The following is a 72,089-nucleotide window of genomic DNA, read 5'->3' on the forward strand; positions in this document are numbered from 1 at the left end:
CAGAGAGAAAGAAGAAAGAAGACTCCCAGAATGTGCTAATTAGAGCACACAGTTCTATGGGTCCCCATGATTGAGCGAAGACGTGTAGTTATTACATTTGACTGTAGTCACTGAAAGATGCAATGTCCCTTCTGATAGCGTGGGGAGAGACGTGTGGGCATTATTCGTGGTCCCTTTTATAGACGGTGCCTTTTCTTTCTAGGACTGACGAACCATTTTGGAAGGATCCATCCCCTGTTGCTTCCTATCATCGATCCCCATGCAAACCCAGCCATTGTGCAAGTGCATTAATTAAAGACCATTCATTTCACAAAAGCACAATTGGTACGTAAAGGAAGTGAAGATTAAAAAATGGGAATGGGGAAAACCCAAGCCTGGGGATTTCCCGCGGAGTCCTAGCTCCTGGGAGAGAGAAAGTCCCATTCCCCTCTCGCTCACCCCTTGCCCTCTCTTCCGGGTCTGCGGGTTCTGCATTCATCCACAGGGCCCAGAAACGCAAACCATTCCCTAATCTTTACTCCTCAAGGATAGCTAGCTTTCAATGAATAGCGAAAACAGATTCTTTTTCTTGGGTGTACCCAAGAGCTGATTTTCTGTTGAGAATGGGCTCCCCCACCTCCCACCTTGTGTTCCCTAGCTACACATTTACTGGTTTCTTGGGGAGCAAAGTTGGATAGCATCGTTAGCAGTTTATCGGGCTTAAGTTGCGGCTCCTTTAAAAAAATGGAGGATATAGGATGTATTTTGTAAGAAGAGGTTAATCTTAATTCTTAAGATTAACTTCCCCAGATGAGGAGAAAGAAGTGGTTCCAATCCACTGTTAGAATTTTGCTTTGGAAAATGTTGACTTGGTGTTCTACCCATTATTGAAAAACCTGATATTTTATATGGTCAGATAACTGGAATTCCCAAGGAACAGTCATATAAGATAGACCTGTCCCTGGGTTTCAAGAAGGAAATTTAAGCAAAGGTGGGCTCCATGGGAGTGCTTGCTTGTCATCATTCATATATATTTGTCCATGTGTTTTCTTTTTTCTTTTTTTTTTTCTCCAATCACAGTCAAAGAGCCATGCGCTTGACTCAATCCCACCAAGCCCTGCAGCGGGTCACTGCAGAAAATATGTAATTTATTTTTAAAAGGTCCAAGAAAAATTAGACCGAATCGAGTTTATTTCTATGTGGAATGAAGCTGGAGATATCAGATCGCCTTAATGTCACCCATATGACTTGTTAAGACGCTGTAGCTTCAGTAAACCTCTGTAACTCGTCTAGACCATATGTTGATTTATTTATATCATAAGTCTTTTAGGTTATTGCATGCTGGAGAATCTGCATTCCAAGAGCATAACGCAGAGGGCATTAAAACGGGGAGCCAGAAAGGCAAGGCTGCAGAGAAAGCATTTGGGGGAAATTCACAAGAAAAGTACATTCTTCACAGAATGATAATAGCGTCCGGTTAAGCAATTATGTTTTTATCCTCCAAAGTCCCCGTTTCTTGAGCTGAATAAAAATATTGGTAGGCTCAAGAATTAGGAAAGCAACATGTTCTACCTGTTATTAGCCTTCTAATCGAGGTATGGTGGAAGTGTATTATTTTTATAGATCCATTTTTTTTCCTCAATGAATTAAGTATTGTAATATCTTTGTGGTCATTAACAGCCAAATTGATACATGACTGGAGGACCTGCCTGGATTCTTTCGGGAGCGACTATTTTAAAATGAAACCAACAATCCAATGTAAACAATTAGCAGGAGATCTTTGTTTTAGCTTCTGTAATCCTCAGTAGCTTTGTTAAACATACACATCCGCTGTGTAGGAAGGAGGAAGAAAATATAGGATTTAGGTTAATCTTATGCAAATGTTACCGGTGAGACAAACTTTGACAAGTTAACTCACATTGTTTACACGTTATAGTTTCAGTGTTTACTTTCTATTAACTAAAATTTAACAGAGGTACATTGATCAATGCTGCCTGTGATCAATGCTGGAAAGCCATTGAATTGTATAAATCCATGTTAAGTTGGGTGAGAAATCTGCCTAGTGAAATAAACCAAGGGGGTGGAGGTAGTTGCCACTAAACCATCATATTTAAATGGCTAACAATTGACCGATTAGTATGAGGAATTTCCAAGCTAGATCCTCTCTCTGCCATTCATTCTGAATCAAATGGGGACTAATAAGTTCTGCAGTTATGACAGAATCACTTAAGTGAGTGGTGAGCACTCGCCCCCCTCACCTCACAATCTGTAGTGCAAGTCCAAGATTCCAAAGTCAGCACCTGAGGCAGTGTTTGATTCAAATCCTGCATCACTAACAGCACCAATCTATTAATTATTTCCACATTTTAAGTCATAGACAGCTATTCACCATGGGGTTTTTATATAAAAAATATACAGCCGTAAGTGTATTATTTCAGCCAGCATTTTGCAGCCAATTTACATATTGCTAAACTACGAAAAGTAGCTAACCACCTAGAAGCCTTGATTGTTTATTTACTATAGGCCGAAGTAGTTTGTGATACACAAATGATGCATCATAAAATTCAGTCATGATTTTGCTTCCCTTGCCCCAACCAAATGCAAATTATTCCAAATTCTTCACAGATTCTTTGCCCTGAATTTCTGGCAATCCATTTGGAGAGAAAGGAATCCAGAGTCAAATGTTTTCTATTGTTGAGAAAACCGGACAACTTGTAAAGGGGTGGGAGGGGGGAAACCTGTTGTAGAAAAGCATAGTCCCCTTTAAGTGTGAAATATCATTTCATTGTAAAAAGTAAGAAAGAATCGGTAATCCAACTTCCGGAAACTGTTCTGAATTATTTCACCAGACCCTTTTAAAGGGGGATTAGCAGGGCTTTTGGAGCAAAATCCTTCTGTTTTATTCAATCTCTGATTTTATGTTATAATTACTGGATGTAAAGGCTCTCAAATTAGTATGCAGAAATCGTTCAGACATTATGCAGGTGCTATTCTAATCATTCAGCTTTTTAATTAAGGAAAGAGGTAAGAAAATAGAATCATAAAAACACTTTTGTGAGAGCTGAGAAAATTGAGGGCGACCGCTTGAATAAAGCCTTTATACCTTCGCCTGACAGGTCAGACTCCAAGAGGTTGACTTACGACCTTTTCAGGAGGAAACAATGGATAACAGCTTTCTCACCTTGTCCCCATTATACCTTTTATTCTTAGACAAAATTTATGGAAATCGCCATAAGATGCTTTACTTCAACAAAAGATATTGCAATTATAATGGATACATATCCATATTGAAATTCTCACTATTATGTGTTACCACAAGCTCGCTTGTTTCTTTAGGTTCCTTCCGAGTGAGGAGGAGGGGGGATTCTATGAGACCCATAGATGGGGGTGAAGGGATAAAAAGTGTGTGCGTGTTTGTGTGTGTGTGTGTGTGTGTGTGTGTGTGTGTGTGTGTGTGTGTGTGTGTGTGTTTCTCTTAGGCAGTGCATAAGTAGGAGACTAGCAGACAAAAACTAGAATGGAGGCGGGAGGAGACAGAAAAAATACAAAATGTGGTCACTTTGGAAGGAAAAGAACTCACAATGAAACTAAGTGTCAGGGACTGGTGGACGAGCTAATCTTTCTCTGAGACTCGATTTAGGGAGACAATTGTTCGAATGAAGCCAGACCTAAACCTGGGAGACGTCAGGCAGCCCATACCTGTAGCTGGAGCTTGGATCCTAAAACTTGCCTTCTCTATCCCAGCTCTAAGAAGTTTCAGTTCCTCCTATTCGTAGGCAAGGAGAGATCTTTCCAAACCGGGTCTCCCCTTTCTTTTCTCTTTGTACCACTCCCCTCCAATCTCCCAGTGTCGACTGCAGATGGGGCCCCCAAGTCCATTGTTTCCTTTTAATGCCAGGGAAACTTTTATCTTCCCAGCTCTCCCTCCTCCCAGTCCCAGGCCTCTCGCCCCCTGTTCTATCCTTCTAGACACCCAGTTGTGACTAGGACATAGTGCCTAAGAGCTTGAGGTTCCCAAAGATTCCTTCCGTCCTTCTTAGGCACTGCCCCCCCCCTCCAGGAACAATGCAAGTATTAGGATATCAGCAGCACTCGAAATGATCACGCGTTAAATTATTTTGCTTTCACGGATGAGGGGGCTTTTTTCCAATGTAAATCAAGCGCTTTAGTTATTAAGTCTGAACACTAATCTCCAACAACCTTGACATAATGTCGCAGAATGTGCCACACCACCTCGCACCTGCAGTCTGAATAGAGGCGCCTTTTCACGGGGAGACACGCTTGTTGCCCTCGCGTTCCAAAGGAGTTGTCTGAATGAGTCAAGCTTTTTGAATACCCATGCGCGCTTTCTCCTCTGCCTTTGATCACAGAAAATGTCTTCTAATTTGTCCTTTTTCATTGTAACAACGTTTTCAAGTCCTTTTTTTATTTTCTAAACCACATATTTATAAAGAACATAAATCGCCCCCCGAAAACAAAAGTTGTGCGCCCAGCGGACTGGCGCAGGGGATCCTGATGATTTTGTTCCGCAGACGAGACGCTCCTTCTGGAGACTGTGCTAAACAAACAGGGAGTTTTGGGGGCACCGAACTGCCAAGAAAATATATTGGGGTTTGGAGGATCTTGGGGTGGACGTGGGGAGAGTCTCTATATTTCCACTTGACTTGGCTAACTTTAGGCAAGGTTTCTAGAAGTCTAATTGTAGTCAAATATTTATATCCCTGCGACAAAAGGGGCGGGGTACGTGCTGCAGTTGGTGATACTGGGCCACAGGGGAGAGTTTCTAGTATGTTGGATCACTACTGAGATGGACCGTGTATTCGGATAGGTTGGCCAGTAGGATCATGGGAGTGTAGTGGACAGGATACTCCTCAAATGATTTCATGTTTCAGGGTTCGACTTATTCAAAGGCAACGGGCACTGTAATTAACGATACCCAAGACTGGATAGTTCAATAGATATAGGACCTGGAAAGGATTACGAAGCTAGCTAAGTCTACCCAGGGTTTGGACAGATCTCTAGTTGCATTTTTTTGGGCTGAGGAAGCATGAATTATTTGGAGAGGCCTTCTGAGCACTGCCAGCCTAAATGTACGTGAAAACACATCTCAGTAGCATGATCTCTTTCACACACACACACACACACACACACACACACACACACACACACACACACACACACATACCTCTGAAGCTAAGGGGCCTTTTAAGAGCCCTACTCCTTTCTAAAGATCAAGGACAAACCCCGTGGTTCAATGAGATTTCCTTTTCCTCAAGAAGGATAGTGCATTTTTTTTTTCTAAAGATCTAGAGAAAAGGGTATTTCGATAACTTCTTTGCCTGGTATACCTTTCATATTATATTGAAAATGTACACTCTTTGGCTCACTCTCGGGACACACAAGCAGGTGTTAGTGACGCTGACGTCTCATTTAGTGGGATATTAATTATCAGGCTGCAAATCACTGTGTTCTCTCTCCACAAATGTAGTCCGACTATTGATCCAGCTCGAGTTTCCAAATGATTTGGGAACCCCAGATTCATGGCACGCTCTTTCCAGAGTTTAACTTTCTCTCTCTTCCTGGCGGCTCACACCAATTCGCTGTGGGCAAAAGCTCGTTCCAACGTTCTTTTTCTTACACGAGCCCAGGCTCCGAGTAAGAAAACTAACATAACCCTCTAATACAGTTTAAAACACTTTGATGTCTTGCCAAGAAACACACTTCCTTCAAGAGAGAAGTCAACATTTGTTTTTCACATTAAATGGCGTTTAGTTGCCAGTGAAAAAATAATGCTAAGGACCACTTTTTAATTCGCTGTATAACAACCGCAGGGGTCTAAAAGAAAATAACGGCGATAGCTATAGACACAAATAACTAAATTACCAAAACGTTAGTCTATCTCCTAGCTTCATTAATATGTAACAGACTCCCCAGTTAATCTCCAAAAGCCAGTACTCCCCCTGTAAAATAGCACTCTGGGACGAATTGTACATGAGATCAATCACTGCTAATGCACTAAGGTTTACTGCAAGGAAAAAAAAAGCTATTTACACCTTCAAATAGAAGCTTTTCAGATTTAAGAGTAAGGGCCATACATCACCAAGAATAAATGATTATGAATTGGTAAACGCGCCCTCCAGCGATTAGCTATGCGACGCTATTTATCATTTCTTGTTTTTTTTTTTTTTTTTTCCCTCTTTCTTCCCCTTCCTCTCTCTCTTTCTTTTTTAAAATCATCCGACTGTTTGGGAGGAGGGGGGGAAACTTGACAACTAGAGTAGAAGGGGGGAGACCCCACCCCACGGCGGGAAAGTTTGTTTTTGCATATACTATAAGTCATCAAAACACCGCTATTTAGCCATAAACAGGGTCACTTATGAATTGCTTAATAGAAAGCAATACAGCCCTTTCATTGTCCCCATTTGTTAGTAAGTGAATGTTTGCCCATTGGAGTTAATACATCACCAGGTTTCATGTTTTTCTTTACTCTTTTGGGTTTTCCCCCTCCCCATTACATTTTCTCCTCTTCAATAATAAGTCTGAAAACTGGGCATTCCATCATTAAATCGAATTCTACCTCCCCAAAAGGAAAAAGAAAGTGTGTGTGTGTGTGTGTGTGTGTGTGTGTGTGTGTGTGTGTGTGTGTGTGTGTAACTGAAGAGTCCACAGAAGAATTTGTGGTAGATCACCCCTAGTTGCCCAGGGCGAGTAAAACCTAGCCATAGAATCGGGTTAGTAGGAACTTGGGAACCCAGTGACATTTTGGAGTACAAAAGGAATTGCAATTGTCTCCAAATATTTCATTACGGACAAAGAATATAAAAGAAAACTCTTTTAAGGCTGGTGAAAATTGACTTCTAATCCCTGGCAGCTCCTGAGCAGGGGGAAGCTTTGGGAGAAGTACTATACTGGAAAAGTTTTATTTTTTTTGGGGGGGGGGAACCTTTCTGAAGAGTCTTAACTGGAGAGGGGAAGGTTTCAGAGGGAAGGGCTATTTCCTGGACAGAAATGCAAGAATATGGTAAAAAAAAAAACCAGGACAGGAATGCAACAGTATCCGTTCAAAGCAGATGAAATAGTCAATGACTCCTCTCCTGCTGTTTTAATACTTTTAGGTCCCGGCCCTTCCTCCACCAGCATTGACCTTCCCCGAACTTTGGGGCTACACAGCGGCGTTAACCTCCATTGGAATTTGTCTAAGTGGCCGGTTGCTTAACGAGCTAAACAATGACACGTCCACTCAGGAGCTGCCCTCGTAAGAGAGAGTTGAGTTACAGAGCGAAGAGGAATTTCCTGGGGTTCCCGGCTAAAGGGTCAGGAGTTCCCCAAGGGGGAGGGGTCACAGAGGAGGCAAGTGTGCGGGATGCCAGGGAGCATAGTCACCTGCTGACCGCATCCCGGAGCGTTCTTCTAGGAGGGAAACAGGAGCCTTTTTTCTCACCCTGGAATTCTGGGTACAGACTGGGGTGTGAATGGGGTTTAAGGGGTTTGTCCTTTCTGCCCTCCACCTTGGGGGAAAGGGAAAGTGGGAAGAGAACCTTTACGAAGTTTAAAAGCACTCCGGTGTTAAAGGGATATTTTGTTTGGGGATTTTTTTAAGGTGGGAAAAGTGGGGGAGTGAGGCAAAACATAGATTGTGGGAAGAGAAGCTGGATAGCCAGGACCATTTGGAGCCACCAAGTTAAACTAACTATGAAGCTCCCTAAATCATTACATTCGGTTACCCCGTAAATAGGATTTCTGTTGTGACAAGTGCCTGTTTTCTTAGGGTAAGAGATTTAATATGTCTGGTGAAAGGGACTGGAGGCAGTAAGTCTCACAGCAGGTAACCTCCTCAGCTGGGATCTTTTAGTGAAACTTCTAACAGGCACTATTGACATGGTCTCATGATTCTAGGATGAAGCAAGGTCTCTCTCCTTGGAGATGTTAGGAAGTGTATAGACGGGGATTTATTTTTCAGTGGGTTAAGAACACTCCCTATATCTGCAAATATAGACCAGCAGAGAGCACCTTTCATGGACCCCTATCCCCTTTTCTCCTTCCCATCTCCTCCACGCAAAAGTAACTTTAACAACAGCACTCTAAAGCCAAGAGATAAGGTATTCTGTGACTCAATACAGAATTAAGGCACTTTCACTAGAAAACAAATGAATATTTGTCACATTGAGGAAGAAATCAAAGTATGTCAGTTTGGTGCCACAATCTATGTGTATTTGATCACTTTTTTTCGCCTAGACATAGATGAAGATTCATTTGTTCGTTGAAAGCTTGTGACTCACCAGAGAAGTCAGAGGAAGAAAGAATAATATAAATGTAGTCACTATAAAGGGGGGGGGATTACATTTTCCTATTTCAATATGTTCCAAGTGAAGATTAAAGTGAATACAGGAAAAAGTGAGAAAGAGAAAGAGAAAAAGACACATAGAGAATTTTACCCCCCAAACCATACGAATTATCCTTACTCCATCCTTCCATATATGCTTCAAGAACCTCCACAAAGTTTCTTCAACAAGAGATATCCCAAAGAAAAACAATATAGATAACATATGTATTTGCTGGTTTCAATTCACTGTAAAATAAGGAATCATCCTCATGAAGGTTTAATTTTGTAATCCCATAGAAGAATATTATTCATTTCCCTTACCCTGCATCCTTCTGCACTTTATTTCTTTAATTTTAAATTTTTAATACTATTATTTTTCCTGTGCAAGTCATATTTTTGAAATAAAGGATTCTTTCTATGATATGTTTTCAATAGTGAAAGTCTCTAAAGATCTATAATCTTATTATTTATCGGACTTTTTAAGCTCTAAAGGCTGTATACACTATATAATTGCTTTGAAATGTTTTCATAAATTACATTCAGAAATGTGTCATAGTAAATTACCTTTGTAATAAAATGTAAAAAATGCAAATGGCTGTTGTCTTTATTACGTTTTAAACCATTGGTTTATCTGCACTATTTCACTTGTCACTTGCACAATATGTTGGAGAGAGGGAAAGCACAGTTTGATAACAGATAGATGGGTCCTCGTGTGTAATCTAGCAGGCACGTACAGTTTGGGTCATTTCCTCATCTCCCGCAGAAAAGACATTATCCCTCTCATATTTACATACTTTTCAATATTTGTCAAACAATCATAAATTATAAATTAATGAAATGTTCGACAGTCTTCAGAGATCAGACTAATGAAGACATTTACCTTTTTGGTGATTTTGAGCATCATCTTTGTAAGTTTAATGACATTTAGGCTCTCACGGTTTATTAGACTTTATTAGATTTGTCCTTCGCTCCCGCTGTCATTCAGATGTCTCTGCATAAACATCACCTGCTTCAGGTACAAGAACAAATCGACTTCTTCCAGAAAACCTGGGGGACAAACGGGTGTGTGGCAATCTCAGTTTTTTGTTTTTTTTTTTTAAAGAATTAATTCAGACTTCGTTTGACCAGATCCCTGGAAAAATGCCTTTTTTTTTTTTTTTTTTTTTGAGAGAGAGAGAGAGAGAGAGAGAGAGAGAGAGAGAGAGAGAGAGAGAGAGAGAGAGAGAGAGAGAGAGAGAGAGAGAGAGAGAGAGAGAGAGAGCTGTTTATTCTACCCATTTATTTCTGTGGTAGGGCAATAATGTGTGGATACCTGGACTGCAGAGCGGTGAAAGGGCTTGCTGTAATTGAACGGTGATTTAGAGCTTCAGTCTAGAGCTCAGAGAAACTCAAGCTGATTCCATTCCCCCATTTTGGAATTTTCTGAGACTTCCTCCCTATGGGAACTGGTCACACTCAATTTTCTGTAACATCTCTGGGTCTCAGTTTACTCTCCTGAAGAATGAATGGGGGAAGGAATAAGATTAGGTAGCTTCTAAGGTCCTTTCATCTCTTAAAATCTTATGATTCTATGGCCCAATACATACTACAAAAAAGAGGACCCTAAATCAGGAGGAGAATGACAACTTTCACTGGGCTCTGCTCCCCTCTCCCCCAAACCCATCCTTTACATTTTAGTCTGGGACCCAAGATGAGAACACCTAAAGTTGTCTCTCTGTGCATCTCACTAGCCCACCATCCCCAGTTGCTTGACACTTTAACGTTGGAGCTCAGGACAGCAGCCCATTTATGAGTCTTTGGAAATCCAGCAAGTAAGAGCTTTAATGGGGAATGAGGGGTTGACAAGTTTCCCCACGGAAAAAAAATGGCTCCCCATGCATTCATTATGATTGATAGTCAGCAGGCTTTTTAATAAAATTATAGGTGATAAATTTAGTTCAATGCAGAGAGGTCAAACGATCAACATTGACTTTAAGATTCAAAGAGTAAATTATTGAGCATAAACATCCGCAGTCTCCAGCCTACAAAGGCTTTATCTGGGTCTGAGGCGCCATCTTACTTGAAACAAAGACCTGGGCTCCCAGATAGACGAACTGTCAAAGCCACTGTAATCAGGTTGGTAAATTTCATTAGCCTGTTCACAAATTTCATAAGCCTGTGTTGGTTACAACCACCCTGCCGGGCCACCAGACACTATCATTTCCTGAGCTTCTGCCACAAGGGAGAGAGACTATCCATTAGGGAAACTTTCTTGGGCTGCTCCTAGCTATTGTAAAGCCTTGTTGGGATCGGAGTGGGAGGGCTGAGGGCGAGGGGGAAGAAGAGAAAAGGAAGAAAGCCTTCCTTACCTTCCCGACTCAGTTGGAACAATTGGAAAGGTGTGTGTGTGTGTGTGTGTGTGTGTGTGTGTGTGTGTGTGTGTGTGAGCAGAATCCAACGGGAGATGAGACTGGATGAGCGAATGAATCAGGGTTTCAAGGAGGGACATGTTTGATTACCAATAGTCTATTTCCCAGTAGAATTTTCTCTAGTCTGCCTGAAGTTTAGGCCTGTCCATAGAGTAGAGTGCGTTGAGGGAACTCCAATTCTCTCTCCAAGCATAACCCTTAAGCCTTTGCCCCTTTATAAAATATATATCTAGAATAAAAACGCAGAGCCATTAAGCCTTGAAGAACCCATAAAGTGGTTGGTCGAGACTTCCAAATATTTTCAAACAACACTTTTTTTTTTAATACACAATGGAGAGTTATTAAGCCGCTTGTTGGTAAAGTGAGCATGTGTTCTGCAATCATCAAAAATTGATATGTACCGCCAGTAAAGTAATTACGCACCATCCTGAGGATACAGAACAGTACATTGTTAATCCACTTGCACACCCGGTGACTTGCAGCATCAGGCTGCAAATAGCTTAATTAAGTCATACACGTGGAATATAACCATATTGTTACATTGCATTACGAACACTATATCTCAATTTATTGGGACAATTAATGCTGGGGATACACCTCAGGCGAAAATGATATCTGCAGAGCACGGAAGTTGAATTCTACTGACACTTGCAGAAGTAAAAAAAAAAAAAAAAAATAGTAGCTCCCAAAGAGCAAACGTGGTGGGATTTGGTTTCCCCTCTGGGTCTCGCTATAGCCTTAGGCAGGGATGGGCAAACTTTCCCGGCCAGACAGTCTTCTAAATGGGAGGGGATCGCAGAAGTGAAATTATGATTGGGAAACAAAGTCATTCATCACTTTAATGTTGGTTAAACGCATTTAAATGAGCAAGAAGCTTCGAATAGTTTAATTATAATCTTGAATAGCAAAGCCAAGTCCATTAATCATAAGAAATCCAGGACTTCAAAGGTCAGTAGTTTGTGGAAACAATGCACTTAAATTCCTATTTGTCTCTAAATGTCTCCATCCCTAAATCTATTGTTTTCGTTTGCAAGCCAAGATCAGAACTTTTCGTTTTGAGCAAAACTTTTCTTTCCATCCTGTACAAATCTATAAGTGACCTTGTTGCGAAGTTGCCCAAGTAGATCTTCCGAGTCCTTCGAATAAAGAATATTGATGAGATTCTCCAACCCCAGGTGCACCCACAGAAGAAACAAAATCTTAGAAACAGCAAACTCAGATAGTTTGTGGTTACTTTGGAAAAGTCTGTTAGCTCACGTGCGCACCTGGCAGTGCTTTCGTTACACCGTTTCAGTTAGAAGTTGGCCAAAGACCCTTTGAGGGTGGGCGTGGCAAAGTGTTCACAAGAACTGTTTCACTCGTGAGTTTCTCGGTTGTCATTCAAGACTGGAAGTGCAACTTTGCAGTGTTTTTTAAAATTTTATTTAAAACAGGTAGGAAGCACACAGCATGGTTCACCTTGGTTCTTGGCAATTAATAGCTCTATTCTAAGAGAGACCCAAATTAGCTTGTCCTAGTTGTCGATTGCATTTTTAGAAAATATCAGCCCGGACCACTATCCCATCGATGCTCTCCACCCTAACACCTTCTGATAGCTCTATATAGATTTGGGTTTTCATGGAGAATTAGGCAGAAAGGGTAAAAACAAAGAGATGGGAAGTCTCTAAACTAAAAGTCTTTTCCTTCATACAGACATGCTTCTTGAGTCTTCATAGAACAAGAGAAAATGGAAGGGGAAGGGACTTATCAAATCTTTTTAATACTAGGGAAGGGCTACTTTTTTGGATCCAATAATGACGTTTGTGATGGCATTTGGCTAAAAGAATTTAGTCAAATTTAGTCAAACTACTCAGTTGGAAGGTAAAGAAAGCTTCCCACCATTCAGTCTGAAATTAAGGAATAGTTAGACCTCTGTCCTTTGCTTTTAGGAAAACAAACAAAATAGGAAACATCAAACCTTAATCTCTCAAACTTTTTTATTAGAATCCCTCTGTTCCTCACAAGAGAAATTGTCTAAAAAGACAGTATCCTGTTGATCTCAGTTTCTGGAAATTCAATTTAGAGAAGGGAAGTTGCTAGGGAAAGTCTGACTTTTGTGAGGAACACTCAATCAAATACTTGGGTAGCAGTGGGCATCATGAACCTTTCTTCAGTTTTTGGATGACTGATAAGAGAAAGGTTGGAAATGAAATAGGCAACTCCAATCTTCTTTTGTAGCTTTTCTTCACCATCTTTTAGGTATAGATGGATGGATAAGATGGAAACCAGACAGGACTCTTACAGCAATAATAATCTTGGATGTTTGTTTCAGATATACAGTATCTCAATAAGAAAAAGAAATGTTTTTCAGGTTCCCTCAGGGTTTGTGGTGAGAGTCATTAAATAAATAGATTGACTTCGGGTCAACCACAGAAGTATTGCACACTTCTTAAAAAAAAAAAAAAAAAAAGAACTCTGACAAGAGTAACAGAGAAACTTTGGATTGGGCCAAGGGCAAAGCAATGGAATGAATATGTGGAGCAGGTGGTGGGATTAGGTGAGAAAAGTCAGAGGTTTTTAAAGTCCTTGAAATTTGGGGAGTGGTACACATATTTCCTTCTGGAGGATAGCCAAAAGCCAGATAACCATTTAGTACAGAATATATCTTCTATTTCTACCCCTATAAAAGGAAAAAAAACAAAACAAAACATCTCTAGGTTTGGGAAGGTTTGTCTTTCAACATCTTAGTGCATATTGACATCGAATAGGCCATCTTTATCATATTTCAGATGAGGAAATTGAGGCCAAATGAAGAGTTAGATGTAATCATATAACTAGTAGGTTAAGCCATGTTGAGGTCCAGATCTTCTAAGTTGTTATCTAAGACTCTTTCCTGAACACCTAGGACCCAAATCCTGCAGGTATGTACTTCCTTTGGGATTCTCTCTCACTTTCATTAGGAGGAAGTAACGACGAAATTGAATTCAAGCTTGCAAATTCAAGATTCTAAGCAGTATCTTTCGGAAATAGTGACCTAGGGCTAGCTAGTTGCTTCTCCAACTTGTAACGTTAAAATCAGGTAATACCTTTTCCTTAGGGTTTATAGAAGTTTTATATTAGATTATATTAGATTAATTTTATTATAGGGTTTAATATCAGTGTACAAGACCTGGTTGCTGGGGGAGCAGGGGGTGCTTCCACTTTTCCTTCCATCATAGATTGACCTATTTGGTCGGGTTCATATTGCTCCCAATTAAGGCTAGGAGATGGGTGGAGTTGACTTACCAGCAATTTAGATGAGAGTGGTCATCTCATTTATTTCAGAACTCTGTTAAAGGAGGGGTTAGGGTGAGGGTCGTTAAATCTCACATAGTAATTTATCTTCTTTCATTTGTCCTTTTCCCCCCTGTTGAGCAGTCAGCATTCTGCAATATTTTGTAAATCAAGGTATCCGTATAGCTGAACTCCATCGCCCCTCTTCCCCTGTTTCTAGATGCATCTTTTTTCAATTATACTTTGTGAGTTTCTCTAACTTCCAGATTTATTATGAGCAAAGTGCCTTGTAAAGTTTAAAACGCTATAGAACATTGAATTAATATGATTATGATTTTTCTGGCTCTCAGAAACCTACTTGAGAATGGGGGAGGAAAAAGGGACATATATCAAACACTATCTGAGAATGGAGAGGCAACTGATTACATCTTTTTTCTCATCAAAGCAGGTGATTTTATCAAGAGGAAGTTGATGAAGGGTGAACTTGAGCTCTTACTCTGGATTTTTTTTTTGCCCTGGGGTGCTAGTAAAAGCATCAGTACTCCTCATTTTCAGAAATGTAAGGTTCACCTAGTTCATCTATCAAATACAGTCCAATTTGAATACTCATCCTAAACAGTAAGATAGGAAAGAAAAGGGGGGGTTTTCTGGCTAATGAAGAAATCTGGAGGTGCTTAGCTTTGTTCGGAAGTTTAACTAATAAAAAGGAGAAACTTGAGAAGTGACTTCTATAAATTCAAGAACAGAGTCTAACCAGAAACTTAGTTGTGAAAGAGGGAGAAAAAGTCGCCGGGAAAAGGAAGGGGGGAAAAGTGGGGGAAAGAAATCAATTGAAAAACATAAAGATATACTCAGGATTAAATAAGTTAAGAAGCTCAACTGGGAGTAATTCTATATCTGGGTTTTTGAAACAGAGAGCTCTAGTCTACCTTTGGCCATCTGGCTGTTTTAAGCTCTGCCCCCATGCTGTATGATTTTAGCTTAAAATCTCTTCCGTTGCAGCTCTGCTTTTATTGAATTCATCAAAAGCAAACTTTCCCTGAGTTTTTTTTTTTTTTTTTTTTTTTTTTTTTTTTTAAGAAGGGCTAAAATAATAAGTCGACCACTGTGACATTCTCTAGGCTTAGGCCATTTTTCATAACGCCGCTGATACTCTTTTGTGCAGCTAAGGCGACTAAACAGATGAATAACGAGAAGTCTCCAGAAACTAAGCTTGCAGATTTTCTCATCTTTAAAAAGTTAACTGAAATGAGAGGTGCATGTATAAACATCACACCAAAGATCAGGGCAACACTTTTATTACTCTGAATGACAACGGTGTCTTTTAAAGCAACTTACTTCACACGCACACACCCACACGCACTCACACTCACACACACAAAACTTTAAAGCTTGCGAAGATGCACAGGTGGTGTTTAGAGGATCGTGGCCAGTGAGTTGTAAAGAAAGACGAGGTATTTGAGGCAGATTGCACTTGAAGAGATTTGAAGGAGGGGAAAAAAGTTTTGACTTTAGCTAGTTTTAATGTAGATTTCTGGAAGGAGCCAGGGAAAAAAAAAATCGACAACCCTAAAGGAAGAATCAAAGGGTAAAAAGGACGCCCCAAATGTAGTGTTTGTGGCAGGTTGGGGTAAGTTTTGTTTTCTTCTGCTTTATCGTTGGGGTTCTGAGATAAGAGAAATGCACTTGGGAGAGTTGACCACAAACTTAACAGGAGGATTCAGGCACTGTTGTTAACTCTCTCTCTCTCTCATCTCTCTCTCTCTCTCTCTCTCTCTCTCTCTCTCTCTCTCTCTCTCTCTCTCTCTCTCTCTCTCTCTCTCTCTCCTCTCTCTCTCTCTCTCTCTCTCTTCCTCCCTCCCCCCCTCCTTCCCTCTCTCTCTGTCTCTCCCTCTCTCTGTCTCTCTCTGTTTCTGTGACTCTGTTTCCGTCTGTCTGTCTCTTCCAACGTTTCAAGTCCAGGCGATTCTCCTGGGGACTGTTAAGAGTTGTCCCAGGGGCTCCCAGATTCAGCTCAGTGGATGAGGGAGGGGGGGTGTGTTGTGAACTCGGCTGGGGACTGCTGAGGCAACAAGTCCCGCTTTCCCCTTGCCTTGGGCTGGTTCAGACTTTGCAGCAGGAGGCTGGGGGCTTGCTGGACTCCCAGCAATGAATTTTGCACGTGTAAACATACTTGATTGCATAAGAGCACAGCTGTGGGTTTGTGGAAAAGAAAAAAAAATCCAACCAAAAATACATGGAACTTTTCTTTAAAGACAAAACAAAACAAAACAACTCATTCTTTCTTAACAAATGGTTAAGGAATCTGGCTTTAATTGAGAATCCTTTCTCCCACATTTAAAAATGTTAATTTTCTTTTTTTCTTTTAAATCCTTAGCTTCCATTTTCTAGTCTGACATGCCATCATATATTTATTTTAATCTGTCCATATTTGTGTTGGAAGATTAGGGAAGTAACCAAAAAGATTTCTAATCAGTGTTGTACAGAAAATTATTCTGGGAGGGTTATTTCATCCCTAAAACCTTGATTTATTTTTTTTTTCTAGATAACAAGGAAAGTGCTCCTTAGTAATGCAACTGAAGACTCAGTTTCCAAATCGAGCACTCTCTCTTCCTCCCTCCCTCCCCCACAGGCACACACACACACACACACACACACACACACACACACACACATCTCATCAGTGAAGTTTCAAGTGTAATTTCCTGTCACTAACCTGAAGCTCTGTGATTTTGTTCGTGGGGACGGGACAATACTGTGGGACTGCCGCGTGTGTAACAGCTCAGAGATCCAGACACCAGTGCCTAGGGTCCTTTATTTAACCACCCAGCAGCAACCTGCTACCTTCGGAGGCAGCCGTTTTTTTTTTTTTTTTTTTTTTTTTTTTTTTTTTTTTTCAGACAGAGGAGCGTGAAATAAACACGTGCCAGGCCAGCTCCTCGGCGAAATCGTTCTAAAGTCTTCAAACCAACTAGCTTTTCTCCAATTCTACTGTTAATGCATCTGCAGTCGGCAGAGGGAAAGGAGTGGGTCAAAAGAGAGCTAGTTTTGGGAGCCTGGATCTGCAGGAGCCAGTACAGAAAATGCAACTTTTGCCCCATTGGTTAGCTAGGTGAATTAGCACGCACTGTCACTGAACACTACTTGACCCATGCCTTTATGTCTGCTCAAATGTTTGCCTAAAACACAATCAGCCTTGACAAGAGAGCATGCTACCGTGTGACACAGTCTATTCAACAGATAGATGTTCACTGCCACACACAACCCAGTTCAGCATTTTAAATAGCTTAGGTATTTGTAAAAACCGTATAAATTAATGTCTGATGATTGCTCGTTGCTGGTTAAATAGACCATTTACATGTCGAATGCAGATCCTTTAAAAAAAAAAATCTGTAAAAAGGTCAGGAGACAAAACTCATGGTCAAGGAAAACTGGGAGGATCAACAGAATCCTGTCTGATCAGGAAGAAAATGGGGACATGAATGTGTTTCTATTACAAATGGCTCAGCCACGAAGATAAGTTAGGTTGGTAAAGTAAGAGTAGGGGGAGTAGGGTGCTGAGGAGGAAGAGGGCTGACATGCAGGACAATAGGAAAAAAGACTGTTTGGAAAAGAGACCCAGAGAGCTTGGAGAATATAGTGAGCCAGGATGAGCTGGATGGAACCGGGGAGGGGGCGGGAGTGGGGTGGGGGAAGAAATGCTAGCATCATACTGCAGAATCGTGGGCAGAAACTTGAAAAAAAGTTTGCTAGATCGCTCGATCTTATGACAATTGTGTATATATCATCTCCCCCACTCCCCAGTCTGAGATGAAAGAAAAAGACTTATCGGGTAACAGGAAACATTCCGTAGAAACTTTATATTAAAAACAATACAATCAGAACTTGCTGTAGGTACACACACACTGCTGTGACAACGTGATTTCAGTGAGCTTATGAGGACCTGAAGATCAAAAGGATACACTCGATATTGATCTGTCCCGATGCCATGTCCATTATATATATATATATATATATATATATATATATATATATATATATATATACACATATACATATATGTATGTATATATACATATATATGTATGTATATACACACACATATATACACCAAACACACACACGCGCGCACGCACACACACACTTTCCTTAGCTCTGTGACGTGAAAATTTTTTACTACAGTGAGTCGGATCTCGAGTTTGGTGGAGTTGCAGAGAGGGGGAAAAGTTGAGGGAAATAGAAAGGTGATAAATAATTATAAGAAAGTATATCCTTCATTAGAGAGATTCCTCTGGATGGGCGAAACTTTAGGGGAAGCACACTCGCTTTCTTGATGGCAAAGGGATAAAATCCACGCGGATCGAAAATGTTCCGAGCATACCCGGGTCTTTAAAGACTGAACTCTCTCAGAACTTTACTCAGCATAATTTGAAGGTGTCCTCCTACTCAGTTGAATTGTTATCTGTTGTTGATGTTTTCTGGGTGTTCGATCTTTCCAAATTTGGGGGTAAACAATCTTCAGCCAGCACAATATATCCTCTTTTGGTTGGTCGAAGCCGAGGGTATTTTATCGGCGGGTTTCTTGTTCTTAGTCTGGGCTTTTGGGAAAGATCAGTTTTTGTTTTTGTTTTTTTAGATCCTTAAAATCAAGCACTACACTTAAAATCTAGCTCGGGAATAAGCTTGACACTAGGAGAAAAGATTCCAGGAAGTGCTACAAATACCTTGCAGGTGATTGTAAAAGGAAGAGAAATTTTTATTGAAAAGCGAGAAATTGTTAAGTCTCTATTTAAAAAGCCAACAAACAGAAGTGTGTCAGCTTTTTGAACGCTTTGCTTAACAATGCGGCAGGTAAACACCATTTAAGGACAATTCTTCAAGGCTGACAGGAACCTGAATGACTGATAAGCTGGGTGTTTTGATTTTCCATTTACAAATGCAATCATTAGAGAGAAATTGAATTAGTGGAATAGTTCTTGGGAACGGATTTCCCTACTAGGTTGCTATACTGTAATCAATTTAACCGTGATATTGATGAAAACACTAGTTGTTTTATAAAGAGAAGTCATTAGGAATGTGACCCCCTTTTCCTCGGAGCTCAGTCAGAGTACCTGGCTGAAGGATCCTGCACTACGTCTGTCAAACGTTGAGATTCTTCTCTGGTGGCTTTACAAACTCTTTACTATGACCTGGAAAAAACAGGCTAATTCTTCTCAGAGATTTGGGCTTTGCTCCTCTGTGGTTGTTTTTGATGTGGACACATGTTCATTTAGTGACCTAGAATTGCATAAAGTGGACCCCTAGAGGTCGAGGACAAGTAAACTTTAAGATTAGTTATGTGTATGTTAGAGAGACAGCAGAAGGTTTCAATTTCAAAAAATTAAAACGCATAGAAAGAATTGATGGCATTTGGCGAGAAGAAGCTAAAAAGGAGCAGGAAATATGTCTAAGTATGTGTTTGTGTAAAGATCAAATTCTGGCCAACTTAAATATTTAAATTCAAGTGATTCTTCCCCCCCCCCCCATACATTTTATTAGTTATTCATTAACCTCATCAAAACAGTTGGGAAAAAAATCTAGTGGAGCAATTATCGTTTTATTGGTTAAAGTGTTATTTATTTATACATATTGTCCTTGCCACCACCATTTTAAAAAATTCCTGTTAAATATTTATCTTGTGAAATCTACACAGGCAAATTGTTGAAGCTTGTTAATATTAGGGAGTCCATAAAATAACTGTAAATTCAATATAAAGGGGAAAAAGCACTACAAAACTTTTTAGATGAGATTATGTAAAATATTGATAACATTTCTAGATACATGCAAATGTGTGTGTGTGTGTGTGTGTGTGTGTGTGTGTGTGTGTGTGAGTGAGACTTTTGGTGACAATACACACTATATCTGTATACCATTTTTTCCCGGGGAGCCCGAAATGAGTATGGGCTATTTAAATCGCTATTAATAAAAATACACCACTGCTAATCTAATCTACAAGTAGTAGAGTAGAGTGTTCGGACAAAATCCAGCAGAATATTTTATTTTATATTAAAAAAATTATTAGATGAGACAATTATTGCCAGATCGGGGCACATATTTGGAACTGTAATGTTTCTTCGATGATTGTCTTCTATGCTTCAACTTATTTATCCAGACCTTTTTTTCTGACTTTGCTCTAACATCGGGTTATTTGGGCTTGATATTTTTAGAAGTTCCACGAAATCTCTTTCTGTCTCTGTAGCAAAATTGAAGTAGAATAATGAAGTTAGGGTTTGCTTATTTTAATCAATGTAGACAGCTAATCTAGATAATCTATCCCCTTCTCTATCTTTCCCCTCCAAGGTAATTTATTTTTAAATTTTATATAGATTTTAAAAATAATCTCAAAGCAGACTAACTATTCCAGCTCTATTGGTGAAAATATAATAGGGATGGTTTTGATTTAATCCATAACCCCTGAATTTACTGATCTCAAGAACATTTAAAAATGTTCTTTAGTCCTAAAAGGTAAAAAAATTCTACTAAAATAATTGTCAGATTGTAGTGGTTTTCTATGGTTGAACATGATTTTAACTAAGCTGATTAGAAACTGAAGAGGATTGATGTGAAAGAGAAACAAAAAACAAACTTCTTCCCTTTCTCCCTCCCTCCTTTCCTTCCTTCCTTCCTTTTCTTTTCTTTTCCTTCCTTCCTTCTTCTCCTTTTCTTTTCTTTCCTTCCTTCCTTTTCTTTTCTTTTCTTTCCTTCCTTTCCTTTCCTTTTCTTTTCCTTCCCTTCCTTCCTTCCTTTCCTTTCCTTTTCTTTTCCTTCCTTCCTTCCTCTCCTTTCCTTTTCTTTCCTTCCTTCCTCTCCTTTCCTTTTCTTTCCTTCCTTTCCTTTTCTTTTCCTTCCCTTCCTTCCTTTTCTTTTCTTTTCCTTCCTTCCTTCCTTTCCTTTTCTTTTCCTTCCTTCCTTCCTTTCCTTTTCTTTTTCCTTCCTTCCTTCCTCTCCTTTCTTTTCTTTCCTTCCTTCCTTTTCTTTTCTTTTCTTTCCTTCCTTTCATTTTCTTTTCTTTTCCTTCCTTCCTTCCTTTTCTTTTCTTTTCCTTCCTTCCTTTCCTTTTCTTTCCCTTCCTTCCTTCCTTTCTTCCATTCCTCCTTCTTTTCTTTTTTCCCTTTCCCCCTTTCCCCTTTCCTTCTTTTCCTCCCTCCTTCCTGCCTTCTTTCCTTTATTTTCTTCCTTTCCTTCTCTCTTCCCTCATTCTTTCTCCCTCCTGCTTTCCTTCTTTCTCCATCTTTTTTTCCTTCTCTTCCTCTTTTCCTTCTTTCCTTCTTCCTTTTTACCTCACTCACTTCCTCCATTTCTTTTTCCCTTCACAATTTCTTACTCCATCAATTGTCTGATTTCCCATGATAATTATATATATGTATTTATATACATGTATATATAATTGAGTCATGTAAATTCTTCACAGTTATTAAAGAAAGTTCAAAGTCCTTTGTAAGAATTGTTTGGTGCTTTAGAAGCTGCCAGAATACTTTTAATGATGTACATTCAATTGAGTGACACAGAGAGAGACAGATAAACAGAGACAGAGATGGACAGAGATAGATAGAAAGAGGAGGAGGGAGGGAGGAGAGAAGGAAGGAAAGAATTTATAATCATAATAATAGTGTAATAATAGAAATTGTTCCATTATCTGGCAAATGATGTCAGGACCTTTTCCTGATTTTCTTTTGTAAAACTATAAATTAAAAGTTAATTAACTGATTTTATTGAAAAATGTTTAGCATGAGAGGGAGTATGTGCATAGCAAAAATAATACAATATAAGAACTGATAGCATGTTATCATATAATATACTTCACAGATCATTAAATGACACAAATAACACTACACACAAACTCCTATGTATCAAAAATGTCTTCTATTATGAAATATCAATAGTACACACAGCTTTTGGCATAAACTATGTTGTACTCTAGTTAATAACTTAGGAAATACCTTTCAAATATTTAAAGAGACAATTAAAACATTTTTGCAAATAAATAATCCTCTATTCATGCAGCTAGCTATATTTATAAATTGCCCAAAGTTTTTAATATAGAGATGGGATTTATCTAAAAGTAGAATATGGAAATAAGGTACCACTGAAGTTTATCCCTACTCCATTCTGGGTATAAATCTTAAGCATCACTAATACCTACTGTAGTCCTCAAAATTTAAAAAATTTAACAGTCTTGCTGTTATTTGTTTAGATGATGGTTCAAGATACAGTATGAGTGTACAACACTCTCTCTCTCTCTCTCTCTCTCTCTCTCTCTCTCTCTCTCTCTCTCTCTCTCTCTCTCTCTCTCTCTCTCTCTCTCGTGTCTCTGTATCTCTATACTAACCCCTTCTCTTTCCCTTTTCCCTTCTTGGACTTTTTTCTCTTTTGACTTTCTCTTTCTTTCTTTAACCTTGAACCCTCCAATTTCCCCATCTTATTCCTCCCATTCTTTTTTTGCTCCCTTCCTCACTTCCTTCCTCCCTTTTCTCCCTTTCCTATGCAACCCCAGTTTATTGAAGGTTTAGTCGAGTACCACTTGCTCAGGTCAGAGTAAGGTTATCTGCCATGCTATGTTTGTCTACAAATTATGTAAAAGCAGTATTAATTTGGCCCATACACAGCACAGTGAGTCTAGCCTGTTAACTTTCAGTGGCAGCCATTGGGAACTTTCCTCCTACTCCTAATTCCTCTTTGAAAACACCTAGCCAAGGACTGCCCTAACAAGGAACCCTATCTAGGAGTTTGATATAATTATTTTTCTTCTTCCAGCTGTCCCTTCAGACTGAGGGCTCAGAATGTATAGCTCTGTGATTAAATTAGGGGGAGTGTTGGGGGCTAGACTATGGTACCCTAAAAAACTTAGATTTTAACCTGGAGTTATTCTGTTATTTCCTGGGTTCAGATCTGAGTGGACCTGCCCTCTGTGTGAGTAAACTTTTCTTCCCTATTCTAAGAACATTTCCTGATTCTCTACATCACTACCCCAGGCCTCCTACTGCAAACTGAAGCTTTTCACCAGCAGTTATTATTATCTAAAAATATGTACACACACCCACATTGGGAAGTGTTGGTAATTGTGCAGTTTAAAGTAGAACTGACATTTTATAGAAAAGACTCACTGAAAGGCTGGGGAGCTATTTTTAGCATTAGAAACTGGATTCATGGTTTTATTTATATAAGAATCCCAAGTTGAAGAAATCCCCTCTACTGATGCAATTAGTGGACAGAGAAGACAAGTTCAAATCTGACTTCAAACACTTGTGAGCTGTATGATCTTGAGTAAGTCACTTAATCTTATTTGCTTCAGTTTCCTTATCTGAAAAAATCACCTGAAAAAGGAAATGCCAAACTGATCCAACAAAAAATTCAGGTGGTCATCTTATCAGTAATTTATACTCTTAAAGAGTTGCCTAGAATAAACACTTATCTCAGGTAACACAATCAATTTATATTGTAGGCAAATGTTGATTTTCTTGGCTCTGAGGCAAGCTCTCTACTTTGTCACTTGGCTTCTTCCTCTATTTTTCTGTTTTGTTTTTTTTTTTTAAACACACATACACACACACACACACACACACATACAGACACACACCTTAACCTCTATCCATTTGTCATCTCTCTCCATTTCTTACTCTCTCCCATCACATCTCTTCACCTCTCTGACTTTGTCTCTATCTGTCTCTTGTTTCTCTGTATCTGAGTCTGTCTCTCTTTCCCCCTCCATCTATCTCAACTGGTCTATATTTTCAATTACTAGAGGTAGATCTTAGTGAGAAACTTCCTCCAATCAGACAGATCACTATCAGTAATTGATAGTCTTAGAAAATTGCTTGGAGGAATATAGATTTTAAGTGACTTTAACAACCATGTATCAGGCCATGACTTCAACTCTTGACTTGACTATGTCAAGCTTTCTGACATGACTTAACTATGTCTTGATTATGAGGCCATTCTCTTGTGTCTCTTTGTCTCTATTTCTCCATCTCTGCCTCTCTGTGTCTGTTGTGTCTCTGTATTTCTATACATATATGCACTTGCATATATATATATATGTGTGTGTGTGTGTGTGTGTGTGTGTGTGTGTGTGTGTGTGTGTGTGTGAGTGTGTGTGTGTGTATACATATCCATCTTTCCTTCCTCTATCTTTACATTCCAGGCTAGAGAACTCTTTAACCATTTCATTTTGGTCACTGCTCTGAACTTAGTGTATTATATAATTAAAAATCTTTTAAGACAAGACTAAAAAGTCAGCTCTTTGAAAAGTAGTTAATCTAGCTTGGTCCAATAGTTCAATTGGAAAATTGTATATGATCATATCATCACTAAGGCTCAAGCTAGATGTCTGGAATAGACCTAGGAATTGGAAGGAAAGGTGAAAGATAAGGCTTAGGATTGGAGTCCTCTTTCCCAAACTTTAATTTATTATTATTCTGATTCTAGAGAGAAGGCAAATCTTGTTCTTGTTTCTTGGTTTATAGTGGCTGATAATGTGTATGCATGTGTTCATGTGTTTTGTGCACCAGCCCATGCAGTTTGAAAAGTGATGTATTTGGGCTTCAATCTCAACCATATTAAATAGCCACAGGACCTAGAAATCTGCTTTTTCTTTGGGCTTCAGCTCCAATTACCATGACTACTATATGGATTTCCTTCAGACCTGGTCACATAAGCCAAACAGACTTATGGGTTGGGTTTGGTTCCTGAAAGAAGACAGAAGGTCAAAACAAAAAAGGACATCTGATTCCAACTATAGGCCAAAAGGTAGATTTAAAGACTTCCAACCAACTCAAGTTTTGTGTTTTTGCAAATGAAAAGGGGAATTATTTTAATAGTTTGAGAAATTGAAGGAGATGAGAGATTTGCTCCCATGTCTTTCCCCCCCCCTTTATTAGAAATAAATGATATATGACTTTAAAATTCTTTCCCCTTATAAAATAAGATTATACAAATAATGCATTCTTATATGAATACTGCATTTTGGATTGGAGGCTATGTGTTATAATCTCGACTTTATCATTTACTTCCTAAGTAGTTTTACTTTCTTGGCCTGGTAAACTCAATTCAATTCAATAAGCCTATTAAATATCACTGTGTTCCAGGTTACACGCAGGCACTGGACACATAGAAACAGAAAGCAAAAATAAAGCCAAATAAAGGATTTGAATTAAATGTCTTTAGCATGACATATTTTAGTATATCAGAGGTAGTGTCTATTTATCTTAAAAAGCTCATATGCCAAGTCAAGGTCCTTATGTCTGCATGTAATCCAAATCCCTAAAACACAATTGTCAGGGTGTTCTGATGTTTTGAAAAACACTTTAATATACTTTGATCATTTATAGTCAGACAAAAATCCAGGTTTCTTGACTAGGAATGCATATATATATACCTTTATATAGTATTTTCCAAATGGTTCATACCAACTAGCTTTTGACATAGATACCAATGGTGTATTTTAAGGTGTTTCCCACATATTTTAGAGAAAATGAGAGTTGAAGATTGAATCAGCATCCTGGGATAATAACAAAAATAATAAATCTGGAGTTAAGACAATCCCTAGTTTAGAGTCCCAGGTTCAAAACTACCTAGTTGTGTCACTTAAGCAATTCATTTAAACTTTCTCAGATTCTGTTTTCTCATTTATAAAATGAGAATGAAAATACTTATGTCACCCTACTTATTGAGTGTATAAGAAAAATGTTCTGTAAATCTTATGGTATTATATCAAGATGAGTTAACACTCAAGCTTCTTCTTTGCACTCTCAAATATGTCCAGCCCCAATTTCATCCCCTGAAGATTATTTTCCCCTCTTTAATGATGATTAATTCAACAAACATAAGAGGGGAGCCAAATATGTCCAAGGCACTAAATTGGGTACTGAGTGCTAGGTAGCTTAAAATCTAAGTGAAAAGTAAAGTCATTTACTGTTTTACCACCAGAGAAAACATGCTATTTGAGCTAAGTATCTTCCATTTATTCTCATTACAAAAAGAAAAAAATCCCAAACTCTCAAAAACAATGGTACTAAAGAAAAACGGGGATAGCTTTTCCTAATTGTCAAAGGAAGAATAAAAGTTGCTCTTTATAACTATTTACTGGTAGTAAATAACTGCAATGGTAGATTCTGCATAGTTTTTTTTTTTTAACTTTAATGGTGAATATAAGGAAAGGAGACATTTGAGAAAGATTTTTCTATAAATTCACCACTCTCATGACATTAGCAAAACAAATTCATTTTCACCTTAATTTCTGAGAGTTGCCAATTGGTCTCTGGTCATTCCCTTCTTTAATATATAATTCCCCTGTATTTGGTTTCAGATGAAAGGAAGTCTTCAAAGGTATGCTATCCTTTAAAATTTTAATTTTGCTTTAGAAGAAATTGTGATTATTGTGCTGTAATCAAATATAGAATCAACTTACTATAATCTTTTTCCTCAGTTGACTTTGAATTCTGATCTGAATCACCAACCTGGGACTGCATATATATATATATATATATATATATATATATATATATATATATATATATAGCTAAAATAAGAGGCTGAAAGGTGAAAAAAAACCAGTAATCCATTTGGGTAGTTGGTTCATAAACTTGGAGGAATCTTGGAGTTCATTCTTTTTAGCAGCATAAGTGTTATATAACCAGTATGACTAAAGTTCTCGTGATATATAATGCTATTTCTCCTATATTTGTAGTTTATAGTAAACCCTTCCCTCATATTCCTAGAGAGAAAAAGTTTGATCTCTATACTATCTCTTACCTTGAATGAAACACTTTGAGGATCAGAAGTCAGATTCTATCTCTGAGAGGGTCTATATGGCATACTCTTTTAGGATTATAATTTTAGACCTGAAAGGAACCTTAGAGACCTTAGAGACCTTAGAGTTTATCTCATTTAATTCTCTCTTCTATTTTGTAGAACTGGAAAGTGAGGCCAGAGAGATGAACTTAATCAAGTTCACTCATAAGTGAATTGTACTAGGAGAATTTTGCCTAGCTCAGTTTGTCAAGAAAAATACTTTAAACTCTTTATCAGTATATTTTGTTTTTATATCTAAATATCCCCCAATTTTTCTGTTTCCCTACTCCTTCATTCCCAGTTATCCTTTTCATCTAAGGAAAAATTTTTGGAAAACATTTTTAACTTGGAAAAACAATTGGAACCTCATATCAAAGTAGCCAGCCCTTTGAAAGATTTTCCTTTTTGGTGCCAGCATATGGCAAATGGTATTAGAATCAATCAAACAGGTTTTTTTTTAATTGTTAATAGGAAATTTGCTCTTTAGTCATTTCTTCCTTTACTATCTTTCCAACCTTTTCCTTGGGATATTCAAGACTTTTTTTTCACTCTCTAACAGCTGGTTTGGCACTGCAGGCAGGTGAAACCCTGCTTGGCTTAGAGCTGGGTCACTGGGGAGCCCTGTAAGATGAGTAAGGTCTATTGTGCTCAGACCCCAAAGATCTTGGTTGTCCTAGCAACTTCGCTAAGTTGGGCCCCCACAGCCATGACCTTAAATCCTCATCCACTTTCGTGGCCTGTAAGATCAATATGATTCAACACTGTGACAAAGTAGCCAAAAAAACTTCAGGCAGCCCTCCTTTCAATTCTTCAATGAGATGAAATTTGGTCCATGTGTACTCCCTACATGGATACTGATCTCAGCCCTTTGAAAACTAAGTAGTGATCTCTGAAAGTTGCTGTGGCTATATCTTAAGCTAAATCTTACTACACTCCCAGGTAATACTAATAGAAGCATTTTGTTCAGAATGAGGGAGATGATAATCTCATAATATATTATGGCACAGTAGAATTCTTCATTAAATCCCATCCATGTGACTTTTTATAAATCAGTTCCACTGCTCTGGCCCTCACTATTTATCTTTAAAATGAGTGTCACTCAAAGTCACTTTTGTTTATGAATCTCCCCTCTCCACTGCCTCCTCTCCCTCCCATGATTTACTTTGTCCAGTTGAAACTAGAGCTGGGTGTTTTGCTGAGATTTTCACATCATGTTTAAGGAAGTGCACTAGAAAACTGGAGCCCTTCATGAGAAGGGTTGCCATGATGAGGAAGAGACTTTACACCATTCTATATAAAGATGAGTTCAAGAATCAGTGGTATATAGTCTAAAGGAGAGAAATTTTAAAGATTATGCCTCCTTCAAATATTTGAAAGACTGTCAAGTGGAAAAGGGATTAAATTTGTTTTGCTTGATTCCAGAAGGCAGAACTAGGATCAATAACTGAATGTAACAAAAAGGCAGATTTCAGTTCAGTATCAGACAAAACTTCTCAAAGTGATTGCCTCAGGTGGTAGTGAGTGAGTTCCCTGCGACAGGATGTCTTAAGTCAGAGACTGAATAACCACTTGTTAGAGATGTTGTAGAAGATATTCATTGCTCAGGTATGGATTGAGCAGCTTTCAAATCTCCTTCCAACTCTATAATCTATTACCAATTGTAGAAGTGTAGAGGCACAATATACCTAGAAATTCAATGCAGTAAAAATTCAATGCAGACTAATATGGGTGCATGTAGGAGGTAGATTAATGCTAGAGCTGTAGATTAATCATAATATAATAGATTATTATCACATCAGAGATATGTATGATGTCTCTCACACACATATTCATATATATGTGTATATATATTTTCTCTCTCTCTCTACATATATATGAATTATATATATATATTTTTTTCTCTCTCTCTACATATATATGAATTATATATATATATATATATATTCATTCTCTAAATCAATGATTATAACAGAGCCTGTCCTAGGTGTGAAATACCTTATTTGGTATATTGGCAGCAAGGACATTCCAAAATTTCTTTTGATTTTGTTCTTTTGATTTTTAATAGATCAAAGGTAGGAGGAAAGTGGAAAAGTTGAGTTGAGAGAGAGGGAGGAAGAAAGAGAGAAACAGACACGCACAGAGACAGACAGACAAACTGAGACAGTGAGAGAGAGGGCAAGAGTGAGCGAGCAGGCGAGAGAGAGACAGAGAGACAGAGAAGCAGAGAGGCAGACAATGAAAATGAGTTGATTGTTGTACTGTCCAATTGTAGATCATCATATTTCTTTACTAAAGAGGAAAGGGTTTGGTGCTTGGAAAAGACAGAGAAACCTGTGCTTTGTAAGCTCCTCCATTGTTGGGGTGGGGTGGGGAAAACTGAAGCTCTTGAAACCGCTGTCTTTGCTGCTGCTGCTACTGCAGCTATACAGTAGAGTGAGTCTCTATGGCAACGCAACCTGCTGCTGTTGCCCTGCCAGTCAGTTCTCTCTCCAAGTTGAAAGGGAGCTGAAGTGACGGGGCTTAAGGAGACCCGGAATAAATAACATTTTGCTTCATGGGGAAGAGGGGAGGGGAAAAAACACAAAGAAAAGGAGTGGGAAGGGATAGAGAGAAGGAGGGTGAGAGGAAGAGAGAGAGAGAGAGAAAAGAGAAGAGAAGAGAAGAGAAGAGAAGAGAGAGAGAGAGAGAGAGAGAGAGAGAGAGAGAGAGAGAGAGAGAGAGAGAGAGAGAGAGAGAGAGAGAGAGAGAGAGAGAGAGAGAGAGAGAGAGATGGTGGGGACATGAAGAGAGAGGTAAAGCACGAGAGAGAGAGAGAGAGAGAGAGAGAGAGAGGTAAAGCACGAGAGAGAGAGAGAGAGAGAGAGAGAGAGAGAGAGAGAGAGAGAGAGAGAGAGAGAGAGAGAGAGAGAGAGAGAGAGAGAGAGAGAGAGAGAGGCGGAGGGGGGATCTAGGGATATGAGAGAAAGAGGGAGGGGGAATCTAAAAAAAATCCACCCCAGCCCTATGAATGCTGGCATTGTCCAGGCTTTTTTGAATCTGATTTACCATATCATAACCCCCAGGAAGAAGAAAACATCAATATTCCGGAGGAATGGAGATGTTTCTATGGAAAACCTAGGAATTTTAGTCCATAACAGATCTGGTGTAAAAAAATCAAAGAGATCAAAGGCAGCGCTCCCGGGAGTATAGATGCGTCTCTGAATTAAAGATGGACGATGCAGACTACAAAGTACTTTTTTCTTCTTTATTCAGGCCTCTGTTTCCATTTCAAGGGAGGCGCTGTCCACATCATATCTGAACTAGACAGTCAACATGAACAATGCCTGCGAAGGGTGATAAAAGCCTAGGCAAAATCACAACAGCAATTTCCTCCTCCCTAACCCAGAGTCTGCTTCAAGAACAACAGCAGTGATAAAAATGTTGAAAACACACCCTTCCATATCCCAGGGCCAGATGAAAAATATTTCCCACCCCTTAGCTCCCAAGGTCAGAGAATGCTGAGAAAATGTGACCTACTGAAAACTAGAGAAGTGTCGTTTGGGTAGTAGTGGAATAGGTATTCTGATTTGACTTCTTTCTCTCCTCAACCTCTTGGCTACCAGTGATATTTGGAAAGAAATAAAATATCATTTAAGTATGATAAATTTCCCAAACTTCTCTTTCATTGAGAATTTGAGAACTGTATTGTCTCCCCACTTTAAAAAATGTATAGACATCAGATTAAGTAATGACCAAAAATCATCCCTCTCTCTCCCTCTTTGGAAATGTATTTGTGCCTGGTGAGAGAATTGGAGAAAGATGCAAAGAATGTGGGTTAACCTGTGGGGGTGGGGGAGATGGAAGCCCCTTTCAGAGTTTGGGACAAGCCCAAGTTAGGCACTTCTTCTCTACCTATTTCATTTCACTTTCTCAGACTTAAAGGAGAAAGGAATTTATCAATTGTAGAAAGCTAGAAGTTGCAGTATTTTAATGGTTAAGAAGAACAATTGCTTAACTATGGAGCAAGGTCATCTACCACTTCCTGTAGGAGGTCCCTTCCTTTTGGTTTATCTAGAAAACAATGAAATCTCACTTGTCTTTACGACAATCTTGTTGAGACGGGATCTCTGACTTCCACTGTAGGGACCATGTTCATAGTTTAAATATTTTAAAACTGAACTGAATCTCCATTTTTTTTCTTCACCACATACCAGAAGAATAAATGTGCCAATAAAATTCAATATCAGATGCTTGGAAAAATGAATAATTACATTCTTATATATGTACATATATTTTGTCTAAATTTAGCTTAGAAAAACAGGAATGACACATCCATACATCAACTGTCAGGTCAGTTCAAACATATATGTATCCATACAATGGCCTCTTCAAGAAGAAAGGATGTTCACAACATGATAGTATCTTATCCCAGAGTGTGTGTATATCATATTTCCAAAACTAGCTTTTCCAATTCAAAGGGCATCTTACTGTTAGTGTCATCGGGGGTTTCTGCTACCCTTGTGTCTGTGAAATTAAAACAATAAATTTAAAAAAATCGTAGATTCTCTGTTTCCACTGGATAGGAGGGAAAGAATAAACTAGATCGATTAGGAGGCAATACAAAGGATGTCGCTTGGACTCTACCTTCCAAATATCCATCCTTGTTTGAAGGGGAGGAAAAAAAAAAAACTCAGCAAAAGAAGACGAATATTACAGAAGTCAATTAAGTTGTTTGGAAACACATGCAGGAAAGAGCTGGGACTAATGTTATGAAGAAAGCCAATTAAAATGGTTTGATAAGCATATGTATTCGAAACAAGTGTGGCACAGAGGTCAGAAACAACACTAAGTAAACAGAGTTGACAGAAGAGGTGAATCTTTTGTCGATGGTGTGCAGCTGTCCAGCCTCCCATTGTCCGAGCTAAGACTAGGGTGCAAGCTCCCTGCTGCCCCCTCACCAACTCAATGCACAAAAAACAGATTGGGGACGTTCTGCATGCATGGGCAACATTGCAGTCGCAGTCCCTCCTTTTCTGTTGCTTCTTTAGGAGCCAGGGAGCTCCAGACATTTTTTTTCTGACAGTAACAAAGCATGGCTGTAAAACAGTTCAGAATGGAGAAAAAAGAGAAAAGAATCCCCAAGGGGGAAAAAAGCGCCATGTCATGGGACAAAAGAATAGGAAGTTGAAAATAGAAATGAAACTGAAAGCAAGAATGATCTTGTTAAACAGTGGTTCTTTTTGTCCAGAGTTGTCTTTGTGGAAGTTTGTATATATCATGACGTGGAACAAGGAGAGCCTCACACAGACTTCAATCAAAGATTCATGAGCTTTCCAAGAGGACTTGATAGCTTATTTAGGGGACAGGGAATTTCTGGGAGCCCAACTCAGTTCCCCTAAGTCTAACACCGGGGACAGAGACAGAGGAAAGATCTGAACTTTCCAGAGCAGCAGTCCTCTCCAAGACTAAACAAAAAAAATTAGGCTCGAACTCTGGGATGCGACAACAGAATCCCCGGGACTCAGCTGCCTCTAGACAGATTGGGGGACCCTCAGGAAAGAACCCCCCTCCCCAATGACAGAGAAGAGCTTAGGAACCATCCTCCAGCTGCTCTGGGTGAAAACAAACTTATTTGCAGTTTGTTTTGGTGAGGGCTCAGACTAAACCTGACCTCTGGGCTTTTCAAACTCCACAACAGCTCTTCGCCTAATTGAGTTTAAGTTATTTCCATCTACTGAGTAAGGGCTAGAGGGTCATGGGTGGAAGCGAGTAGAGAAGAAAGGTTTGTTGATTTTTTTTTAAGCTTCAGCAACAGTTGCTGGAAGACGTTAAGTGTTTAACTGTTTATCAAAGCTTGGCCCCAGTATCTGGGTCTAGGAGAAAACCCAGAAAAGTTCCAAGAACTCCCTCTCATTTCACTATTCATGTCTACTTTCTATTGCTAGAAAATGATCCTATAGTTGTCAAACGATTGGCATTGGCAACATTGTGAGTCTGAGGTTAGACCTAAGAGGTAGGAAAGGGCCAGCTAGAGGCAGTCACATTACATTAACATAACATAACATAACATAACATAACATAACATAACATAACATAACATAACATAACATAACATAACATTAAGGGTTGTCCAATACCAAGCTTACCCATAATAAGTCACACCCCAACCCTCTAAAGGAGCTGAGTCTACTTTCCGAGAAAAAAAAATGTTAATGTGGAAAGATGGGAGGTACTTAATTCAACATTCACTAGACAACCTGCAGGTAAATTTTCCTACTAAATCTTTCCCCTGCCTTATACAATTGTGCTTCCAGGGATTAGAGACTGTTTTCCGCAGTTTGCCTTACATCTACCTGGTTAACTCTTGCTGCATATTAACAGTGACAAATTCCTCCCTGAATAGAGTTTGGAGAATTAGATCCTTTCCCCAAGAAATACAGGGTCCTTTCGATTATTATTACTATTATTGCACTCTTTTTAATTGAAAAATAATTTGGGAAATTTAAAAAAGCCCTACAACAAAACCTTATCATAAATGTGGCCAAGATGGCTCAGTTTAGTTCCTGTTGTTTCCTGATACCTAATTTCTATCCTTGTTCAAAATCTGGTTTTTGAGGTTTTAGGGTATAACTGAGATTTTTGCTTCCTCTCTCTGCCCTGATGTGTGATCAATGAGAACTGATGAGGCACCCAAAACCTATTTTACTGTTTACCTGTTTCTCAACCACTCAGGGGAGTTGGGAACAAACTACAGGTAAAGTTTCTGGGACCAGGATCCTTCTCTGGCAAGATAACAAGTTATTGACAAGTTGGATTCGGCATTTAAACTTCTCCTCTCTCACACACCCACCGTAGCTTAATTGAGAAATTACTTAATAGAGCCAGTAAATGAATTTCAAACTCAGTGTCTTCAGGTGAGCCGTTTAGGTGTGAGAGGAGGTAAGGGGGTATAGGTGGAGTGTCCCTATGCAGACAGAACAAAAAACAAGCAAACATTTCCTTCTCAGACAAGAAGGCAGAAGAATTAATGCTTGCGTATTTCTAATAAGACCCGATTAGATGGGATTGTGGAATGTTAGTCCACTACCTAAGGCAATTGTTTGTTTTCAAGGGAAACATTCCAGAAAAAGTATCTACAGTGGGACTCCTAAACTAGAATTAATGCTGAAAAGAGAGACCCCCCAGGCTTCTTTGATGAGCCCAGTTAAACTTTATCTCTCTCTCTCTCTCTCTCTCTCTCTCTCTCTCTCTCTCTCTCTCTCTCTCTCTCTCCTCTCTCTCTCTCTCTCTCTCTCTCTCTCTCTCTCTCTCTCTGTCTCTCTCTCGTCTCTTTCTCTCTCTCTTTCTCTCTCTCTGTCTCTGTCTCTGTCTCTCTCTTTCTCTCTCTCTCTCGTCTCTTTCTCTCTCTTTCTCTCTCTCTCTCTCTCTCTCATCTCTCTGTCTCTTTCTCTCTCGTCTCTTTCTCTCTCGTCTTTCTCTTTCTCTGTCTCTGTCTCTCTCTCTCTCTGTCTCTGTCTCTGTCTCTCTCTTTCTGTCTCTCTTTCTCTCTCTCTGTCACTTTTAACTAAGGTGACAGAAAGCAAATAAAGTCCTCTTAAGCTGAATCATTTAATGAGATCGTTAATCCATGTGTTTGCAGAATACATGATGCCCTTAGTGTCAACTATATCTTTGTAGCGCTGAGATGCTTTCTTGAGAAGCCGGAGAAGTCTTCCTTACTAACTAACCCCTTTAAGCCTGACTTGGCATTTGAGGACTAGGCAACATAAAAACCGAGCTCACTTTAAACCAAAGGGTGCTACAGGAACACACCTGTAACCTCTACCAGACTGGGAAGGCGGTGTTTACTCATCTTAGTCTGAATACCCCCCCTCCCCGCCACAAAAGGGGAGCCTCTGAACTTCGGTAGTTGGGTTGTCCAACCCAAAGTGCTCTAAAGTACAGGCGTGAGGAAGCTGGACCGTCCCATCTATTTCTCTGGTTTGTCCCCAGATGCGTAGTGCAGAAACCAAGTAATTAACAAGCTGCGGTCACCCCAATGTAAGGTATTGGCACTTTGCGGTTTCTATCACCATTAAAAGCAGCAACTTAAAAACTTAATTAAGTCTAATGATGTGGCTTTTATTCTCCTGAATGGATGGCGGGTTAAACCAATTAGACACATTCATCAAATTCTTTCCAACAAGTTTGTATATAAATTAGAATATGTTCTGAATACCGCGGAGTAACTTTCACACCATTAACCACTTGGGCTCACAAAGCTGCCGGGATAGGAAGCTATCCCAGACAAGCGAACTGAAAGACAATATCCCTAACTAAGCCTGAGGATGTTAATTTACAGTTCAATACGGGCTCTTCCATCATTGCGAGATCCGCAATTTTTTTTTTCCTAGGGTGGCGACAGTTCTCTTTGCATCTCTCTCCCCTCACTGTCACCTTAAATAATTGGACAAACTAAACGGACGTGATTCTTGGTGTAAATAACTCCAGATATCCCTTCTCTTTCCCACTAACCTCTTCTCTCCGTCCCTCCCCACGCATCCCCCTTCTTGAAACTGCCAAGGACTGCTCCAGGTTAGTTACACCCGAGCGAAAACAAAGTTTTCGCAGAGCGGGTGAGGGATGGCTTAATCCACGTTAACTTTGAGCAGATACAGGGGAAAGCATTTCATTTTGGTCCTTGCATTTTACCCCAGTTGCTTGAGGGGCATTTGAAAAGGCAATGCGAAAACCACCCACAGGTTCATTGAGATCTCGCTGTCCCCGGGCCCTGGCTCTAGCTGGGGGATGGAACCACAGTATTCAATTGCAATCTACAGGCGGGGAAAAAAAAAAAAAAAAAAAAAAAAAAAAAAAGTGGAGCTTGCAAATTGCGGGCTCCGCATTTTCAGGTAGTGCTCCACCCAAGGTGCCTCTTCCTGGGTTTTGAGGCCTGTCTGAACAGACCAGGGATGTACTGGACAGATTTAAGACTCAATTTCTTCGAGTGGCCGCCAGCTTGGATCCAAAGCTGCCCTGGACCTCCTGGAGAGCTTCAAAAGTTGTACTTCTTTGTGGATTTCCGTTGGCCTAGGTCATCGCTTGACTGCCCTGGAATAGACATTCCATCTGTTTATAGAAAGACCTCACTGCTCGATTTCCGATTTTCACCAGAACTCACTCACTTTTTTCTTCCTTCTACCCCCTTTGCCGGTGGTGTTTGAGAAATAGCGAGACAAGCACTGTTTTCTGGCTCAACTCTTTAGTGCATGGGGAAGGGAGAGGAGGACCGGGGCTCTTCCACTGGCTAGAAATTTGGGAGGTGATATAGAGGAACAGCAGATCAAAACAACATTAGTTCATTTCCCGCAGATTAAAAAAAAATAAGTGAAAGGAGAAAGAGAGAGAGAGAGAGAGAGAGAGAGAGAGAGAGAGAGAGAGAGAGAGAGAGAGAGAGAGAGAGAGAGAGAGAGAGAGAGAGTCATCGTAGTGTTTCTTTTCTTTTCTTTTTTTTTTTTTTTTTTTTAATTTTCATCGAGTGTTGCTGAGAGATACAAAAGCGTGGCCATGCTGGCAGGGATGAATTCTGGGCAGTGCATTCTTTTTTAGGGTTATTTCCATCCCGTGATGACCATTACTTTGCCTCTCGGGCCCGGCTTCATGCAACTAAGTAACAAATGACAACTAAGCTAAACTTAAAAGCCAAACAAATCAAAGCGTCTCTATTTCCCCAAAGTTCGACGCTCCTTTCGGGGTATTGTTCAGTGTCTGAACTTTGGTTATTACTGCGACTGTCCCGCGATTGACTCGCGATTGACAAGTCCCTGTTCTGTGGGTTGACCACAGTCCTTCCAGGAGTCTACCTACATCAGTGGACCAGGCGGCCTGGGGGAAGCAGCTCTGTCAAGCCACCGCGAGCGGGGTGTGTGATATTTGGAGTTCAAGGGAGAAAGAAAGGTTTAGCATTTTAATATTAGCCATGTTAGCACAAGCCTGGGGTTTTCCCAGCAGAATACAGTCAAATAACCATGCCACGACACCAGCATGGAGAAAGGGGAGGGGTGATGGCGGCAACTGGTTGGAGGGAAGACTTCGATTTTGCAAGAAAGAATTTTTGAACTCTCTAGGCAGGCGAGTGAAATCTGCCTATAATCATTATTTTTAGAGCATCCAGGAGGTAATGTCGAGACGAGCACACACACACACACTCACTCACACACACACACACACACACACACACACACACACACAGAGTAAATAAATAAGTTTTTTTTTTTTAAATCACCTCTTATAAAACAAAGCCTTTAAATAAAACCACAGCCAACCTAATTATGTTTGAATTATGCAAGAAGCTAGGCGGAGGATGGAACTTTGGAGAAATAATTACACCATTGTGTTCAAATGGCATCAGCTCTACTTTGGACTCCCGCCTTTAATCAATAGCGCTCTGGAAGGCTACAGTGCTCACTTCGCACAAAGAGTTTGCAGGAGCCCCAACACCTGAAAACCCCTGCTGGAAGCCCTTAGTGAGATACTCCTTTCTAATTAACCCACTTTTCAACCCAGTTGATGTCAACTTTTTAGAAAAGGGGAAGGGGGAGGAAGGAGAGGGACAGGCAGGATTTTTTTTTTTCTCTTCCCTTTCCCCCTGAAGTCGTGACTTACTTCATTTCCCAACTTTGTTCCTTTAATGCTTTTGCACTAGTCTACCTTTAGGCACCCAGGGCCACTGCTGGGATTAGCAAGCGATTCTTTAAAAGGTTGGGAGACATGGGTAATCCTCCCCCTTAAAAAATATATATATATACATCGATCAAATTAAAGCAATCGAGTCAATCTGGCTCTAAAAGTTTAAGAATAAAAAGAAATCGGGAAAAGAATAAAGTTTCTAAAGCCTCCGTTTTGGATTTATAATAATTCTGAAAAAAGAAGATGCAATTAGATGCATCTCATAAACAGCTCGTACTGACTGCCTAGGAAGAAGAGAAAGTAGGGGTGGAGTGGGGAGGGGAGTATGAACAGAGAAAAGTCAATGAGAACACTTATGTAAACTTGCTAAGTGGCTCTCAGTTTATCACACATTGTTTCTAATTCCCCAATCAAAACAAGAGTTAATATTTTTTTTTCTTTCAGTAAAATAACAAAAACAAAACAAAAACAACAACAACGAAACCAAAACCAAACAAAATTCTTATTCATTCTTTACTTGAATAAAATCGTGTTTGGGTTTTTTAGATGTAGAAAAAAAAACATTCTTTTACTTTCTCAAATGGAAAAATTTTTTAAATGCACCAATATATAGAACTATTTTTCACAACTCTCTGTGTCCAAGCACTGCATTTTCAGGGTCCAGGATGACTAAGTCCTGTTTTTAAAATTAGTTTGCATTTTAAAATTTATTCCCCAAACTGAAAAAAAAAAAGTGAGAATATGAAAGTTTTCAGTGAAGATTTTTTGGAAAGAAAGGGTATTGATTCATAAATTTATATAAAAAAATTGATGTGTTTAGTATTATTCCAAAGATTTGAGAAATTCTTTGACCTTTAAGAGATTTTTATCTTGAAAATAAATGGTAGATTCATTATTAAATTAGCTGATCCTTTCCAGCTTGGCTAGGACCTAACTAGTCCCCTCATACATTCCCAGAGGGCTTTCTTATGTACATTTACTTATTCATAGAGCTCAATACAGCTAGTGGTTTATAGGCAGCAGTGGAAATGGGTCCAATTGGGATAAAGCCTGGGATCAGAGTTCCTGGGCCTCTATTCTTTTCCAGTGCTACAATTATTTATCAATGTGCCAGTGTTCCAACAATAATATATTCAGAATTCCCAGAGTAAATAGCTTTTATCCTCACCATTAGCTATGCTGTATGTGCATAGATGTCCGATTCCATAGCTATAACATGTATAAATATGTATGGAGGAGAGACTCACCATTGTAATTTTACAGGGCTGTTCAGGAAATTAAAAGATAATAAGTAGGCATCAGTCATTCTAAGAAAAAAAAAAGAGATAGAAAAGAGAAGTCAAGAAGGTAAGATTGGGGTTGTCAGAATATTAGCTAAGAAAATTAATTTCAATAAACAACTATAGATAATAGAGAACAATATTCATATCATCACATAGTGGAGTAATCAAAGTATGAATCTGTCCAGGCACATGTAGATGCTGAAAAAATGTTATTAGATTGGGAGTTTGGCACATCTTTTTAAAATACACAAAGTAAACACCCTATCTTTAATTCATGAGCTTACTTGTTTCTTCCTTACATATCAAAGATTGATTAAGCAATTTCTTTATATAAACTATATGTCCAAGCATGACACAGTTACCTAGAAGGTTGACTGATTATTCCTCCGGGTTTTTGGACATTTAGGACTTTATGAAACTTTTTCTAAGTTGGGATATTACAGAATGAAGATGCAGGGTTTTTCTGTCATCTTGGAAAAATATTAAATGACACTTTACTCTTTGAAATCTACCAAAGTAAAATGTGGTATATTTGTGCTGATTATCTATGTCATATCCTTTCTTTTTACATATTTATATATTTCAACTCCCCCAAATATTTACAGTGAAAGTAATTCCCATAAGCAAATAAATTGAAAATTCTATGCTAAATTTTATGCTAATTACTAAGATAAATACATTTTTTTTCTGTTCCCTCCCAAATTTCTTCACATTCTGGTATTATTAGATATCATTTTATTCCTACAATGTCATGTATCAAGTGCTTTTCATCACTCCTTTCTTGATATAGCCATGGCAAGTAAATATGGGAAAATTTAGATATTAATTTTATCCAAAGCACTGATTTACAGATGCTGTTTCTTGGTTTTTTAATTTCTAAATTAAGTTCCATATTTGTAAAAGGATCCTTCCTTTCTCCAGACAATTGTAGTGATTTCCTAAAAAAGCCATAGCCCTTCAATATTTAAATAGGATTTAGTTTCTAATGATTGTAGCAAGAAGCTCTTTTTCTATGTTTTTCAAAAATGGCACTCAAACTATAGGGTGTTGGCTTAGTTGAAAGGATACTCACTGGAAGAAGAGCTAGAAAACTTGAATTCTATTTTCAGCTCTTCTATTTACCAGCAGTTTTAATATTGGAAAAAGTCAAATTTTGCCTCAGTTTCCTCAGACAAAGCCACAAAATTGGATCAAGCATGCTAGTAACTATCCAGCAAGAAGAAAAATTGTGGGGTGTGAACGGAGAAAAGCTACTGAGATCACTCTTTTATCCATTTCTAAAACATAAGGATAAGCCTACTTGTCTATCAATCTTCACAGGATTATTTATGGAGATCAAATACAATAATGCATTTCAGAATAGCTTGTAAAAATCTAAAATGAAAGTTTGCCATTACTGAATTAAGGAATAGTCAGAAACAAGGAATTAAGGAATAGTTAGAAACGCCATCATCACTACCAGAGCCTTGAAACAGTTAAAAATAATGAATGGTTTATCGTTATTATTACCTTGCTATCTTTTAAGAAACAGGCAGGTTTTTGGATTTTGTTGTCTCATCACCCTTTGTCTTAGTAAACTTTCAAGGCAAAATGACAGACTATCTGAATAACAAAAGAGAGAGAGATATTTGCTAAACTCTTCAGTGCTTTCATTTTTGACTAGTAAAAATCACAGAAAATGTTTAAATCATTGAAAATATTTAATTGATAAAATTATGATTGGCAGCAAATATATCTATTTAACATTTTTTTGGGGGGAGGAGGGAGTTCATTCAGAAGGGAAAAATACATTTACTATCTCTGCTATTTCAGTAGCATATAATATATATATATGCTATAAAAATAGCATATATAATATATAATTATATGTTACATATATAATTATATAAATGTGCATATAATATAATTCCAGATAATTGTAATAAATTATGGCAAAAGAATATAATGGTCAGAACTTCCAAGTTCAATTATTAACTGTCTATGTGAGTTAAAAGATGACCATTAGGAGTATGTTAGTTTAAAAAAGTATTAAGAATAGACAAATACAACCATATGAAAAAGTATAGATAATGTTTTTGTGAATGATTGGGAATTTCCACGTTGTTTCTCAATAATCTAATCATAATTATATCTCTACTGACAACACATGATACTATTAAGTTTTTTAAAAATTCCATTTAGCTACCCCTCATTATCATAATGCAATATAACCAGACATTTAACTAATGTACAAATCTTATCAAATATGCAATGATAAATGGATATTTAATTATATACTAAGCTTTTGCATGAGAACTTGATTTTTGCTATTTGAAGAATCCGTTTAGTTCACCAAAAAGTAAAAGAACATATCTCTGTCAACTGTCAACATATGAAATGCAGGTATTTCTTAGATAGCTAGGAAGAGTTTATTTTCCTGAAAGTACTCATTGTTAATATATGGACCATCTTGACTTATTCTCTACTAGACCCAGCTGATTTTGACAGAATGCTCCCATCCATAATAGCTGGTAGAAGGTGGTAGAAGCACTATCCCCATTTGACAGATTAGGAGGCTGATGATCATAGATGTGATTTAGTCATTGTTAGTAAGTGACTAGTAAGCACTAAGTCTTCAGACACCAACTGTGATCCTCTTTGTACAAGTACCTTCTATCCCCCTAGTGATCATTTAGTGAAGTTTGGTTAAATTGCAATTGTCTGCAAGGATTAATCTTTCTTTTACAATCAGAGATAGAGAGGGAAATTCATGTTCCTTTCCTTCATGTGCAAATGAATGGAAATAAAATATTAGAAGCAAGGTACTTCCTATCATCTGCATGATTGTATGAGTTACTTATTTTAACCATTTATTGAAGACATACTTATTTTATTTGAGATTATAAATTCTGGGGCAGCTGGATGGCACAGTGGATAGAATGCTAGACCTGAAGTCAAGAGGATATGAGTTCAAATGTGGTCTCAGACACTTAATACTTCCTAGCTGTATGACCCTGGATAAGTCACCTAACCCAAATTCCCTCAGCAAAAAAACCCAACCAAACAAACAAAAAAGATTATAAGTTCCTAGAGGACAAGGACTTTATCTTTTACAACTTGGAACCATGTCTTAGTACTTAGCATAGCAACTGACTAAGTGTGCAAATATGATTCTGGAATTGAATAAATATTTGTTGAATAAATAAATAAATTTGTTGAATAAATAAATTATTTGCTGAATAAATAAAGGTATAATTATGATATTGATTCTGAATGACATGCTATTAGATAAGAACTGAAATGACTAATCAAAACTGAAGGATACTAAGGATGATCTGACCATAGGCACATTTTTGTGTGTGTGTGTGGGTGTGTGTGTGTGTGTATCAACCATTATGAGCTAAATTCTGTCTCTTTATATAGTATTTGAGGATTGGGCCTCCAGAGAGCAGTTGCCATTTTTAGGATCTAAGGTACACTGTGCATCCAGGATCCTATTGCTATATAGCTCATGAGCTCCCATCGATTTGCTTGCCAACAACAATTGGCTTATAGATAGCTATCTTTTAGTGAAGACATTTATTAAAATGACATGGTAAAATAATAGCCACAGAACATTTCTTCCATAAATCTGGGAACAGAGTAGAATAGTAGTGAAGTTCTGCTCCTGTCCACTGTAAGTCTGTCAACTGGCAAAGCTAGCTCTTTTTTGAGTTCATAATCAAATCCCATTTTATTCCTGTTTTCAGAGATCATGTTCCTTGAAGTTGGTTCCCTCAAGTTATTGCTAATTTGTTTTTGTCTATATGAAATGCAGGTCTTGATTCCCAATAATACATTTTCCTATTGGTTGAGTTGCTGTCCTTTAGGGCCACATGGCTGATGGTTTAGGGGAATGGAAGTGGGAGGAAACAGAAATTATCTTCGTCTTGTAAAGGGAAGCCCATCAAAGGTGGGCTTATTTTTTTACTCTTCCAATGAGATTGTTCTCTTTAATTCTATCATAGAATTATTATAGAACACCTTTAGATGTTGTAAAGTGATTATTGGGTGTCTTATGAGCACTTTAATATTCCATTACTTTTGTTATTCAATCTTTACTTTCTGAGAATAATTCACTTTTTTTTTTGAGGGAATGGTAAGAAAAGAACCAAATCTGCATTTCCTTACACATAATTTTGAAGGTTTTATTAAAGTATACACCTAATTGGATGTAAAGGTTATCCCACTCCTCAGTACAATGAACAATTCATATTTAACAATAAATATAGGTGCAGAGTAGGTGGGGATCAGGGAAAGACACAGATGGATGTTTTGATTCAAAAACACTTAAGGGCAATGACAACCTCTTTAGATAGAATCTGTAAATGATTTAGGCTTACATTCAAGGTAAAAAGGAATATGCAAAGAAATTTAGATTATATAAGTCTAAAAGACTAATTTAATATAGGAGAAATCATATAACTCCTATTCCCTGAACATGTGATTTATAATACTTTGATTTCTATTGAGTTCAATAAATATTTCTGAAACATCTACTATGGACATATCACTATACTAGGGATTAGGGATACTTGAATAGAAGCAAAACATCTTCTGCCTTCAAGAAGCTTACATTCTGTTTTTCAGGTTTTCAATATAAGCAATAAGTTTAAAATGACCAACTTGAGTAAGAAGATTAACTTGGAGGTTCAAAGGTTTCATGGAGGAGACAACATGTAAGATAAGCTATGAAAGATAATAAAGATTCAGAGACATGGAGTTAAGGAGGATGTTGAGGAATAGGAAAAAACTTGTATGAAAGCCCACAGGTAGATGATGTAATATTGAGCTATTGTGAGTTGAAATAATATCTAGTAATACAATTTGGAATGTAGAGGAAGTCAAGGGAACATTTGTAAAATGAAAGGATTGGAGTGACTACTGTCTCTCAGTTCTAAATATGATTCCCTATTCAGGACTATTGGGGATGTAGATCTGGAACTCTACAGATAATTGAGATTAGATTTAGTGAGTAGGTAGAGAAGTGAAAATATGGGACATAGAGTTTTCTTTCTGAAGATTTTCATAAAAGGAAGAGAAAAAGAATAATATACAGAGATGGTGGCAAGACCAAATATTTTTTAATGAGAGTGGTGGGGACTCGAAATGGAGAGAAGAATGCTTGTTTCAGAGCCAGAGGGCCTTGAATTGGAACTCTTGATATCTGTTAGACCTTGCACAATTCCATTTCCTTCTCAGAGTTGGTTTTTATCCTTTCCAGGAAAGGAGTTGGATTAGATGACTTTCAAGATTCCTTCCAGTACCAAGTCTGTGATGCTCTGATTTGTGTATGTTTATAATCTATAGAAGAAGCCAAGGAAAAACTGAATTCATACGAGACAGGTAGAATACTGGATATGATAAGTTCTTGCAATAAATGGCAGTATTGTTCATTTTAATTTCACAACACATATTTATTGAGCCACCCTCTTCTGACCACCACTGTAATTCAGGCCCTCCTTACCTTTTACTTTAACTATTGTATGAATCTTCTCATTACTCTCTACTCCATTATCAACACTCTCTAATCTATCTTCTATAAAGCTTCCACTTTATTAAATTACAATTTGTTTTTTTTTTTTTTAGTAAAATGTAAGCTTTTTGAAAACAGGATCTCTGTCTCTGTGCATGGATGCATATGTGTTGTGTGTGTGTGTGTCTGTGTATACATAGGGTTATAGATTGTGTTTGTATTTTCTGTGCTATCATGCATTTAATAAATGACTGTTAAGGGTTTATTGAATTCAATGAAATAGGATTAAGGGTACAAGTAGAAAGATTAGTGTTAGCAAGGAAAAGAACCCTCTTTCTCAAGGGGTTTGAACAAAAGTGGTGAAGACACTTGAAAATATAAGAAAGGTTTTGAAATATGAAAAATAGGAAATAATGGAAGTCATGAATGAATGACCTTTAACTTTCTCAATCCTAACTTTAAAAAATGTACAATGTTAGTGACAGAAAGAGTAATGTATAAATCTAATTCTTATAATTTTAAATGTGAATGGATTAAATAAGCCAATCCAATGAAAAAGTGTAACAGATTGAATGAGAAAATGTAACTTTATAATCTATTCCTTTAATAACAAAAACTACACAAAATAAAGTTTAGGTGTTAAAGAAAATTTTACTATGCATCATGAGAATCCAAAAAAATCAGGATTTGTAATTTTGATATCTGATGAAACAGGAACAAATATATCTAAAAGAAAATATGGATAAACAAGGAAACTATATTATGCTGAACAGAACCATAGAAAATAAACCAATATCAGTAAGAAATCTGCTGAAAACATAGTGCCATCATCCTTCAGTTGCTTTAATTTAATCCCTTTTCTTTTGCTCTCTTCCTACACATCCAACTTTAACCTTTTTAAAGGGGATTCTACCCTTTTTACTCCTGATCCTCCCTCTCAATTTGTTAGCCCTTTCCTTTTTGTTTTTGTTTGTTTTATTATTTTGTTTGTGTTTTTAATTAGGGCTTTTCACTTTTATCTGGTTATTTTGGTTTTTATCTGAAACTTTTTACCTTCTCAGTCAGTCAATTATATTCCTTCTTTCTTTCCTTTATTGTCTAGTCCAATGGTCCTCAAACTTTTTAAATGGGGGACAGTTCACTGTCCCTCTGTTAGGATTCTTGGAGATGTTATGGGCCAGAACTTGAGACAAGGTAATATGCTTAGTTCACAGCTTTAAAAGGAGTTTACACCTTTAAAGGTTCTTTAAGGAGTTCCCACAAGCCCATGCAGTACCCACAAGCTCATTCTCTAGGAGGATATAAGGAGCCAACATTGAGTGGGAAAGTCAGTCTGGATTGGGTCAAGGAGAAGATTTCCCAGGAGAACTTCAGGGAAGCTGGAGGAGATTCAGAGTGAGGATTCAGTGGATTCAAAAGTCTAAAGGAAAAGCCTGCTCATGGACTTCTGGAAGATTCACAACTAGGATTGACTTCTGGGAAACCCACAATCCCACACTCTCAGAGGTGGAGTCTGACTCCCACACTCTAGGAGATTCATAGTCTGATTCATTCCCCTGTCTACCTTTGTGCTGGCTTGAGGCTTTGGATTTAGAGGGAGCTAGAGACTGAAGATTCAGGATTTTGAAGGACACAATAGAAGATTTGGAGTTTAACTCCTGGCTGCATTTTGGGGATTACTGAGCTAAAAGGAAGGCTGCCTCCAGAAGCTCCCCAAGAAATCTGCTCCCAGAGAACAGTCACAATTTAGAGAGGACAGAACATTATATCCCTCACACTGTTGGAGGGCCAGACTATAGTAAAAACAAAAACTATGAACAAATTCCTATGCACCCTGCATATATCTTATATTGAAGTAAAGAAACAAAATGGGAACAAATACAGCATTTAAAATGAAGTAAAGTTAAATCAGCAAACTTACCAGTATTTCAATGGGAACTCTGGGCCTGCTTTTGGCTAATGAGATGGTCAATGTCTGGTTCCATATTTGTCACTGCTAGTTGTAACAAGTGATGCAAGTGTGCATCTGTTAGTCTTGATGTGGTTGGAGATTTCAAATGTTTCATTCCAGAAAAAGTCTGTTCACAGACATAAGTGCTGCTAAAGATGGTTGTCATTTTGAGTGCATGGTTCCTGAGATGATATGTCTCAGAAAGGAGAGATGCAGAGAAATTATGGAGGCTGCTTGACTTGAATGCATCTTTCAGAGAGTCACAATTCTGCAGTTCAGCCAGTTCCATTTGGTAAATTGTATCCACATTTTCAATGTCAACAGAAAATGAGTTATGGAAAAACTGTATGTCCTGTTCATGGAGATAAATCTCTTTAAACCTAAATTGGAAATCCTTTTGCAATTTTTTCCAATGAATCCACACATGTTTTGTTTGGGAATGCAATCAGCGGTTTTGCTGATAACAGATTTTGAGTTGTGGGGAAATGGCAGAAGTTTTCCTCCTTCACTTGTTTGATGAGGAGACCTAATTTTACTTCAAATGCTTTGACATGTGATTGCATGTCACAGATGTGCTTCCACTTTCCTTGAAGTTGCATATTGAAATTGTTGAGTAGCTCTGTTACATTTGTCAGAAAGGCAAGGTGCCATTTCCATTCTGCATCATTGAGCTCTGGCACTTCTTTGTTTTTTGAAAGCAGAAAAGTTGTAATCTGTGGAAGTAAATAATAGAAACATTTCAAAACTCTCCCTCGACTCAGCCAATGGACTTCTGTGTGATACAGAACATCTTCATACTCAACATTTAGTTCAGACAGAAATTTCTGAAATTGTCTGTGATTTATTACATTAGCTGTAATGAAGTTAATACAAGATTCCACAATTTTCTTAACAGAGTCCCTCCCACTTCAGTGATTTACTACATAGCACTTGTTGATAGATGAGTCAGTGTATGGCTATTGGATGAGAATGGTTATGTTTGTCCATCTCTTGGATAATGTGAGCAATTACTCCTTTCTTAGGCCCCACCATGCCAGGGGCACCACCAGTTGTCACGCTGGCTAGTTTAGCCCAGTCCAGCTCCAAACCATAGATAGTTTGGCAAACCTTTTCATAGATATCCTCTCCTGTAGTTGTTCCTTTGATGCTTTGCAGTGCAGCAAGCTCTTCTATGACTTCAAAATAATCATTCATCCCATGAATAAAAATTAGAAGTTGTGCAGAATCACGAACATCATTGCTTTCATCAAGTCCCAAGGAAAAATATGAAAAAAATTTTGTGGAGTTTTGCAAATGCTGATGCAGATTGTCTCCCATTTCTTCAATCCTCCATGTAATTGTAGGTCCTGAAAGACTCAATGTACTAAATAAATTGGCCTTCTCTGGACACATCTCTTTGGCAACAGAAAGAAGGCATTCTTTAACAAATTCTCCTTCTATGAATGGTCTGCCAGTGTGTGCTATTAGCTTGGCAACTTGAAAACTTGCTTGCAGTGTTGAAATATTTAGCTGCTTCTGCTTCACAAAAATACTTTGCTGAGTTGTCGATGTATTTTTCAGTTTTAATATTTTATCTTTTCTCACTTCTCCAACCAATCATATTTATCTTTATGTGGAGTTTCATAGTGTCGATGCAAATTATATTCTTTGAACACAGACACTATATTCTGGCATATAAGACATACAGCTCTTTCCTTGTACTTCATGAAAAAGTAACCATAAGTCCACTGTTCTTTGAATATCCTAAATATATCACAACAAAAACAATATACCAGCAATAACTTTGCCCACACAGAGACTTACAGACTGCAATGCCCAACTTCTTCCAAGCTGCCTCTGAGCTGTGATGCCTCCATTTCCCTCACTCTCTCTCCCGTTTCAGACCCTCACTGCACACAAGTCACTGCTCAGGCGATCCTCCCAAATGCCCTGGCTTCCTCTGAATCCTGGAATCAATTCTCATGATCCAGAGCTGCATGATTGTATGTGCTGCACTTGTAATTTATCATAATCGCAGGCAAGACTGTGCATATATGTATATAACTGTGTGATATATTGTATGTGCAGAATGAGCTTCAGTGACAAATCGTATATTGGGCCTTCCAGGGGAGGTCATCATGTGACTTGAAGCTGCACAAGTGTATGGGGACCTTAAGAATCTGGAGGGGGATGAAGCAGCACACCAGCTCTGCACCCCCTCATGCTCAGGATAAGTGGGGGGCACTAAGGTCAGACCCTCAGTTATTATAAGGTGATGACATATGTTAGCAATATTCCATCTCTTCATGAAACTACAGAACATACACACAATGATAAAACTGATGACCACATCAGCCAGACATGAGGTCACTATGGATACAGGGCCATGGCCTGGTACCAGGAGCCTCACTCTGGGCAACAATAGCAGTCAGTACCGCAACATGCACTAGAGAGGAAGCTGTTACGTTGTCATTACAGCTGGGACTTGCAGTACTAACTGTTAGGATACCTGTGCACCAGACACAGCCCATATATCCCCCCTGCAGCGGCCATGTCATGTGCAGCATGTACTGTACATCCCTCGTGCCTCTCTGTTGTGGTAGGTTCCATTACTTTACAAGGCCACAGACTGTCAGTTCTCCCTCTTCTGTATCTCTCTCCCTTCCACACACCACACACCCCGGCTGGGAACTCACCTCACCTCAGTATTGCCTCACACTCTGTCTCGACCACCTCATCCCAGTGCCAGAAGTGTGCATTGCTAATGTGAGTTTCAGTCAAATGTCACTTCTGGTCTGATTTTGCCATAACCCGGAGGGCCGCATAAACATCCTCAATGGGCCGCATCTGGCCCGGGGCCACAGTTTGAGGACCCTTGATGTAGTCTCTATTTTTTAGGTTCTCCTTTCTAGTCAATATCTGACATTCCTTTATAGAACTTGCTTTGCAGTTTCCCTTTTTTCATTTTGCCTCACTTCTAGAACAATGCTGATTATTTCAAGTTTCAGAGAGGACACTACCTCATGAGAGTTCCTTCAATTGCTTCCTTCATTTCAGTCTACCCCTGAATAGAGGGTAGAAAAATAGAGACTACATCAGGGGTCCTCAAACTGTGGCCCCGGGCCAGATGCGGCCCATTGAGGATGTTTATGCGGCCCTCCGGGTTATGGCAAAATCAGACCAGAAGTGACATTTGACTGAAACTCACATTAGCAATGCAGATCTATACTCCCCTCTATTGGTTTCAAAATTTGGGTCTGTGCCTTCCCACTCCCTTAGGTATCATTTCCTCTTAGGAATTCCAACTTTTTTCTCTCAAGGTAGGATAAATAGAAGTTTCAAGCACCAAATCTCCTAAATCACTCAGTACAAGGTCCCTATTTCCCTTGATGGATCATCTCTCTTTACCTAAAGGAGTAGTTGAACCTCCTCCTATTAGCAAGGTCTTCTCCTTTCTCCCCCTTTCTAATCTTCCCCTCTTCTAACCCATTCTTCTTCTTTTACTGAGACCACAAAGGTCACTTTGCTCTCATTGTTAACCTTTGCGTTCTCCCATTCATGTCACATGTTCCTCTTTTTCCTTTAGTTTTCCTTTCCTCTTTCATGTACACTCTCAGATTGTAATTGATCCTACAAAAAGCAATGATTCACTTGTGGGCAGAGGGTCACCAGATTCTGTTTATAGTGCCCCTTGTGCACCTTTTCACAGTTATTTTCCCCAAACTTGTATCATCATTCCTATCTTCTGGTGAACATTTAGAAGCTTCTTACTGGTCTTTCTGTTGTCACTGTTATTGCCCTTGACTGCTGATTTCATTTATGCCTCTTGAATTTCTGTTGTCTAGGCTGTTCAAGAAGTAAACTCTATCAGTATTGTGTTCTTTCTAAAATGATTTCAAAAGCCTCTTTATTATTGGCTGTCAGTTAAAAAAATTAAGGTTAAACTCAAGGTAGGTTGTTCTGGGCTACAGCCGAAACTCCATTCTCTTCAGAACACATTATTCCATTCCCTTCTACATTTTATGATAGCTGCAGAATTGTCTTATATTAATTAACTTCCCTTGTATTTGAAGGTTTTTCTCCTGATCTTTTCTAGACATTGTTTTTCAATTGAATTATTAAATTGAGCACTATCTTTTGAGATTTTCAGCTTTTTTTTTTTCTTCAGAGACAATCTGTGATTTTTTTCAATTGGCATTTGATTTTGTGTATTTAAAAGTTCTGGACAGTTCTCTCCTATTATTTCTTATATTATTGTGTTAAAAATTTTTTTTTGGTCATCATGTTCTTTTGGGACTTTTCATCAACACTTCCTGTTTTTGAGATGGGTATATTTTGCATGCATAGTGAATATACTTTAAAAAGTGTTATTATTTTTTTCTTTTCTCCTAGATTGTCTTTCACTTCTATTCTGATTCCTACTCTTTTGTTCTCTCTTTTCTTCTTTGGTGATATTTGCCATTGAAAAATTCCATTTTTTTCTATTTTAATGATTCTTTTTGCTATAATTATAATAAATTTGGCTTTCATATTTCTCTCCTTTTTTGAACTACTTAGAAACAGTGTGTTATGGTTTTGTGTATTCCTCATATTCCACAAGATCCTCTGTTTCATAAAGTATTGGATCATTTTCCTTTGTATTTATCCATAGATCATACTTATTCATAGATGGCTGGATTATTTTCCTGGATCTAGAGGCCATTTTTTCTGTTTTTAGCTATTTTCCTGTTGATTTATTTACTTGTGGTTAAGATCTTTGATGATTTTTCCCCCTGGGATATTTGGTTACTTCTTCCTGTTTTTTGCTTTCTGATAGGCTGACTTGTTCTTTTCTGATCATAGTTTAGTTGGTGCCTGACTCTCCAAGCATCTCAGCCTCTTTCTATGCTATGCAAGTCATGGTACAACAACCTAGACCTCTGTCCCAAGTGTCTTAGGAGTGGACAGACCTAGCCTCAGTTAGGGGCTAAGTTCCTTTTCTTAGGCTCAGTGGAGTGCCACTACTTACTTCTCCTTTACCAACTCACAAGACACATTATCTCCTGTCCCAATGTCCTGTTCCTCAATTTACTGGCCTGGCACCAAAATAATGTGGATGCTACAGGGTTGCTTTTGGGTGCTTGTTTCTTTTTTTTTCACTTTGAGAGGAGGGTAGGTGGTATGTAGTGTTGAGCTGGGTTTTAAGCACACACACCTGTTCTTCCCCATTCCTTCTGTTTCTGGCTTTCCTGAAAAGATCTTTCGCCACCGTGGTACTGCCTATGGAGTTTTTATGATATGGAACACTGCAGAGGTCTATTTGTTGAGAGCTGTGGATCTCTCTGGAATTGTGCTCTCCATGGCACTGGAAAGAGAGTAGGTAGCAAGTGGTATTGGTTTTTTCTGAGCTTGTGTGGGTACAATTGAGCCTTGATGCCTATAGTGGCAAAGGGTGACAAGGATGCTGAGTCAGCTTAGGATCAGTGAGAATAGTTTCCCCCATAACCTTCTTTTTGGATTCTGTGTGTCCTAAAAAATGGAGAAAATGAAACTTCTTTATTTTTGGTGCATAATTTATGCTTTGGAGAATTTTGAAAGAGAAGATAAGGGAAAATATTTGCTCGTCTGTTCTAACTATCAGGTGACCTGGTGACTGCATTTTTCCTTTTGAGACAAATGATAATTTTCATCATATCTAGCACAAATTTCTTTTGATTTTCATATGGCTTAAAGGAACGTCTCATAGCACATTGGATAAAACAATGCAGTGACTGGGAAACAATAGATGTGGAGCTTCATCCTAGTTCTTCCACTTACAGTTAATTTTAGTTTTACCCTAACTATCCTCACTAAATGAGCAACCAATTGAAGATACTACTCTAAATTTGAACACAAATCAACAAAAAGAAAATCACAGAGCTGATGCTTCTAGTATGAGCTTTGTCCACATTTTAAGAGAGCTTGAAAAAATGGAAATTATCAAGAAAATTATTTGAAGTATAGATTTATATCCACTATTATTAATGATAGACTTCATCCTATGTGTATATTTAGTCTTGAGATATTAATGAATGTTAGTATGAAATTATCATAATTATCAAGACATTAAAACTGTTTTTGTTTATGATATGATCAAACATTTCGTCAACATAACTTACATTTAAGCATTTTTAAAATGTGGCATAAGAAATTTCTAACTGCTTAAGATCTCCCAAAAGAAAAGTTTCAGAAAACTTTTAAGTTCATTTGTTAAAAATACAAAAAAAGTGCTTAATGATCATATTTCAACAACAACAATTAATTCACATCATGGGAGACAGAAATTTAGTAGTTGAATTTCTGCACAAATCATTGAATAATTAGTGGATAGGAACAAAAAATGAAAAATATGATTTAGAAATAGCCAAGATGTACTTTCGCCTATTTGGAGTTATGTATTTTCTGTGAGTTATCTTTTCCTGTTACGATAGATATCAAAACCAACCCTGGAAATAAATTGAATCTAGAGCCAGACTTTTAAATTCTGTAAAAAATCTTAAACATTTAAAAATTTAGTCAAAACTATTACTCATAGTTATTGAATTATTAGTAGTTACATTAACTAGTTGTGGTAACCAGGGCAAATAATCTAATTTTCCTTAGTCATGGCTTCCTCATCAGTAAAATGAATGTAGCACTTATCTTAGAGAGTTGTTGAAAGGATCAAGTGGCATAATATAAAACATTTTGCAAGCATTAGAGCTCAATAACAAATGCCATTATCATTATCATAATCTTCATTTCTATCCTATCACTATCACTACTACTACTACTACTACTACTACTACTACTACTACTACTACTACTACTACTACTACTACTATTACTATTAGCACTACTACTACTTCTACTACTACTGTTGCTACTACTACTGCTACTACTACTACTACTACTACTACTACTACTACTACTACTACTACTACTGCTACTTTTGCTACTACTGCTACTACTGCTACTACTGCTCTTACTACTACTAATGACAGTCTATGTTCACACAGTACAACAGGGAATTCATGAGGAGTAGAAAAGTCTCTGGATTTGCAATCAGAGGACTTGAATTCACATTTTCTACTACTTAAAATTTCTATCACCTGTCAGAAACTCGGTTTCCTCCTTGAAATAAGAAGGGGTTGGGTTTGATCAAAGAGTCTTTAACTTGTTTCATGTCATGGACCCTTCTAGAAGTCTAGTGAAGCTTGTAGATCCCTTCTCAGGATAATGTTTGTAAATAAAATAAAATATATAGGATTACAAATAGAACCAATTTTTGAAATATATCTATCTTATCCATTTTCCTGCATGTCTACCTACCTACCTACCTGGCAATCTATTCATCTATCTATCTATCTATCTATCTATCTATCTATCTATCTATCTATCTATCTATCATCTATATATCTGCCACCTACTTACCTACCTGTCTATCCAGCTCCCTGACTATCTCTATCTATCTATCTATCTATCTATCTATCTATCTATCTATCTATCTATCTATCTATCATCTATCAACTATTATCAACCTATCTCCCTCTATGTCTGTCTGTCTGTCTCTTCTCCTTCCCCCTCCAAATCCCAAATACATTCACAGATCCCAGGTTAGAATTTATAGACGAGATATGTTTCCTTTCTGCTTTAAATATTATGGATTACAGTTTTTCTAACTAGGGTTATTGTGCTTATCTCAGCTTTCTCATCACTCTCAGTTCTGTTTACCTCTTAAGGGGATGAAGCATGGCACCAAGCATAGATTTCCTTAATTTAAAAATAAGTGAATGTTATTTTCATTTCTCTGAATTACTAGCTTGCCTGCTCTTTGTATCTCCTTCCCCATTCCCTTGAGCCTTTGCCGGATTGTATTACAGTATGATTAAAAATGAATGCCAAGAATCTCAGTTGCCTTAATCTTCTCTTAAGGACTATTTTAAGGTCAGTGTCTGAGTCTTGATGTTGCTGACTACTTAGGACCACAATATTGAATGTGTAAATTCAGCTTCATATTTTAAATTCCAATTCTTTTTCACTGCTAAAAAGATGAATGCATAACTATTGCCACACTTCACTTTATGGCTTCTTTATGGACAAAACAGGAAAATAATCTAATAAAATTAAAATCATTTTTAAAAAGGTGTAGGTATGCATGTGCCCCATATGTGGAAATACTCTGTCTTGTTGATTGCATTCAGAATATAGTCATTAAATAAAGCCATCAACTGAAGAATTCTAGAAAAAAAAAAGATACTGCCACAAGATACCTGGTATGAGATAGGATAGCATTTTAGAGTTTAACTTTAAATCTCATAGTATCAAATTTTTAAAAGTCAATGTTATTTTGGGTTTCTTATGAGGAGACAATGTGTCAAGGGGAAAAAATGTGCCATTCAATTTCCCCAGGACTCTGATGAGACAGCATCTGCAGGAGTGTTAAGTTTTGGCTACCTCAGCCACAAAAGAAATGTGAACAGATTGTCATGAGGGAAATGAAAATAACTTTAAAAAATGGAGGAATTGATGTTTTGAGAAAGAATATTTAAAATTTTATGGAACAAGATAGAGATGGTAGCTTTAACATTTTTATTTGCATGGGTTCTGTAATAGACAAAATAAGAGGGTAATGGAGGTGGAATCTCATTAAAACAACAACAAAACCTGTCCCCAGTACTACTCAAACTGTTCTTTTAATAATTATTAATGGCTTTTACAGTCATTAATTATTAATTAATTCTAACAGTTCTGAATCTATTGTGTGCCCTCCAAACCACGCAAAATTGAATGCTCATTGTAACAGAGAAAACTAGTGAAGCTAAATGAGTATATTTGACCTTGTGTCCCTGTAGACCTATACCACTCTGCTAGAGAAGAGAGTTATGTTTTCAAACTTGTTCTTCATGGCAGAAATGGTTCATTTTTTTTAGTTGCATTGAATATGGCTTCTTTTTAGTGCTCTTTTTATTTACATGGTTGCAATGATTGTTTATGCTCCTTTACTGGGCATTAAATCATACAATCTTCCAATGTTCTTACTCAAGAAATTCTTTAGGATCATCTTTAGATATAAATAATAGTCATCTATTTGCAAAGTCTCTGAGGTTTTCATGTATCACTTAGGTGGGGAAGAAGCTCTTTTAAGTTTTATATAGAGTATGGGGAAATTCCATCTTTCCCATAGGATTTGAGGGAATGTTGTTGAATTTAGTAATTCTGAATGATTGGATTGTGTTGGATAGAGGGGGAAATAACTGGCTGGAGTAGACTATATGATTGTGATAACTCTAGATTTATAAAGTTATTAATAAAAGAAGACCACGGTGTGTGTGTGTGTGTGTGTGTGTGTGTGTGTGTGTGTGTGTGTGTGTGTGTGTATAAAAATGCAAAATTTCACTAATCTATCCCATATGTGAGATTATGGTATCACGACAGATTTGAATCTGATCAGTCTGAGTTGGTGATGTCATCAACTTACCTTTATTGAGTTTTTTTTTGTTTTGTTTTGTTTTGTTTTTTAGGACACTGCTCTTCATAATTATATAAGGACCATTTTATGCTATTTAGGGGATTTCAATATAGATGAGGTGAAACATCCACTTAAAAAAACCTGTATAATAAAACATGCTAGCTTATGTCACAAACTGTACTTCAAATTTCTTTTAAAAAATGTTTCATTGATGCTTTAAAAAATAGCAGTTTTCCTTCCCAATAACCTTTTCTTCTACCACCAATTCTCCCTCATAACAAAGAAAAACAATTACTTCCTACATGATTTCTTGGACTCAACCCAGTTTCTATTAGTTTCTGGCTTTGTGAGCCTATGCTAATTTTTCTGGCTGTTATAATTACTGAATCTTTGAAATGGTATGAAGGAATGAACTTTTTTTTCAGTAGAAAATTATTTACTTCAGCTTGTTTCATATATCTTATTATTTAGGGAACACAGTTTCACATAAAAGCACAGAGTATTAGAACTATATTTAAAATAATGAATAGCAAAGGCAAAGCATGGTAGATAAGACTTATCACCTATTTATAGGGTTATCAGCTTCTAACTTCCTATATTTATATGTGTAAATCTTTACCAGAAGTGCCTTTTCCCTAAAACACGAGATTTAGAAAAAAGATTGTGAAAATAATGAAATACTTTATTCAATATTTTCCTTATACAATGAAAACATTTTCTCCTAAAAATGAAAAAAAATCTGAGAATAAATAACTATGTGGTATGAATATTAGGTCAGTGTGAAAAAATCAGAATGTAGAAAGCTTTTGATTTCCACAACACCCAAAAAGTTTTTTCCAAAATACTCTTTGGAAAAGTCTTTTCCAAAAAATAAAGCTTTATACAGTTGTCCTTTCCTAATGTCATCTGAAAACATAGGCATAATCCCTTTAGTTTTGTATCAGAGGACAGGACAATTTCATAAATTCATTTTTAAAATCTAATCCAGTTTCTGTTGATTTATTCACAAAAGGCACTCTAACTTTGATGATAGGCAACTTGATTCTTATGAATACTCTTATCATGGAGAAACTCAACAAAACACTGATAAAGCCAGTGAATAGAAGAAGAAACCTCTTGAGCTTTGAAATGTTTGGTACACTTGCAATAATTTAAGGTGATGAAACCTAAACATCCTATTGTGAACAGAAAGCTAGACGAAAATCCCCAAATAAGATATTGTCCAATCTATATACTAAGGCAGCCATTGGTGTTTGGTATCCATACTCTTCTGTTACAGATTCAACACTGTGACCTTCCAAAATTACATAATTTTTTCTCTATTAATATGAAAATAAGATATTACCTTCACCAGGGAAGAGACTACAATAACTCATAGTCTAACACAGTTATTTTAGCTTCAGGTTATGACATCACTCAAGAGACTCAGTACAATGACTCAAAATCTCCTGGTTGCTTCAGCCATTTCCTTTGAATATGTGATAAATGGACTATTTTAAATTAGCTGGCCAAAAAGATTGCCTGGTTATAGAAGAAAGTACTTAAAATTACATTTTGACTTTTTCTTCTATCATCCCAACCAAAATACACACACATCTGTTTATTCTGCTGATACTGAAAGTAAAACTAGACTAGGTGGACATTTGCCATTTTCACAAGGAGTATACCTTTGCAACTCTAGTTTTGGGGACCTATTATGACGATTGACAGGTTCATTGAATAATACAATCACTTAATCTATTGCTCTATCACTATTATCTAATATGATTATATATCTATAGCTATGTAATCTTCTAATGAAGTTCTTGGATACCTCATTATGGCAGGAAGTCAGACCTGGAACCTCTTAAGGCTCTGCCTCTAAAGATGGAGGACCAACTCTGGCAGGTTCTCACATGCTGGAAATGCTTAGGATATAGTGTAGACATGTATTACATGTCTACACATGTATCAATATGTGCTCCCTCTAAACATTTATCATCTTTCTGTTGGTTAGCGTGAGATACTTATAGATATGATCAACTAAGTGGAGAGGGATTATGTCTGTCAGAATCAGTAGAGGAAAAATTAAGAATGATGAAAAGCCAACATTCTTCAAATATTGAAGTGAGTATGTAATTATAACAGCTAAGACCTTAGAAAAATTTAGCAATGACTGGAGGTTACAGCTATCTGACCACTTTCCTTTGATGAAATGAAAGGCAAAGTTCTACCTTATATGTTAGCTGAAGGAATAATTTCTTTGTCCTGAAACACATTATTGATGAATTTTGATAGAAACTCTACCTCTTTCCCTGTAGATAGTCTTTAAACAAAAATAAGGAATATCTATACCCATATTTACATCTCCATTCATAAATCTCTTTCTCATGAGTGGATTTTGTTTATGCAAAGGCTATTTTATTTCAAGTGAAAGTTGGTAGGTATTGAGAATTATATATACTATCAGAAATTATCATTATATTGGTTTGTTTGGCTTACTACTTTTTTCTTTTTAAAATCTTTATTATATATATGTTTGTATGTGTATATGTATAATAGGTATCTATACAGATATATGTATGTGTTTATACATACACACACATATATATTCAATTTAATATTCTTACTTTTTTTAGGAAGAGGGGAGGGAAAAGAGGAAGGGAAAATTTTTAAATGAATGATAATTTTTTAAATGAATGTTAAAATTATCTTTATATGTAATTGAAAAAATAAAATACATTAAAAATTTTATTATAAGAAATGACTAAGTTGTTAAGGGAGAGATATATTTTAAAAAGTGATATAAAAACAGAAGATATCAATAAAGAATAAGGTAGAATTTATACCAAAAATGAAAATGAAATAGAGTTAAAAAAGTAGCCATATAATTTATTCACTATAGATAACATAGAAAAATGTAGTTTCCAAAACTTTTAAAAAATTTGAAATAGTTCAGGCAAAAAATAGTTTTAGAAAATAAACAAAATATATGTAAATGATTTCTGAACTGTATGTCTGAACCATTTCATCATTTTAACCTGTGTAAACAGGAAAAATTAACTTTATAGTATGATTCAGTGAATTCCATCTGAGAAATAGCTACAACTTTACCTTCCTGAAAGGAATGTCTGCCATTATATCTTTTAAATAACTTGGTAGTCCTTGATGTAGAGAAAGTCTTTACATAGTAAAATAATACAAAGATTGGAGAAGGTTATTTGAATAATTTAAACAAATGTTACTTTTGTAGCTTTAAATACCCAAATATTCTGCATCAATGTTACACCAAAGCCATAGCATTTTATTTTTGTATAAAATATTTATACATTTAATATTTATTAATTTTCTTTACTTTTAAAAACAAACATTTTATTTTGTCAACAAAAGTTTTCTTTCCTTCTTACCTCCTCAAACATGCAACTATTACAATTGCAAAATTTTTCTTTCCTCTTCCTCTTGAACCTTATAAAAATTTCTAGTTTATTTGAAATTCCATGTGAACATGATCAAATTGTCTGCTATTCTTCCTTTATGCACACAATTCTTTTAGATTTCCTTATATATTCCAAAAACTCTAAATTCATGAGTGATTCATTAGTTAAAAAAAAATCCTCATACTCCCTAAATTATACAAACAATGCCAATTGTAGAAAGCTCACCTGTTTCATTACAGTAAGTCCTCAGAGATGTTAAACACCCTTACTCCACAAACTTAATTGCCTCAGGATGAGGCAATCCTGTACATCTTTTTAGATCCATTAATAACCTACTTCACCTGATTGCAGTGAGGGTTTTATCAGAAGATTTGTCAAATGGTAAATGCAAGGACTTTATGCACTGATAAACAACAAAATTGACCAAATTTAGCCCTCGCTTTCAGTTAAGGTAATTTTTCCCCCTTAATCTTCTCTCTAATTTGAAAACTAATGGCTTTTGAAAAATTAAAGCTGGATGATTTTTTTTCTACCACACTTGCTAGATTTTGATTAGATCAAATGTCGCCTTATTTACTGCTTTTGTTGTTGTTGTTGACATTTTTTTTTTAAATGCCCTTCTTTTTGCTCCATTTCCCTGGCTTTCCAGCCCAACAAGATTGGATAGGGATAATCATATCTTTTTAAAGCTAGTATCGAATCCTGTTGGGTAAAATACGCTTTTTGGATTTGATTTCTGGCGTCGCCACTCAGTTTTTGTGCAGCCTGGAGCAAAGTCACTTAACTAACCTCTCTGTGTCTCAGATTTATTTATTGTCTGTGAGCTATGAACATAGAAGGTAATGAAATAATGGAGGCACATTAGCTTTTCAAATAGGTTTCAAAAACGACTGGATTAGCAGAGTTTTCCCAGAACAAACTCACACCTGCTAGGTCCTTTCTTCCCTTGTCCCAACCATACCCAGCATCTTCTAGCAGATGCATCTCTCGAGAAGTCTCTTCTCTCCATTTGATATGAGTAAAATCAGATTAAAATGAACAGCCATAGCATTCTTAAATAAGAAAATAAGCCACAAAGATAGCCTGGGAGGTTTGTGCAGAGACAGCAGAGTCAGGCTTGCTCCCCTTGTCTTGATGAAAAGAAGAAAATAGTTATGGGCTGAGTATTTCCATTTAATCTTGATGATACATCACTTTCTGCCTTGTCCCAGTTGGACTCTTTTTAATTTATGATTTCATTGGTGAAAGGAACTCACAGAGAAGAAACTCAGCTCTTACTCATGCTGGTCACTAACTATTTTGCAATTTAGAGTCTTAGAGAATGGCCTAGGGACATTTAGAGGTCAACTTACTTGCTTAGAGTCACACAGAATCTAGGTGTCCAAGAAGGAATTAAAACAGATATTTTCCAGAATTTGACATTAGTACTCTTTAATAATTATAATGACAACCACCCCAAGGATAATAGGTAATGTTTGTATAATAAGTAAAGGTTTTCAAAGTACCTTGCTTATATCATTTCATTTAAATCTCACAATTCGATTCAACTATTCTGGCTGTCTCTTAGTTATTTGTCTATTTCATATTTCCTTTAGTAGTTTATGTTTAATTATAAGAAATTTGTATTCTTCCTTAAATCCTTTATTCTCTCCTTAGGTCTAGCTGTGCAAGGTACTATGACTATGACATAATAAATGTTCTTCTTTGAAGAGGAAAACGTTCCCTCCCCAACTTCCTACCCCCAAATCTCCATGGATAGCTGTCAAAGAGGCTATCCTAGTTTAGCCCCTGACTTAGTCTCTTCTGAAAAAAGAAAGAAAAAAGAAATGAGAAATGTCCAAAAGAGAACAAGAAAGGCCTAAAAGTATAACATTTTAAATGCAAATAAAAACTTAGGTATTCCTCAAAAGAATTTGAACACTTTCTTGCAAGAAATTCTAAAGCCACCTAACTATAAAAGAAAGATTATTTAATACATCAAGGACATAAATCAACGGACTCTCTTGAATACTTGAATGAAAAATTCTAGCCTTTGCTTAAATCCAAACAAGAGGCAAAAGGGATCTGCCTGTTGTTTTGGGATTTTGTTTTTTTTAATGGAAGAATTATACTCATTTTTGAAGGATCAAAGTCAAAGAATGGAATGAAAGCAGTTTATGAATAGGGAGTTTTATACATAATGAGAGTAATGTCTTCAATATTTCAAGATTTTGTGATTTTTAACTTTAGAGATACATGCTTTATTGATATGGATCACAGCTTGCCACATCTTAATGGATTAGTTGTAAATATATATTAAACATGTATAATAAATATATGCATGTGTGGACACACATATGTACATAAATAATAATTTATGATGAGCTGTTAAGAGAAGTCTTTAGTGGAGGATTTGACAAACTAGCTATAAATTAAATCATTAGGATCAAATAGCATCCATTTAGTTTTAAAGGAAAATGTAAGAAAAAATGATAAACCATGTCCAAATGCCTTTCCAATATAATAATCATGTAAATAGTTGAATATTTTTAAAACTGAAGGTAGCTTAGTAAAATGGATAGAACTGACCTTTGAAACTAAAAGACCTGAGTTCACATGTAACTTCAGCCACAAGTCATTAATTTTTCAATCCTTTAAACAGCAATCTGATGCTATGTGTTCCAGAGCAGTTATGGATCTGCATTGGCAGAGGGAATGTTTCTCAGTGAGAATTTCTTATGCTAACAGAATCAGAAGTCTAGTTTTAAAAAATCCAAACCAAATTAGCTGAAGGTTATATGCATTGATGCATCATAGGAAAGTAGATAGAGATAGGCTTATAGTTAGAAAGCTTTGAGTTCCAAACCCACTTCTGATACCTACTATTTATATATGACCAGGCAAGTAAAGTTTAGTAACCCAAGGAAGACTCTGACAGCTTTAGACTATTAATTTCAGACTAGGAACTAATATGCATTGATAGTAGAGATCTGCCATTTTCAATAGATTTTTTTTCTTCCTTAATATACATATATATATATATACCAATAAAATTGCCAACATTGAAATACACCTTCTCAGTAAAAAAAAAAAAAAACAACTCAAATTAGTGTTTATGTAATACTTTATGGCTTATTAAGGTAGTTTAAAAAAAAAACAATATTTTGTTAAGTCTATAGTATATCAAGTAGATAACAAATAGATCACAGACAGATTGCCAGTATGATTTCTGTGCATAATTACTGTTCCAGAAAGGACTCTGAGAATCACTGAGGAGTGAGTCTGACTTCCTTTACTAAGAATGTTGACAAAATAGATAATGAGTAGGATCAGTGAATATTTCAACAAATGTACTCTATTGGTGCAAAGGTAACACAACTCTGGTAAGGGAATTTTATGCTTGTCTAATCAAACAACTATTTATTTGATTATTTTCCCATTTGAAGTAACAAAAAAAAATCCTGTTAGAAAGAGGAACCAGAGGCTATATTTTATTTATCTTTCTAAGAAGATTCCACATAAAAAAGTTATTGAAAAGAATCAAGACGGGGTTAAGAATGTTTTATTGTCAATGGGGAACTGGCTAGAGACTAGAAAAAATTCAGGGAAAAAAGTACTGAATGTCCCTCCACTCTGGGATGAGACTTATTTGTTTCAAATTTTTATAAATCAGATGAGGGACATAGTGAAAATCTCCTGGTTTTCTTCAGATGTCACCAAGTTCTAATTATTGAAATTCTAAGATAATGCCTATATAGTCTAGAAAGAATTTCTGAGATTGTAAATGAATGAGTTTCGAGTGCTGGTGAGTATTTCCTTAGATAATTCAGAAAAAATTCAAAATTACCTGAAAGGCTTTCTCTCAGTCTTTCAGTCATGATGCTATCTTCTGGGCAATGGGGTGCTGAGAAATCTTTAATAAATGGCTCTCTCTCCTCTAAAAACGTACCTCTAACAAACTTTTAAGTTTAATCTGCATTATTAGCATTTTCTTAATCACTTTCATAAATCTAGATAAATCAACAAAACAATAAATCAAGCCCCTATTTGTAATGTTTGCTTATTTCCAAGATGTAAATGCTCACACTGAAAATTTGATAGTAGTTCCAAGAGGTAGTTAAAGCTGGGTCCAACATAACCCTTGCCTCTAGGCTTTTGAATTGGTCAAATCTTATTATCTGGAATACATTTTGTCTTCCTCTCTGCCTTACAAGTCCTCTTTCTAAAAAAAAAAAAGTGACTCAAATTTACATCAAGGTCTCATGAAAAGAACTTTTGAGAATAATATTTTATTTTTTTAGAAATTCCTAATTGAAGGAAGTGCTAAATTTCATTTGGAGACTTATGAAAATGAATATGTTATTTTTTTCCCATCCAAGGTCAAGGACCTTCTACCTCAGGTTAAAAACCCCTGTTCTAACACGATGACCTTCCTGATTCTCCCTTGTATTGCTTCTTTGTATTCTCCTCCTTTGTATTTCTTCATTTCTTCATTTTCCTGTCTATATTTTTATAAGCACTTGTCTCCACTATTTGAATGCAGGTTTCTTAGGGATTATTACATTAATTATTTTTGTATCCCCAGTGCCAAACAAAGTATCTGGCACATAGCAGTGATTAATAAATACCTATTGGTGCATTGTTCAGTGGGTTCTGGAAGATTTATATGGTACTAGGAAAGGAATAGTCAAGGGTCAGAACTGTTCCCTCCCTGATCAAACAGCCTATGTATTGGGTAATTCATTCTTTTTACAAATAAATATAGTGGAATGTTTGTGTGTCAGAGAACCCTTTGGTATCTCATGAAGATTATGGATCAAGTCAGGACTAATTCATTTAATTCTTCTATTACTCTGGGCAATTCAAAATACTATGTTAGATACTGAAAGCAAGGAAACACTAACTGCCCTCAAGGAATGAGTCTTTTACCAATCTGGCTCTAAGTTTCCTCATCCCTAAAAGGAAGACATTAAAATTGATGACTGAGAACTTTTTCATTCCAGCTCAAAATCCTTGATCATGTGGCAAGGAATTTTACTGGAGGGTTTGAGAAATCCTAATAAAACATATCCATTGATTTTCTCTAAAATCCAGGGTCAATTGTAGATATTTGTATCACCCTTTTTTCATTGATGGAGAAAGTGACTACATAAAGTAGTTTCTGCATGAGAGATAGAGCTGCTGAGGATTTGAGAAAGGAGAGTTCTTCTGGATTCAACACTCATGAAGATAGGTCCAGAGGGTGGACTAATTCTATCTCCTAAAAAGGAGAATATGAGGCAAAACGCCTGGATTTGAGCTTTGGTTTTCATCCCTTATCCAAATATGTATTTATCTCCTGAAGACAACACCATGAAAACTAAGACAAAACCTGCTCAAAGCTGGGTCATTGGAGAATGGCATAGAAAACACCAGACCAGAGTTGTGGTGTGTCTATTGGTATGCCACTTGAAAAGGGTGGTTTCCCCAGAAAAACAGAATGATGCAAAGCAGCCAAAAGGAATAAGGGAATGGGGTAGTTTTTGTACGGGAGTAAATCAAAGCAAATTGAATTCTAGTGTGGAAAAATATAATAGTGGAAGGCAGAAAGCATGCTAGAGCTTCTGACATCTATATCTCTCTAGTTAGAGTATTCCCTGTACATAATAAATGTTTAATAAATGATTTTTGACTGATTGGAAAGGGTGAAAATGGCCTTGCTCAATTACTGAAATATTAAATCTAGACATTTTTACATACTTATAAGAAAAAAATATTCTATTGTTTGTATTAGAATTAAAAAATAAGACACCCAAATAAAAGAGAGTGGAGGGGTTTATTACATTGGTGATTGTATTTGGCAATATCCTCCAACAGAATTTTTCCTGAGGAAAATTCATGGGTGTGTCAGATGTAAGGATGATGAATAAAATTAATAAATAAAATATATTTAATAAAAGTATATATGTATAATAATTTGCATAAAATTTATATTCCAATTTTATTTTTAGACAATTAAAATATTTTTCAATTTTTAAAAAAATACTGGGGTACTATTGCTTATAAGTCTGTGGCTGCAAAAAAGTTAGAAGTCATGAGTCTGGTAGGTCTTTTGATACAGGAGAAGAGAAAAGAGTAATAGTCTTCTTTTACACTTTGGGAATTGTGGAGAAATGGATTCTGGTACAACACCTCCTAGACTTAGAATTGAAAGACTTGCCTTTTCTAAGAAATTATATAATACCTGAGCAAATACTGTGACATGTCTGGGAATTTTAGATTTTAACAATGTAGAGAACTTAATTAGAGTGGAAAGGTGAAATTAATTTTGGGGAAATATAAATGCATATGTATAGGTAAAAATTACCCCCTGTAAAATACAATGTTTTATTATACTAGTTTTTCCAGACATGACTAACTCTTCGTATAGGCCAATAATAATATTTTATATCAGGGTTTTGTTGTATGTATGTGTTTTTATAGAAGGACATGATTTGACTCTCAGGGAGCCATCTATGTATGTGTAACAAATGTTAAAATATGCTCTTCCTTATACCTGTTTATATCTTTGATAAAATCCATTTTCCTATCTTGGATGCTGGGTTTGCCACTGACTGAAACAGGGATCAATTCACCTCAACAGTCTTAACTGTATGTCCTATTTATTGATGAGAGTGACAAAATTAAGCTTTTACTGCCCTCTATTTTTGCTTCTTACTACAACAATAAATCCCCTAATTCTCCCCCAAAGATATTACTTTTTGTACCCTCCTGGGTTTACAATGTGCCTTTTCCCATGTCTTTTCTCTCCCTCCCTCCCCCATTTATCTTAGCATCTTGGAGCCAGACAGATTTTTAAAAATAATTATTTCTTGTGTCTCTAAGTCTTCATCAGCTTAAAGGTTCTGTGAACAAAGATGTAATCTTGGTTTTTGAATAGTCTCTAGAGCAGACTCCTCATTTGAGTTCTAGCCTCTGTTGAATAGCTCACTAATGCTTTAATCAAAATCATTAAATTATCCAGATGTCATTTTATATACCTTGGTTTACTATCATTTCCCATGAAATAGCAAGAAAGACTATTAAAATGCTCCGGTGAGGTCTTCATTCAAAATAATATGAAAAATTAAAAAAAATCTTTCATTAGCCGTATTTTTTGAAAGGAAGAAAGTGGATTAAAAAAACTGCTTGTATTTTTCGGTTGTATATTGGATTTTATATAATTTTGTAGTGAGAGAGAATATGGCATGGTGGAAATGGCACTGATCTTGGAATTGATTCCAATTTCTGACATTGGGAATCACAGAATCACAAATTTCGAAAGGACAGTGACATTGGATGTAACATGGATTAAATCTCATTTTTTAAAGAGGGAAACTAGAGCCCAAGAAGTCCAGTGATTTACCCAATAGGAAGTAAGAGACAGAGATAGGAATCAATCCAACTGCTCTGACTGCAAATTCTGTTGTAAGACCCTGAGTAACTTCTCTGAACCTCAGTTTCTTCATTTTTAAAATGGGAGCATCCATATTTCTAGAATTTATGTGAGGAGCAAATGAGACAATGAATGGAAAATGATTTGATTTGCAAGTCATTAGAATCAACAGTCAGGGATTTAAAAACTCATCCCAACACTTGCATTTTCTAGAAAGAGGAAGGTATTTGGGTCATTACTATTTCAAAATGCCAGAAATAAGTTTATTGCCAGACTGCAGGCCTGGAATCATCATAGAAATGTTTCATTCACTTATTTCTATTTCTTATATGGATGGTTATCTTTTAGGTAAGATTGTTTGACTAGTGATTAACACAAGCAATCTCGTTGAAAATTCTGGCTATGTGACTTTAAAAGTTTTTGGCTGAGCTCCAGCTTTTCATCATTAGGTCATCACATCATTACATTGGGTTTGCAATTGGCAACTCCTTCCTGATGTTTTTAAGTTGAATGCAGATGGGAACAGTGGGAGGGTGACCTGGCAGTGTTCACTACACATAATTTTTGCAGAAATCCCAACCATGACTCCAAAGTTTGTTTGGAAATAACAGTTCTCCAGGAAGCACACTAGAGACATTATATTATTTTAATCAGTTTCAATGTTATGTGAGCTATGTCAGAAAAAAGTAGTGTATATGTTTGTATGAATATGTGTTTCAAGAAATTGTACCAAAGTAAATTGATTATATAGAGGTGCATCAGCACCATATCCTATGATACGGGGGTCACTCAAAGCATCCAATCCATGTAATATACTTCTGTAAAGTATTAGATTTTCTGTGGAGTCCTTGTCCTGGGAAATAAGAACATAAGCCAGCAAAATATCTACAATGATGTTCAAAACAAAAGGAGATTATTGTTTAAGGGAAATTGTTGTTACCACCTCGAAAGGCTGAGTCTCTGAAATTAGCTCCAGTAACCCAATAGCCATTGGCTGAGTTTGCCTGAAACACTGTTGTATAATCCTGCAGTTTATCTGCATTTTTTCCTGAATAGAATCCCAGATTTCTTAGGCTATTTCTTTATCATATTTGGTGGGGGCATAGATGAAAGCAAAAACAAAATATATTAAGTGAATTCTTTTTATAGGACTTCTAGTCACATAATTTTCAAGTCATTTCATTCCTTTGCTAACTTTTTTTCATTCTGAAATTTTAAGGATGATTTAGAACTATAACATTAATATTATTAGATGTGAAACTAAAGTCTTTCCTACTCCAGCTTATTAAAGTTCCCATGACCTTTTCTGCAAGAACAGGAGTGTTAAACCCTAGTGTCCTGGCCCCCATCCAGGTTGGGTAATTACTATCTGCCTTGTGAAAATTCTACCAGGTTTCTCAACACCCCCTCACTTATCCTTCTGAAAATGTGAAGCAGAGAGACCAGTTTGTTTTTTTCTAGTTTCAAATTTGGCGAGCACATTGATATATTAAGAAATCTTTTGAATGATATTCATATAGTTGACCAGAAAACAAAACCAAATCTGTACTGAAACACATTGACTAATAATTAGTGTAACTATATTTAAATTAGCATTTCCATTTATGAAAAATATTTTTCAATTTAACTATTCTTCCTAAGAGACAGAGACAAAATAAGACAGAAAAGGGGTGACTTTTAAAACAAATCTCATTTTTATTGTTGTTTTTTTGGCTCTGAAATAGCACAAGAGAATAAGAAACATAGCATGATTTCAAACAATTTCATTTGAAACTCTAAACTCAGAAAGTTTTTTCTAACATATTCATATTCTCGATGTCTAACCAACACATTTCTCTAAGCAAAAAACTACAAACAGAGCCACATGTTTGACTTTACCATTTAAAAACATTAATTCTGATTCATTATCATCTTCAAAATGTCTAAAGTGTTGATTGGCTTTTGAAATATTTCTATTTTTGTTAAATTATGTCTCATTTTGGCATCAAGGTATTTAAATTGGTTTACTTCTGTTAGTCTAAAAGAGATTCATGCTCATGCATTAAGGTCCTCTGCATATTAAAACTTCCCTAAAAAGTAGTTTAAAAGCAATTTTAGTAAATAATGGAAAATACATTGTTTACTTTGGGTCGTGCTTGAAATAATGAGAGTCGAGAGAAAATAATATCAACACATTAGATATTCAAGAGAATGTAGATGCAATACTAGGAAAGCTATAATACAAAAAAGAGGACAGGGTGGTAATGAACAACAGTTTAGACATAGGACATTAGATATAATGTTTATTGCAGCAAAAATAAAACAACACAAGTATGGCTTTTGGCCTTTTTTTGAAAAAAAAAGTTATGGGCAACTAAAATAGCAGCAACATGTTCATAATTGAAGGAAATGCAATTTCCTTCATAAAGACCAATAAAATGATTACAGGGCTACAGGCATCAACTAAAATGGAGATAATAAGGACTATACAGGGTGAAATTCCAAATAATGAATTAGAAAGTGATACAGCTTTTAATTTGTATTAATTTCTATTAGGGTTTTTTCTCTAAAAAGAATAGTGACTTTTGAAATCAGGAGAGACATATTTCATGCAGGAACTTTTTGATTCTATTACTACATAGCTTTCAACCAAGATAATTTCTTTTGAAGGTCTGTGCTGAAATCCTCTCTGGGTATAAACCAAAAAGCCATCTCAAATGGTCAACTTCCTTTCCTATCTGAATTTCTAGCTTCCTATTGCATTAGATTTAGGCTTAAGGTGAAGGAGAGGGCAAATGAAAACATATATTAGGGATGTTCATTGCTCTACTTGGGTTATGTCTTCACTTAATCTGGAATTTAGGGAAGAACTTCCTGTACTTGCTGAGAGAAGTTAATAGGAAGAAAGCCACTTATAAAACCAATGGTAGTATTATCACCAAGGAGAAAGAAATCCTGGAGGATTAAGGCACATAGAAAATAGGATCGGATAGAAAAGAGAGAATGAAAATAAGTAGGAAGAAATTTTGGTATTTAAACAAAGCATCTCTCAAACTATCACCTATTAAAACAATTTACCCATTTTGGAAGAAGTCTGGAAAATTCAATAACAAAACACATAGTATCCATATCATCATATTCTGTGTAATATTTGCTTACCTTAACTTGATGTGTATTAAAAGCCTAAAGCTGTATCTTGTAACTATGATTTTCACAGTAAAATGCGATCTAAAGAGCAAGCTTAAAAGGATGTAGTTGGAGTGGCCAGGAGAAAGAATAGGACCTTTTAATCTTTTTATTCTGTGAACTCTTTGGTAAAATGGAGGAAATTCTGGCCCCCTTTGAAAATTGTATTTTTAAATGCATAAAATAAAATGCATAGGATTTCAAAGGAAATATGAAATATTTGTGGAAAATATGGATTGAAATACAGAAATACAGCTATCAAAATTTTAAAATAAAGTTCACAGATCCCAGATCAAGACCTCCTACACTAGAGTTATACTTTTTTTCTTAAATATTTTGATTTGTCTCTGTATTTTATTAAATGCCCCTGAATGAGATTTAGGATTTCTTAAGCAGAATTTCATGTCTTAAAATGTATTACTTCAGCAAACATTTATATTCCCACACTGGGCATTTTCTTTATTCTCATTTCTGTACTTACATGATATAACCAACAAGAGGAATAGAAATGTAGAAAATTACTAATCAAGCTTTCTTTGTAGCACACTAATTACTACATTAATGTAGTACATTAATGTGTGTAGGGGGCGGGGGAAGAAGAGTCATGTCTTGCCCTCTGTAAACAGTTTCCAGTAGACAAGATTTGCATTCTGGTATTAATGATCTTCTGTGACCCTTTGTTGTTCTATTTAATGGGGCATACCTTTCCATTAGAGCCAGAGACTTTGTGTAAGAGTTTGTAGACTTTAGGTGGAGCAAGAGTTAGGTGGTTACCGATTGTCCTAAGAATACTGCACAAATTGTAATGACAAATTATTTTGCCCAGGTGTTCTTTTGGGAAAATTAAAAAAAAAAGGTTCAATAGATATTTGTAAGATATCTATTGAGAAAGCCAATGTGAAATAGACTCTGTATATCTGGAAAGGATGTGTTCAAATCTATGGCTGCTTGACTTGCTGTATATTCTATTAATTCTTTTTATATGGTAATCACAATCAATCACTGAAGCTGGTGAAACTTAGCAGTGTCCAAAATGACTTAATAGTATTCTGGAAAACACAAGAGTTTCCACTTGGAATTCTTGAGTTGTTTCAATGCTTGGTATGACAAAGTATATTATTTGCAATAGATGCTAGAGAACAGAGTGTGTTTGACATTGTTATAATTAATAGTTTTTACAATAATGTGTTGTTTTCCCTGAAAAGCCCTTTAGGTTTTAACATTACCTTTTTCATGGGGTTCCTGTGAAACTCAAAGGAGACAACCTATAAGAAGCACTTTATGAATTGTAAAGTACTATACAAATGTTATTATTATTATTATTATCATCATCATCATATTAGTGGTAGTACAATCAGTACTTTTTGAATAAAAATCACCGGCACAATCTAGTGTACTTTTTTCATAATCATTGGATAATTGGTGAAAGAATAACATACTGACTAGCAAATGTAGAGAGAGTCAGCTTAAAGACTTTAAGAATTTTTTTTCATGGAAATGAAATTCTGCTATTGAAAATTTGTTATGCTCCTGTCAGTTAAATGTTTTTTTAAACACCCTATTAAGGTGAGCATACATTTCACTTCATAAGGGCTAACTACTATGGGCTAACCATGTTAAGAACAGAACCATTTCATTTCTAAGGATGCAATGTGGCTTGTGATTTTAATATTAAGTATGTGTGTGTGTGTAGACATGCATTTATTTACACAAATAAATACATATCTGAACATATATGTATGTATATCTGAATCTACAATAGCAAGGTGCTACTGAATTAGTTTCAACTATAGGACTTAAGAATTTCTTTGTAATAAAAGAAAAGTTCTGCAATATAAGGCCACTGGAGTGATCCTTGCATGAATGATCAAATGATTTAAAAGACTAATTACTTAGTAATCACTCCGTATTATTTGATTGTTATCAAAATGATGTAGAGACAATTTGGGGGCTGATTGTAGTTTTTCAATTTACTTGATAAAATGAATATGGATAGAGGTCACCTGAAAACATCTATCTATTTAATAATGCAGCTACCCATTTTTTCCATTGAAGATCCAATTTCTAAACTCTTTCTTCTCAGGAGCATCTCAGAAAGAATATACTACATATGAGGTCTTTGGACCACAAAGGTAAACTACTCATTTGAGTTGGGGTGTTAAAGAGAATTATCCTGATTGATTTTATTCTCTAAGCTATATTGCCTATCCCCCTTTTAGGCTATAAATTCAGAACAAGGGGAAAAGGAAGGACAAAAAAATGTGGCAAACGCTAAAGTGCTCAGCAGAATTAAAAATAGAAAGCAATGCTCTTTTAAAACAAAAAACATCCCCTTTGCTTTATAGAATAGCTCTTCTCACATGGATTTTGTATTGGTATTGAGGACATACTTTGATTAATTTCCTTCAAGCCCCTAAACATAAACCAGTATATGTAATTCTAATTTTTGAATTTTTAAAGTTACTACTAGATTACATTTCTATAATACTTTAATATTTGTAA

At 36.7% G+C, this 72,089-nt stretch overlaps 1 long non-coding RNA gene across 1 annotated transcript; it reads left to right on the forward strand.

Moving 5' to 3' along the window:
• The first annotated feature begins 12,001 nt into the window (after positions 1-12,001).
• On the forward strand, positions 12,002-31,329 carry LOC141560371 (uncharacterized). The gene is made up of 2 exons (XR_012487705.1): positions 12,002-12,143; positions 29,853-31,329. It is a non-coding gene; the product is annotated as an uncharacterized LOC141560371 (long non-coding RNA).
• Positions 31,330-72,089: the final 40,760 nt, after the last annotated feature.

Source organism: Sminthopsis crassicaudata, chromosome 3, assembly GCF_048593235.1.
Source record: "Sminthopsis crassicaudata isolate SCR6 chromosome 3, ASM4859323v1, whole genome shotgun sequence".
In the NCBI taxonomy this organism is placed as follows: domain Eukaryota; kingdom Metazoa; phylum Chordata; class Mammalia; order Dasyuromorphia; family Dasyuridae; genus Sminthopsis; species Sminthopsis crassicaudata.